Below are 72089 nucleotides of genomic sequence, written 5' to 3'. Positions count from 1 at the left end.
ATGGAACGGTTAACATGACAATGACTCGACTGCTTCAAGCATTGCAAGGTGAGTTCCAAAGGAAGGATAGGTGGAGTGGAGACACCGGAGTAGGACTCAGACTCAGGACATCTCAGGTCAATTCTTGGCTCTGCCACAGACTTGCTTGGTCAATCCACTTAATCTCTCTGGCTCAATTCACATTTGTGAAGTGAAGAAAATAATCTTCCCTCCGACCCTGTGTCTTTAGACCCTTTGTATTTAGATCGTAAATTCTTTGTGGCAAAGGCTGTTGGTCTCTGTGGCTATGTCGGCACTGCAAGCTAGGGATGTGATTCCCTTGCTCACGTACACCTGGTCACAGTAGCTCTCATGGAGCTAGCATGAGTACAAATGGCAGCACAAACACGGTAGCAGCAGCGTACTCATGGCTGAGTCGTGCTGAGGACATATTCACTGGTTTCAGGCGGGTTTGTACTCATCCCCACACAGCCAGGCCTCCACTACCATGCCTGTGGCTACACTGCTATTTATACCCACAAGTATGTATACACAAGCAGGGGACTCACACCCCTAGCTAGCAGTGTAGACATAACCTGTGTGCATTCAGCTCCTACTACCAGAAGCCCTGATCTCAGCTCGGACATTAAATAACATTCATGGCCCAAATGACCAATAAAAGCAACAATTTTACCAGCTACAAATTCAGGCAGGTTTCTTTAATGTGTAAAGGGTTAACTTCCCTCTAAAAAACCTGATCTGAAAAAAGAAACGTGATTAAGTGGAGGAGGGATATTTTAATCGCTACATTGCATGTTGGATCTGTCACTGGAAGACACGTTTACTGAAAGCATGAGATACTGGTGGTTTCTGTTCCCATGAGCTTGTGTGAATATTTATGCACCTGTTTTGACCTGTTTCTGCTCAGACCTGTCCTCCAGCCCAACTGATCAGATGGTGGAGTGGATGAGGGAACCCCATACATAATATGGGCTGCTCCGAATTTATTGAATAAAGAGCCATGGTGTGGACCTATGGTTGTGAGTCAGGCCAAATATCTGTCCATGTTAAAAAGTCACAGTTATGGAAACAACCCTGATAAAAGAGTCTGTCTCAATTAACCAGCCTCTCTGTCTCACTTAGCCTCTCAGAATCACTGAGTCAACAACAAATGAATTTGAACGGCGGTATGAAGGGGTGTGGGAGATCATCGCCTGAAACAAGAGATCCTAACAGCTAAAACTAAAACTAAAATTTGCTTCTGGAATGTGAGAACCATGTGGGACACTGAGTGAAGTAGTTAGAGAAATTACTTGGTTCAATATTAATATTCTCGGGCGAGTGAAATGAGCTGGACTGGTTGTGGACTCCATTCAGATGGGATCACAGTACTCTGTTCAGGAAGGCAAGATGTATTAAACCAGTCCTATGCTTGTGATATCATTCTGGTTATGGGTGAGTTGAATTGCCAAGTTGGTAACAATAACCTCGGATATGAGCATTGCTTGGGTAAACGTGGAATTGAGGGGTACGCAGACAACAGTGAAAGAATCATAGAATCATAGAATAGAATCATAGAATATCAGGGTTGGAAGGGACCTCAGGAGGTCACCTAGTCCAACCCCCTGCTCAAAGCAGGACCAATCCCCAATTAAAGATTTACTAAGCTGTATAGTATGTATAACCTGTGCACTGGAGGAGACACGTTTCCCTCAACACGGGAAACACAAACTAACATGGAAGTCAGATGATACTGAGAAACAACTGGGTCACATTGCCATCAGCAGATGATGGTGAAGATCACTGCTGGATACATGATCGCTTACAAGGGCTGATGTAGGAAGTGATTGTCATTGGAACAGTTAGAATAAAGCTCAAAAGGCAAACTAATAAGAAAAGAGAGCTGGAATTTGATGTGACAAAACCGTCTAACCCAGGAATCGGAAGGGACTTTAAAATCCAGCTCTCAAATGGATTCCAAGAGCAGTGGGTAATGAATGATGACACAGAGGAACAATGGGCTCACTTTAGCAATGTCTGCTGAGAAACTGCCACATCTTCACTAGAACCAACAGGATCAAGGAAACAAGAGCGGATATAGCCACACACATGGAAATTGATTGAAGAAAGAAAAGCCTTAAAAAGGAGGCAAACACAGGTGAGACAAGAAGAGCGATGCATTCTGCTACAGGAGTATGCAGAGGAAGAAAAAAAGATAAAGAAGTTGTGTTGGAAAAATAACAGCTCCTGGCTTGACAAAAAATGTGAGAGAAGCCAAAGAAGTGAGGAGTGACTCGAAGAAGCTGTTCCAGGGTGTGTAAGCATTTGTAATCACACTTCCAGAGTCAAGGTGACATCATAAAAGCTAAAGATGGAAGACTGTTAACAATGGAATCAGAACAAAAGGAGAGAGGGCCTGAACATTTTAATGACATACACAACCAACCAGAACCAACAGTTCCAGTCGATGGATGTGAAGAAGAAGGTGAAGAAGGACATATCTCACTGATCGGCATTTCAGAAGCAGAAATAGAGGAAGCAATTAAGCAGTTAAAAATGGCAAAGTGCCTGGTCAAGATAAGATCACTGCTGAAAGGCTTAATGCCAGGGAAGAGGTGGTATAGTATATGAAATATGCAAACTTTGTAATATAGTCTGGGAGAAAGAATGCTGCCCAGAGGAGTGGAAGAAAGATGTGATCTGTAAATTACCAAAGTAAGGAAACCAGCTCGTGTGTGATAACATCAAGGCGTAATGTCACTGCTCCATACCCAGACAAGTGTTCTGCAGTTTACTACTGAAACTGGTTCTAGATGAAAAACTACATACCGAGCAAGCAGCCTGTAGTTTGAAAAGACTGTGTATAGATCACCTCTTTACCCTGAGATGAATGACTGAGAAAGAGCTTGCTTACCAGAGAAGATTTGTCTTGAACTTTATAGATTTTAACAAAACTTTCGACTGCATTTACAGAGAGGATCTATGGAAGATCTTGTGACAACAAGGCCTTCTTAAAACCACAGTGTCACTAGCTAAGATGCTGTATGAACGTTCAAAATGCTGTGTAATGACAGAAAGTGGAGAGACTGACAGATCTGATATTGTCACTGAAGTGCAACAAGGGTGAATTTTATCACCTCTTCTTTTCTGAATTGTGATAGATTATATGATGCAAAAAGCAACACCAAAGGAAGATAAAGGACTTAGAAGAAAATATCAAGTTATCGACTGTGCAGATGACATTGTTCTGTTGGACACAGATGATCAAGCTATGAGAAAGACCATTAGCAATGTCAAACATGAGGGCGCAAACTAGAGTTAAGAATCAGCCAGAAGAAAATGAAGGTCATGACTGTTGAAAGAGGAGTCAGCAATGAAGGTGCCAGTGAGGAATATGGCATGGCTAAAGAGTTTGTGTATTATGGAAGCACAATTAGTGCCAATGACCAACTCAAAAAGAAGGTGGAAGCAAGAATTGGGAGGCAAGTGGAATCTTCTTGAGACTGGCAAATATCTGGAAAACTAGGACATGCATACAAGAACCAAGATAAAGTTAAACAATACCATTGTGATACTCACATTGTTATATGCTTCTGAGTCTCAGCAAATACTAGTAGCCCACTGAAGGAAACAATAGATTTCATAGGAGATGCTTGCAAAGAAAACTTTGTGTCCGCTGGTGGGATAAAGTACCAAGTGCTGATGTGTTACAAAGGACTGGTCAGCAGACTGCAGAGACAAAGATTTGATAAAGAAGGCTGGTGTGTTTGGACATGTTGTACAGATGTCAAAAAATTGTCTTTTTAGACAAGCCCTGGATGGGATACCAGCTGGTGGAAAACAGAAGAGAGGAAGACAACAGATGACATATAAGAAAACCACTGAGACGCATGCTGCTGTCCTGGAAACAGACTCTAATGGAGCAAGAAATGTGGCATATTAGACAGATGGAGGTGGACCTGGACTGCCACATGTGTCATAAGGAATGAGAGCATATACTTAATTAATTAATTAAAATAATAATAATACCCCAATGCAGGTTAAAGGGCATAAATACAATGGGGCATTCTCCTGCACTTAGTTTGGAGGCGAGCTACCATGTCTGTGGCATCCTATTAACTCTTATGAATCATGTCAACTCCTTTGTCCTCATATAGCTTCTGTCTTCCAAGCTTCTTGGGAGCTAAGGAGGCAGCATCCTTAAGACAACCTACCCAGCAACAGCAGAGCCTCTCTGTGGCAGTACCACATGCAGACCATCCCCTCCATTGGTGGGGGGAGGTGACCTATGGATCTGTATAGTCATGGATCCACCCCCAGAAGCCAGCCTCATTCCTCCCCAGACCCGGTCTGGGCAGTCGTGCTCCATAGTGCAGAGAGAATATGACTATCCAGCACAGCTGGACTAAATCCTGCCTTCTCTGTGCAATGGACCTGTACCGAGTTCACAAAATCCAACGTCGTCTGTGCACCTACCTCTTAAGATAGACAGGCAAGTGTTGCCATTGCCAATTCACAGATGGGGAGATTGAGGCCCAAAGAGAGGCAGTGACCTCCCAAGGTCATACAGTAGGTCAGTGGCAGTACCAGGAATAGAACCCAGGTGTCCTGTTGATTCCTAATCCCCTAGAGGGGATGTGGCTAAACTGAGAATATACGGCAATTTTGGTAATTAGAATTGATCCCTTTGAAATGAACGTGACCTATAAAATACATAAATAGTTGTTAGCTGTAAAAAGCATTTCCCATTTCTAGCATCAGAGCTAAGTAATATTTACCAGCTATTTAAAGCATAAAGGATAAACATTCACTCGCTGTTTTGGTCGTAAAAGTTATTCAAAAGGTCTATATTTAAGGCCATACATTTCTCCCCAGCTTCCCGCCTTTCCCATTGTTTGTTTAAGCCTTACAGATCCCACCCTGCCAAAAACAGTATTAATTTCCTGAGGAAAGTGGTTTGACAATAAACATTCTCCCTGATAAAAAAACAGACTAAAAGTGGCTGCTCCACTCCCTTTAAACCAGCAGTGAAACAGAATCATTGTGGGGAGAAAACATTGGAATTTGATTTTGGGTAAATGGAAGCATCAGACACAAAATTTCCCCGTGTATTTTTGAGGCTGAGTCAAGCTCAGTAACACTGAAATGGAACATCAAAGGAAGCCTTTTTTTAAATTTAACAGTTAAAAGAGTGCGAAGGTGTTTTGCTAAAACGGTCACGTTTTTCTGGTGGCTTGAGGGGAAGTAAGTTATGTTTACCAGAGGAACCATATTTATTTTGACTAACATAAAAATCAACAGTAAACTACTCAGTGTTTTGCTGGCTTTCCCAACCGGAGCCTTCTCCTTTACTCCACGACTTAGGTGGCCAATTAACATGACTTTAGCCACATCTCCGGATTCCTTCTAGAAAATATTTATGTTAGAGGACTCAGAACACAGGCAGCCATGTGTAAAATCTAGCTCTGAGGGGACAGTTCCCTAAACATTGGGGAAGTTTGGATCCAAAAACCTACAGCTTAAGCCAGCGCTTCTCAACTTTTTCAGCTTGATGGTGAAATTTGAAGTAAAAAAAAAATTCATGGTGCTTTTACATTTACTGCAAAAGAAAAATAACATAAATGATAACAGTGCTAAGCCTACATCATGTATTTGTGTGTGCATTTCAAAAAGGTGACCGAGAAGTCTTAATCTTGAAGAGTCAGGGTCTGTGGAGAATGGGAAAGCAAGATTTTCTTTGCTTAAAACTGGATAGAAATCAGAAATGTCCATTTTATGGAAAATTCCAGTTTTTTGAAAACAGATATTTGGTCTGAACCAGAATGAAAAGCTAAATTTTATTAATTTCCTGCTAAATAGAAATTAAAAAATAAATTGATTCAAGACCATCAAAACATTGGGTCTTTCAGCGATGTCAAAATGATTCACGTCAATGATGTCAAATCATCTCATCGCAGTAAGGTCTAAATGTTTCATTTCAATAAGGTAAAAATGTTTTGTTTTGACTTTATCATCTTCAAATCAGCAGGGCCTGGTGCTATTGACACGGTCTCCCATAGTATTCTTGTCAGCAAGTTAAAGAAGTATGGGCTGGATGAATGGACTATAAGGTGGATAGAAAGTTGGCTAGATTGTCGGGCTCAATGGGTAGTGATCAATGGCTCCATGTCTAGTTGGCAGTCAGTGTCAAGTGGAGTGCCCCAGGGGTCGGTCCTGGGACCGGTTTTGTTCAATATCTTCATAAATGATCTGGAGGATGGTGTGGATTGCACTCTCAGCAAATTTGCGGATGATACTAAACTAGGAGTGGTAAATACGCTGGAGAGCAGGGATAGGATACAGAGGGACCTAGACAAATTGGAGGATTGGGCCAAAAGAAATCTGATGAGGTTCAATAAGGATAAGTGCAAGGTCCTGCACTTAGGACGGAAGAACCCAATGCATCGCTACAGACTAGGGACCGAATGGCTAGGCAGCAGTTCTGCGGAAAAGGACAAAGGGGTGACAGTGGACGAGAAGCTGGATATGAGTCAACAGTGTGCCCTTGTTGCCAAGAAGGCCAATGGCATTTTGGGTTGTATAAGTAGGGGCATAGCCAGCAGATCGAGGGACGTGATCGTTCCCCTCTATTCGACATTGGTGAGGCCTCATCTGGAGTACTGTGTCCAGTTTTGGGCCCCACACTACAAGAAGGATGTGGAGAAATTGGAGAGAGTCCAGCGAAGGGCAACAAAAATGATTAGGGGTCTGGAACACATGACTTATGAGGAGAGGCTGAGGGAACTGGGATTGTTTAGTCTGCAGAAGAGAAGAGTGAGGGGGGATTTGATAGCTGCTTTCAACTACCTGAGAGGTGGTTCTAGAGAGGATGGTTCTAGACTATTCTCAGTGGTAGAAGAGGACAGGACAAGGAGTAATGGTCTCAAGTTACAGTGGGGGAGGTTTAAGTTGGATATTAGGAAAATCTTTTTCACTAGGAGGGTGGTGAAACACTGGAATACGTTACCTAGGGAGGTGGTGGAATCTCCTTCCTTAGAAGTTTTTAAGGTCAGGCTTTACAAAGCCCTGGCTGGGATGATTTAATTGGGGATTGGTCCTGCTTTGAGCAGGGGGTTGGACTAGATGACCTCCTGAGGTCCCTTCCAACCCTGATATTCTATGATTCTATGAGTCTATGAGTCTATTCACCTGAGGGTACAGAAGGAATTCGCTGAAGAAATTTCAGAGCCACTGGCAATAATATTGGCAAACTCATTGATGACAGGACAGGTCCTGGAAGACTGGAGAAGGGCTAACGTAGTGCCCATCCTTAAAATGGATAAAAAGGAGGAGCCAGGGAACCATAAACCGGTCAGGCGGACTTTGATATCTGGGAAGCTACTAGATCAATGTATAAAATATTCCATTTGCAAATACGTGAAGGATGAATGGGTGATCACTAGCAACCAGCATGGATTTACCAAGAACAAATCATGCCAAACCAGCTTGATTTCCTTCTTTGGTTTGGTGGATGGGGGAATGCTGTGGACTTAATATATCTGGACTTCAGCAATGCTTTTGACACAGTCTCACATAACATTCTGATAAGTAAACTGGAGAAATGCGGTTTCAGAGTAACAGCCGTGTTAGTCTGTATTCGCAAAAAGAAAAGGAGTACTTGTGGCACCTTAGAGACTAACCAATTTATTAGAGCATGAGCTTTCGTGAGCTACAGCTCACTTCATCGGATGCATACAGTGGAAACTGTAGTAGTTTGTGTGTGTGTTAGGGGGGTGGGGGGGTGAGAAAACCTGGATCTATGCTGGAAATGGCCCACCTTGATTATCATGCACATTGTAGGGAGAGTGGTCACTTTGGATAAGCTATTACCAGCAGGAGACTGAGTTTGTGTGTATGTGTGTGGTTTTTGGATGGGGGGGAGGGGGTGAGAGAACCTGGATTTGTGCAGGAAATGGCCCACCTTGATTATCATACACATTGTGAAGAGAGTGGTCACTTTGGATGGGCTATTACCAGCAAGGGGGGGGGGGGGGGGCGGAGGGTGAGAAAACCTGGACCTGTGGTGGAAACGGCCCAACTCAATGATCACTTTAGATAAGCTACCACCAGCAGGAGAGCGAGTCCGTATGGGGGTGGGGGGGGGGGTGAGAAAACCCGGACCCGTGCTGGAAATGGCCCACCTTGATTATCATGCACGTTGTAGGGAGAGTGGTCACTTTTGATAAGCCATTACCAGCAGGAGAGTGAGTTTGTGTGTGTGTTTTTTTGGACGGGGGTGAGGGAGTGAGAGAACCTGGATTTGTGCTGGAAATGACCCACCTTGATTATCATACACATTGTGAAGAGAGTGGTCACTTTGGATGGGCTATTACCAGCAGGAGAGTAAGTTTGAGAGTAACTGGGAATTGGTCCTGCTTCGAGCAGGGGGTTGGACTAGATGACCTTCTGGGGTCCCTTCCAACCCTGATATTCTATGATTCTATGATTCTATGATTTGTGTGGGGGGGGAGGGCGGAGGGTGAGAAAACCTGGATTTGTGCTGGAAATGGCCCAACTTGATGATCACTTTAGACAAGCCACCACCAGCAGGACAGTGGGGCGGGAGGGGGCACCGCCCCATGGTCTCTGTGTGTACACAATGTCTACTGCAGTTTCCACGGCACGCATCCGACGAAGCGAGCCGCAGCCCACGAAAGCTCACGCTCAAACAAATTGGCTAGTCTCCAAGGGGCCACAAGCACTCCCCTTCCCCCTGCAAAGACAGACCAACACGGCTGTTACTCTGAAACACTGAACAGCAAAACTAATGTTGAATTTGGAGAGTCAGACCCCACTGGAGGGCTGGCAGCGGGTTGGGATTGAAAGGAAAGACAGAGAGAGGAGATATCTGGGCTACTTTAGCAGATTGCTGTTTTGGGAAACCGATGCTACCCCGTTAACCTCACGCAGTTCTGCAGCTATCAGAGCCTCTGCTAGTTTCCAAGAGGGCGTCATGCTTCTTAAGTCAAAAACAGCTTTAAACTAAAACCAACAGCCCTCCAACACTGCACCAGTTCTGTCAATCAGCCCCTGTCAAAATCAGTCTGCTCATTCACTCGTCGGAGATGGGTTTTTTGTCTTGTTTTGTTTTTTTGAAAGTGAAATTTGATAAAAATCAGAAGTGTACCTAGCTAATACAATAGAGGAAGGAAAGCTCTGGCGTCCCATCAATCAAAATGCCACCTAATATCATTCAAGCTGGAGACGGGCCAAACAGAGTGAGCAGGGCACTTTGGGGACAATACAGCACCCACCTTGGGATAAGTTTCAGAGTAACAGCCGTGCTAGTCCGTATTCGCAAAAAGAAAAGGAGTACCCGTGGCACCCCAGAGACCAACCAATCCACCAGAGCATAAGCTCTCGTGAGCTACAGCCCACCCCATCAGACGCACACCGTGGAAACCGCAGCAGACCCCATACACACACAGAGAACATGAAACAACACCTCCTCCCACCCCACTGTCCCGCCGGCAATAGCCCATCCAAAGTGATCATCAGGTGGGCCATTTCCAGCACAAATCCAGGTCCTCCCACCCTCCACCCCCCCCCACACAAATTCACTCTCCTGCTGGCGATAGCCCATCCAAAGTGACAACTCTTTACACAATGTGCATGACAATCAAGTTGGGCCACCTCCCGCACAAATCCAGGTCCTCTCACATCCCCCCCACCCCCATACACACACAAACTCACTCTCCTGCTGGTAATAGCTCATCCAAACTGACCACTCTTCAAGTTTAAATCCAAGTTAAACCAGAACATCTGGGGGGGGGGGGGGGTAGGAAAAAACAAGAGGAAACAGGCTACCTTGCATAATGACTTAGCCACTCCCAGTCTCTATTTAAGCCTAAATTAATAATATCCAATTTGCAAATGAATTCCAATTCAGCAGTTTCTCGCTGGAGTCTGGATTTGAAGTTTTTTTGTTTTAAGATAGCGACCTTCATGTCTGTGATTGCTCAGCAGAACTTCCATCTGTGGATACACAATTGGTTAAACAACTGCAAATGGAGAGTAACTATTAATAGAATGATGTCAGATTGGAGGGAGGTCTCAAGGGGGGTTCCACAGGGATCTGTTCTGGTTCTGGTGTCATTTAACATCTTTATTAGTGACCTGGATGTAGGTCTAGAGAGCATACTGATCAAGTTTGCAAATGACACAAAGCTGTGCGGAAGTGGGGATTGCCAACACTTTGAAGAATAGAGCTAAAATTCAGATGGATCTTGATAAATTGGAAAACTGGGCTATAGACAACAAAATGAAATTCAGCAAAGACAAATGTAAGGTGCTATACTTAGGGAAGAAAATCCAAATGCACAAATACAGAATGGGGGGTGGGGGGGAAAACTGGCTTGGCAGCAGCACTGCTGAGAAGGATCTGGGAGCTTTGGATTACAACCTCAACATGAGTCAGCAATGCGATGCTGTTGCTGCAAAAAAGCAAAGGCATTGCATGAAAGTCAGAGGAAGTGATAGTACCACTCGGCGCTGGTTAGGCCTCAGCTGGAGGACTGTGTCCAGTTTTGGTCACCAATGTATAGAAAGGATATAGAGAAACTGGAAAGGATCCAGAGGTGAGGGACAAAGATGATCAAAGAGGTGGAATGCAAGTCAGATATGAGCAAAGGCTGAAGGAACTGGGTATGTTTAATTTGGAATAGAGGAGATTAAAAGGGGACAAGATAGCAGTCTTCAAATACTTGAAAGGCTTTCATAAAAAAGATGGAGAAAAGTTGTCCTCTCTTGCCACAGAGGGCAGGACAAGAGGCAGTTGGTTCAAACTACAGCCTGGCAGATTTAGATGACTGGAGAAACTGGATTCATTGGCACGTCTCAAGGGAACTTGATGACTGAAGGAAACAGGAGCAAATCAGAAACAGAACTGTGTAAATGAACTAATAATGATCATACTTACAAAGCTCTTGTGCAGCTTTTTCCATCCACAGATCTCCATGTGCTTTACAAAGGAAGGGGAAGTATTGTTATTCCCATGGCACAGATGGGGAAACTGAGGCAATGAATGACTGAATAAAATCCAGGTTTCTCGACCGCCCCCCCTCCTCCGCCCGCAGCTAATGCCCTATGCTTTGAGCCACGCTGCCCCTGTGAAGTTCATTCTAATTCAGTCTCCCATTCACTTGTGAGAAGAAATCATGACAATGATTATGCAGAGGGTGGGATTGCTAGCTATGGACATGCCTGGGTTCCACAGCCTTACTAGGAACTTTTCATGATTATTATTATTTTTATTACCACAGCACCTAGGAGTCTTAGCCATGGACCAGGACCACACTGCACTAGGCGCTGTTTAAGCACAGAACAAAAAGACAGTCCCTGCCCAAGAGAGCTGACCATCTAAGTATAGGGGAAGAAACAACAGATGGAAACAAGCAGTGAAGTAGAAGGCAACAATGAGAGTCCGCATGATAAGCTGTTGTCTCAGCACGCCACAGGCCTAACTGTTGACAAGATTTTTGCAGGCATCGCAGCATCGGAGAGTTTTAGGGAGGGACTGGAAGGTGGAGAATGAGGTGGCTTTGCAGATGTTTATGGGGAGCTCCCCGCCCAAGCGTGAGGGGCAGCAGGGGAGAAAGCACGAATATGCTTGTTGCAAAATTTAACAAGTGGACAATGGAGGCTGACGTCACAGGTAAATTGTGTGGTGTGACCAGGATTTCCCATGGGTCAGCTGCAACGTTAGTGTCTTTAGGCAAATACAGCTTGAGATCTCTTTGGAACAGAGATATTGGCCTCTCTGTAGAAAACTTTATGCAGGAGATGTAAAGGGGCCATGTCACCATGTGCCCAGCTCATTGCTTCTGCTTTTGTCCCTTCTCCAAGGAGCCCAGGGTAGAGGTTAGAAACATGTATCAAAGTTGCTGATCCCCTCTTGCCTGGTTGGTTGAGGAACTTGACACTGAACTTTGCTCCTGAACTGAACTCTTGAGTAAGATCTACAGGGACCCCTAAGACTGAGACACTGGGCAATGTATTTCTCTTTGCCATTTCCCACAACCTTCACACTCTGCTTTCTTTGGTAAAGAGGGGTTAACACATATGAACTTTGCCATTACCTCTAAACAGTTGACTTCAAAGAGGGCAGGGTTGGTCCTGATGTAGTACCTTGATTCAAAGCTCCTTGGACATAGAAGGAATGAGCCGGATCTAGTATTTGAAACAAGTGCTTCTTCAGTAAAGAGGAGTGTGTATGTGTATGTGTATGTGAGGGAGAGAGAGAACAATCTTCTATGCTTCTGGAAACATGAAACCTACAATAGCTGCCCTACAGAATGGGGCCAGCTTAATCCTTTAATGGTTTATCTATTTGTGTTGTGAGTGGCCTTGGAAGAGCCCTAAATGTATATTTTCCTCTGGAAAAATTGGATCCAGTGTTTTAGTTTTCTGAGGCCCGGGGAAAAAATTATGGTTCATATTTTAAAAATAAACATTTCTTTTAAAGATCTATAAATGCAGACGTATGGTATCCAAAATGCCTCTGCCCTTACCCTGTTTTCAAAGCTTTAATGTTGTGTGTGTGCCCCAACCTCCGTAGTGAAAAATATCACCTGAAATGTATTTATCTTTCTTTGCTAATTAGCAGAAAAATGACACAGAGAAACCTTATATTTTCTTCGGCAAGAACGGCCATAGAGACTTCATTTATGGAGGGATCTGAATGATCCCCATTCATGGCCAGCAATACCGTCTGCACCAATAGTTCTTTGTGTGCCAAGCAGAGCGAAAGGAAAAAAAAAACCCCATATTTTACATATATATATATATGGGGGTGGAAGCAAAAAACACATGTATTTTAATTCCATTTTGTTCCCTGATACGATCTGTAGTTATGTGGGGGTGGGGGTATATGTGTGCGTCTGCAAGTGTGTGTATATGTGTTTGTGTGTATGTGTGTGAATGTATAAATGCATTTGTGTGGATGTATATTTGTGTATGTGTGCCAATGTAGATATTATAATAATACCTAGCTCTTATATATAGCTTTGTGTGTGCACGCATATGTATATGTGTGTGTGTTTTCCCATGGTAATCTGCAGCCAAATGCTCCCAATCTTGCTCACCTTAAATAGCAATTCCTCTGTGAGTCAGCCTCATTTATCTCAGTGGAGCTACCTGTGAAATAAGATGCCACTCACCATGAGCAAGAGCAGTAGATTTGGGGCCCCAGGGTATGGCTACACTGAAAATAAAAAGCCCACAGCAGCAAGTCTCGGAGCATGGGCCAACTGACTTGGGCTCATGGGGATCGTGCTATGTGGCTAAAAATAGCAGTGCAGATGTTCAGGCTGGGGCTAAAACCTGCCGAGATGGGAGGATCTCAGAGCCCAGGCTTCCTCCTGCAAAATTTTGTTGGTGAGTTTATCCATTTCTCATCAAGATGTTGATGGCTTTGAAATGTTCTGGCCAGCTCTTCTAAGGCCAGCTTGTGCTTTCCTTACTCACGACTCACTTGAGTAGCGCCTTGTTCTGTGTGATGGCCCATTGATTTCATGTGGGGGGGGCACTTGTGGAGTAAAGTGCTACTCAGCATAATAATGGCGGAATTGGCATCCTCTGGATCTGAAGGTGGTTTGCTGAGGCTCGGGGATCATACAGTGTCAGTGAAATGAATGAATGCTTAAGGTGGTGAATGGATGGCTGGATAGATGAGATTGGCAGATCACTTGCAGCCTAAAGGCATTTATCAACTAACATGGAAGCATTGTTATGTTACTTTGTGATGAATGCATCTACTTACTATTAATGTATTAACATAGCCCGCTAAATCTGCATAGTGCTTTATGGATACTGAAGACATCTGATTCCTATTCACTCAGCGCATCATGGGTTTTATTTATCTGTTTAGATTGTCAGCTGCTTGTGGCAGTCACTGCATCTTCTTCTAGGTTTGGGCAGAACCTGCTAAAAACAATAAATCATACAGTATTCTAATCTATCGATTTATTTAGTTTTACTAATCTAATCTATCTATCTATCTATCTATCTATCTATCCTTTGCTGTTAATATCTCTGGTTTGCTCTCTATTTTCAGTATCCTAAAGAGTACAATTTTTATAATGGATGTAACAATTTACCCCTGAAGTTAACTCATTCTGTTTCACATTACTTTGACTGTGTCTCACTGAGCTATGACAGGTTTCAGAGTAACAGCCGTGTTAGTCTGTATTCGCAAAAAGAAAAGGAGGACTTGTGGCACCTTATAAATGGCTCTAATAAATTGGTTAGTCTCTAAGGTGCCACAAGTCCTCCTTTTCTTTTCACTGAGCTATGATTCCAGTCCTTTCATTCCCCTCTGCTCCCTCACTCCTACTTTAGCAGATTGATATTTTTGCCTGCAGATTAGTAAAAAGAAGTGGGGGGGAGGGGCCCACCACAAGGCAGATGTTTCCTAAACCCTGAGGTCTGCATTTCATGTGCCGAGCTGGATATCTAAGGGTTTGTGTGACCTGGTTCTTGCCCCGCTCTCCCACCCCCTCCAGTCTTAGGAAGGGTGCTAGCCCCATACACCGCAGACCATTGGCTTAGTGCAGCAAACACCAGGCTAGGCAGATTAAAGCCCGCGAATGACGGGTTAACCCCTTTCCCCAACCTGCTTTCACTGGCCCCACTGTCAAGGTCTCAGATTCTCCACATTCCGGGCAGTTGCGGGTCCCCTTTATTACTTCCCATCCCTAGCCGAGCAATGAACCCCTTGTGGAAAGCCCCAGGGGCTGGGCAAAGCCAGGAGACCCTTCGTGTCATTCAAAGTTTTCTTCTTCTTTTCCTCCCTCCCCACCTCCAACCTTGCCCTCCCCCCAGGTATTTCACAAGTGTCAGAGGCTGGCCTGCTGCCCCTCTGAGGAGTGGCATGTTAATACCTCTGCCCAAGACTCTTGCCTGCCACTCTGCCTCCAGCTTCTGAGCAATCATGGACAGGATTTTCTCTGGCTTCTTGCTCTCTGCGTTTCTTCTCTTCCAGGATCACGGCATTTACGGGGCTCCCCCTCAGCCCAGAGGTAAGTGAAGAGGTCAGTTTGTTTGTGGTACCTTCTCACCACCCGAAGCCATTCCACTCGGGCGGATGTGAACACAGGGGGGATAAAGGGAGAAAAACAACACCAAACAGATTGCAGGACTGTGCAAAGAATCTTTTGCAAATAGTTGACCAAGGCAGCAAAATCCTGATGTCTGTGCTGCATTCTCCTGCTTGCTTCGTTACTTTGCAATAATAGCCGCATGCATGGCACAGACACAGTTAACAGAAAGTTGCTTCAGTGTGTCTTCAGCATAGTATGAGGTCCAGTTCCTTTTAGCTGGAGGAGGCACTGCCATTAAAGGAGATGTCTTGTGCCCTTTTTATCTCCTGAATAGAACTCGCTTCTTCTCTCAAAGCGTTCCTCAAAGAGCTGGTTTTGTTTGGGAAATTCAAGGAGCAAATTGGCCTGGATTGATCAGACATTCCTAGGTCTGGTTCACCTTTCCGAGTAAAGTGGAATGGATTGGTTTTGAGGTTGGTCCTTATTAAGGTTTTAATGTAGTCCTTTTTCAAGCAAACTTCCAGTGAATTCCTTCAGTTTGTTGAAGTCAATGGTAGATTTTGCCTGAATTGGGATGACAGGATTTGCCTTAGAGGTTCAAGAGATACCCTGTGAGCATCCTTAAAGAAGGATGGTTAATTTTAATGTCTGTAAATCCCCATTTCCCAGCTACAAAATACTTGACAATGGTAGGCAGCCAGTGTGCTGAGTTCACTGCCTATCATGCTGAACAATACTGTCACATTGTTTCCTTGTATTCCCAGTCTGTCTGTCTACACCTTTTGTCTCTGGCCTTTGGGGCAGGGGCTGTCGGCGTCTTCGGTGTTTTTAAAGCACCTAGAACAGTGAGGTTCTGGTCATGTTGGGGGCTCTTAGACACTGTGGTATTACAAATAATATATAATAAATGAACAGGTGTTGAATTCAAAAGGAAAAGCTAATAGTGAAAAAGATTTGTACAAATGGTAAAGAAATCAGTCCATTAACTGATCCAGTAGGGACTGGATGAAGTTACAGACAACAATTAATGTTCAGCCAACCTGTGGAACTCATGGCTGCAGGAGGTGGCCACGACAAATATTGGGGCTGGATTTGTAAAAGGGTTGAGTGATTTTAGGACATTTAAAAACATTTATACCTGTGCAGATCACAAAATGATCAGGGTAATGTGACTACATGCTGCAGAGCATAAGGTAGCCACGCAGAGAAAGGAAATGTCTTTGCAGACTGTCCAACTGATCAGCTTTGTGAAGAGATGGTATCCCTACACCTGAATCATCCAGTACTAGATATTACCAGAGTCAGGAAATGACAGATGGATCATTCATCCAATCCACTATATTTCTAGTATGATTGAATGCTGCTTGCAATATAAATATGTTTTAATTCTGCGTTACCAACAGTTTTCTGTTTCTTCTAATTAAACCAGCACCATGGTGCTTCCGCAAACTCTGTTTCATTGCCATAAGGGCTTGACTATTATAAAAGTTATTACAGAATAAGGTAGAAATGGATTTAAAGTGGAGTATCTACTCTGGAATAAGTCCACATGTGGCCATTCTTATTCCAAAATAAAAGTGTTGTTTTTGGTTTAATTTAATCCACTTTCAAAATCAATTAAGCTATTTTGGAAAAAGGCACTTATGCCAGAATGAAAGTGTCTATATGTGGAGTTATTCAAGACTAATTGTTTTGGAATAGCTCTTCCTGAATAGCTCCATGTGTTGACAAGCCCTAAGACTAGGGAGCCTTCTGGGGCTGGACACAATTAGCTAGACTTGCTTTTGATTTTTCAATACTCTCCTTTTATTTCCCCATAAATACATTTTAATTTCATAAGAAGAGATACAAAAAAAAGTTATTTGGGACAAAAATACAAAAGCGCTTTGTGAAAAAGTTGATTCCAAAATATTTTATTGGCTCAGTCAGTCCTTATCCCACACTTCAATGCTTTGGTACAACACTTCTTTCTTAGCAGCAGTTAACAATTAAAAAAACAAACAAATGGTGGTTAGGGCACTGGAGTGGGAATCAGGAGACTTATTGTCCATTCCTTGATCCACTAAGGACAGACTGCATGACCTTGGGCAAAGCTCATGGCCTCAGTTTCCCTACCTATAAAATGGGTATAATGATACTTCATAAAGTTCTTTTTTGGTCTAAGAATTAAAGCACTATGTAAGCTTGATTATAAACAGACGTTTCTACTTCCTGCAATGAAATATGGCAGTGAAGTGAAACCAACCCCCCCGGCAGTAAATGGTTACTTTTCAGTGGAAACCAGTGTGTCCTACTGACTAATTCCTCCTTGCATCCCTCCTGCACATTGCGTTGTTTAGAGATACATTATTCTGAAGCCAGTGACACATTCAGCACTAGAGTCTTTCAGGAAACCCACCTGATGATCTCTCCTCATGGACGTATAGCAGGATATTTGTTTTCGTCTGTCTAATAGCGTGAAAGCTCAGTTACATTTCACACTGATGACCAACTCCAATATCTATGTCTTAATTTTTGCTGGTCAAAAAGCTTGTCTGACAGAACTTTTCCCCTGTATCGCAGAACCTGTATCCTCCTCCTGTGTGAAAATGAAATATTAACAGAGAATATGAGAACAGAACCTCACAGAGGCAGGCTAAATGGGGCAATTTGGGAAAATGTTCATAAAAATATCAACCCTTTTTATTTATTTATTTTTTTTTGGTCACAGTTTGAAATTTTGATGAAAAATGTCATCAAAATGGTCAATTTTGAGAAATTCCATCCAGCTGCAGGACAGAGCATCTTGACCACCAATAGTTTTCTCCATCATGTTTATTATTGATCTTACAAAGGGAACATAGAAGTTACATGGGGAATATGTCATCTTAGGTCAATCTATTTTACATTTTCACACTGATTCTCTTGTCTAGTGCAGCCTTATTCTTTACAGTATGATCACCAGTGCTTTGTGATGTGATGCCAAGAGGAAAAGTTCATAGATTCATAGATACTAAGGTCAGAAGGGACCATTATGATCATCTAGTCTGACCTCCTGCACAACGCAGACCACAGAATCTCATCTACCCACTCCTGCAAAAAACCTCTCACCTATGTCTGAGCTGTTGAAGTCCTCAAATCATGGTTTAAAGACTTCAAGGAGCAGAAAATCCTCCAGCAAGTGACCCGTGGCCCATGCTACAGAGGAAGGCGAAAAACCTCCAGGGCCTCTTCCAATCTGCCCTGGAGGAAAATTCCTTCCCGACCCCAAATATGGCGATCAGCTAAACCCAGAGCATATGGGCAAGATTCACCAGCCAGATACTACAGAAAATTCCTTCCTGGGTAACTCAGATCCCACCCCATCTAACATCCCATTACAGGCCATTGGGCGCCTATTTACCATGAATATATAAAGATCAATTAATTACCAAAATCATGTTATCCCATCATACCATCTCCTCCATAAACTTATCGAGTTTAATCTTAAAGCCAGATAGATCTTTTGCTCCCACTGCTTCCCTTGGAAGGCTATTCCAAAACTTCACTCCTCTGATGGTTAGAAACCTTCGTCTAATTTCAAGTCTAAACTTCCTGGTGGCCAGTTTATATCCATTTGTTCTTGTGTCCACATTGGTACTGAGCTTAAATAATTCCTCTCCCTCTCCGGTATTTATCCCTCTGATATATTTATAGAGAGCAATCATATCTCCCCTCAGCCTTCTTTTAGTTAGGCTAAACAAGCCAAGCTCCTTGAGTCTCCTTTCATAAGACAAGTTTTCCATTGTGATTTAATGCAGCGGCTCTCAACCTTTCCAGATTACTGTACCCTTTTCATGAGTCTGATTTGTCTTGCGTACCCCCAAGTTACACCTGACTAAAAACTACTTACTTACACAATCAGACATAAACATACAAATGTGTCGCAGCACACTGTTATTGAAAAAATGCTGACTTTCTCATTTTTACCATGTAATTACAAAATAAATCAACTGGACTATAAACATTGTACTTACATTTCAGTATACAGTATATAGAGCAGTAGAACCAAATCATTGGCTGTATGAAATTTTAGTTTGTACTGACTTTGATAGGGCTTTTTCTGTAGCCTGTTGTAAAACTAGGCAAATCTCTAGATGAGTTGATCTACCCCTTGGAAGACCTCTGTATACCCCCAGGGATACATGTACCCCTAGCTGAGAACCACTGCTTTAAGGGTTAAACCAGGGGGTTATATGAGTCAGGACTCCTGGGTTCTATTTCCACCTCTACTGACCCCCTGGAGCTTTGAGGTAGTTATTTAATGGCTAGGTGTGCCTCTGTTTATCTGTCTGTGAAGTGGCAATAACAATACCTATTGCACAGACTTGTTGTGGGAATTTATGTATTAATTTTTGCAAAGCGTTTGAAGGGCATCTGATCAAGGTGCTTCAGACAGTTGGTTTGCCCCTCTGCTGTTTTACTCCAGTGTGACTGCACTGAGTTTCATCAGCATAACAGCATAAACCTGGAGTGGTGAATCCAGCCCCACAAATGCCAAATATTATCTCATCACCTCTGTGCATTATAAGTACACATATTTGTACACGATGTTATGTTTTTAACCAATACAAATACTTTTCTAAAAAGTATAAACTTTATAAACTTTGATTAATTAGTTCCCACTTTGCCCCTATGAGATAAGTAAGTATTTATCATCTTCCCATTGGTTTTACAAATGACACCCAGTTCTCTGCCATAACCCAGTAGAACCCTATCTCCCCACAAGAACCAGGAAGTCTTGAGTCCCCAGCATCCTGCTCTGATCCCTGAACCTCACTAGTTTTTCTGTAGCCTTATTTCTTCATCTTTCTCTTCCCACTTTTCTCGTGCAGGTGCTCTGTGTAGGACGAGACCCTCTGACCTGGTGTTCATCATAGACAGCTCCCGAAGCGTGCGCCCCCATGAATTTGAGCAGGTCAAAGTATTCTTGTCCCAGGTCATCGAGTCCCTAGATGTGGGCCCCAATGCCACTCGGGTGGGGGTGATCAATTATGCCAGCACAGTCAAGAATGAGTTCTCCCTCAAGACCCACTGGACCAAAGCCAGCCTGCTGCAAGCAGTCCGCAAGATCAAGCCTCTCTCCACGGGCACCATGACGGGCTTGGCAATCCAGTTTGCCATCAATAGGGCGTTCAGCGACTCAGAAGGGGCCCGTGTGAGGTCTCCTGAGATTAATAAGGTAAGTGAATTATCTGCTGAGCTGCTGCATTGGGAGAAGTCAGTGTTGCTCTCCCTGATGGTATCACCCCTCCCACCCATTCCCCTTCCTTCTGTCTAATCAGAGACTGGAAACATTGAAGAAAATGGCCAAAGTCCCCCACAAGATATTAGGGATGGGGAAAAAGTGATTGTTATCTCTGTGGCAATGGCCGTCTTTACTAATATCCCATCCAAGGAAAATACACTAAAGGACCTTTAATTTTGCAGTGGCAAGGAGGTTGTTTTTCTAAGACAGATAGAGCAATCGGGGACTCAATTCTCATAGAAAGTCAGCGGGATCTTCGCCTCGGATCCTCAAAGGTATGCAGGTGCCTAATTCCCATTTATTTCAATGGGAGTTAGGTGCCTAATTCACTTTGACGATCTGGGCCTTGGTGCCTCACTTTTCTTTGTGCCTTTGCAAACCCCCACCTCGAACTCACAAGGTAGAAAATGTCAGAATTAAGGTTGCCCTGGAAACCTTAATTCCCCCATACCTCCAGCCCACTCCTTGTCTGTCTTGACTATTGAGATGGCGAGACCACCTCTTTCTATATGCACGTAGTGACTGTGGGGCAGCGAGATCATGGTCTAGGTTGGTATTTAACATAGGAATGGCCACATTGGGTCAGACCAAAGGTCCCTTTAGCCCAGTATCCTGTCTTCTGACAGTGGCCAATGCCAGATGCCCCAGAGGGAATGAACAGAACAGGGAATCATCAAGTGATCCATCCATCCCCAGTTGCCCAGAGGCTAGGGACACCATCCCTGCCCATCCTGGCTAATAGCCATTGATGGACCTAGCCTCCATGAACTTACCTAGTTCTTTTTTGAAGCTCTACCATATAACAACAACAGCATCTGCTTTCCCCTGACTTGTCATCTCTGAAATTGGCTACACCTGCCTCAGCTCAATGACAGCCGGGGGGGAAACTCTCCCTTCTGTGCATGCAGAAAGCTTGTTTCATTAACAGCTTGCATTTTAACTAAACATTAGTCATGACGCAGCCTGGGCCTGCATGCCTAAAGCTGGCTCCCCAGGCTCTCTGCTAGCAAGACAGGAGCAGAAAAATAAGCAAGGACTTAAAATGGGCAACCAGAGCTTCTGTGCCAACCAATCAGGAAACCAGCTGTTTGAAGAAGGCTTTTTTCCCCCAACTCTAAAATTTCTGGAATGTCAGTTTCTTTCCTTTCCCCTCTGCTGCCAGCAGAGGAATGGGGAAGCCAGTAATGTGGAATTGTGTGCAAAACAGAGAGGGTAAAGAAGCCAAAGGCACCAAAACAACCAACCAAAAAAGCCAACAACCAACAAAGCCTAAATGCAAGAAATGCACTCTGGTAAAAATGTGACCACACCTGAAAAAAAAACAAAACAAACCCCGACACTAGCATTTTAAAGGCTGTGGTAGCCAGAAATTAACTAGACACTACTGAAAAATGGTGCCAATGGATGGGGATCAGATCTCTTCATGGACCTACTTCTATGCCCCCTGTCACTCTAGCATCAGCGCACCTAACAAATACAATTGGATTTACCTCACGTGAGTCTTTTATCCCCAAGTTCACAGAGGGGAAACTGAGGCTCAGATATTGAAGGCGGGATTTTCAAAAGCACTCAGTATTTTTGTCTAAGTCTTACTGACTTAGTGGGAACACATTTGGGCCAAAACTGAGCACTTTTGAAAATCTAACTTTCCCAAGGTCACACAGTAAATCTGTGGCTGAGAACCTATATCTTCTGAAGCTCAGCCCGGTGCCATAATCACAAAAACATCCTTCCTGTAGAAGTGAGAGCAGGGACCTGGAAGCCAGGATTCCTGGCTTCTGTTTTCACTTTTGCCATTGACTGAGTGTGTGACTTTGGGTAAGGCACTTAGGGTTGAAGTGTGGGCAGATGTAAAATGGTGTAAAATGTAATAACCTTTTCTCCCACACAGGGCTGTTGCGAAACCTAATTTTAATGATGCTTCATGCCTAATGTAATGACACTCAACTCACCAATGGATATAAGGCAGTGCATAATAGCTTGGTATTATTATTACTATTATTAGTAGTAATAATTAATGTTTGTAAAGTGCTTTGAGATTCTTGGATGATCCTGGTTATGATTCTGGCCAAGTTAGTACAAATAGAATAAGAATGGACTCAACTTTAATCTTTTTTTTGAGATTCAAAGTTGTTCATTCTGTCCCACAGGTATATTTTGTCTTTCGCTGCTTTCAGGTGTTACTCATGGAAACAGAAATGGTAAATTTACCCAAGAGAGGCAGCATGGGGTGATGTATTTATCCCTGTTAGAAACAGGACAGCTATCTAACATATTGTGTTTATACCGTTCCGCTCACTGAAGCATGGTATCTAGGTGAAAAGAAAAGGAATACTTGTGGCACCTTAGCTGACCCAATGGTATTTGCAGCCCAAGTCCCAAATGGCTTCAAACTCATCCTGGGCTCATTCAGATCCAAACTGTCCTTCAGGCCTTTTGGAGTTTGTTCACCACTGGGTTAAAAGAGGAGATTTTAGAGTCTTCCTTCCTTGTCCCCAGGGCCAGATTAAAATGAAATAAGGCACAGATCCACCAGCATTCTGGAGATGCACAAAACCCATCGCTTTCATCTCCCACCTCATCATCTCTGCTTTCCTTCCATGTACGGAATTTTCTACCCTGTGAGCTTTTAGAAGCCCGTCACTTCTCGAGTCCTCATCCCTGTGGACACTTTTGACAAAAATGATTTTTTTTTCCCGATTGGCCAACATTTTTCACATTTTCATCCAAACAATCGAAACCCCAAAATTCTTCAGTTTAAAAATGTAAAATTTGATTTTCAGTGATCGAAAATGGCCCTGTTTTGTCTAAGAAAATCCATGTAAAATGCTCAATCCACACTCCATGCCTGCGGATGGGGCATGCGGGCCCTTATCACTGAATGCAGTGCTGTGCACACACATTGTCTGACTTGCCACTACATGTCTAGCATTGCCAGCTTCCAGGCCAACAGGGGTTATAAAGAAACTCCTGCATCGCAGAGAGCAGCTCCTTACAGCACCACCGCTCCTTCATCCCACACTTGAAGGCTCCTTCTGAATGCAGATCCTAGGGCATCAAAATTCCTGCTTTAATCTGCTAGGGAACTCTCCTCCCCTCCCCCAGAGCTTTATTCCCTGAAGCCAAACACCATGAATGCATTGGCAGTGGTCCTGTGGAACTGGGAATAGCTTCAGGAAACTTTTTCCCTCCTCTTTGAACCTGACTCCAGTTCACCCCCTAAAGAGCAGTTCCATGCTCGCATAAGAAACTTGATCCCCAGCAAGACCTTTCCAGGGAGAGACAGTAGAAGCAGCAGCGGGACCAGGGCACAATGAAGGAAGGATATTAATGTTTCTAGAAAAGCCCTCCTGTCAGTTAGCTAGTAGCCCAGCGCAGCTTGGAGGTGGCAAACTAGATTGAAAACTCAATCAAATAGTGACAAAGACAGGGCCTCCTTACAGCTGGGTCTCCCAAGCTCTCTAGCAAACACAGTTGTTACTTCACTGAGAGATGGCTGGGCATGTTCCAAAATCTTAGGTAACTTTCTGCTCAGTGTAATATGATTTTACTTTATTATGTGCTAAAGAACAGTGCACTCTATTGTCTGATACTGGCCTTTGGGAAGAGAATGCCAGGCAGATACTCACATTCCTGCAAGCCTGTCTACAATGGATAATTCACAGTGTAACAATAAAAAAAAAAAATGAAAATCCAGCAATCACATACTACAGTATTTTTGTCTAGTCTTAGGAAGAGCCATTGCAAAAACCCAAAGCAGAGCAGAAAACAATGGACTAGATTCCTTCCTGGTGTAACTCAATGGGAGATGCTTTGTGACCCTTTATAGCAGGGCTGGATTTGGTCCAACTTTTGTGATAAGGAAAAAAGTTAGCGACTACCTATTTGTTAAAAAGAAAAGGCAGACTTGTGGCACCTTAGAGACTAACAATGTATTTGAGCGTAAGCTTTCGTGAGCTACAAGTCCTCCTTTTCTTTTTGCGGATACAGACTAACACGGCTGCTACTCTGATATCTATTTATTGGCTCTATCACAAATGATTTCCCCCCTTTTTTTCTGAGATGCCATTCTGTAATAATGATGATGCAGGACTAAAATGGGGTCAAATATTTTTATCTAAATATGTTTTTAAAAAGAGAAATGGTTTTGCTGTCCAAAGAAACATTTTTATGGAAAATTTTCATTTTAGTCAAAATGTGCCTCTTTAAAATGTGCCTCTTTAGTCCTTAATGTACCCACTAAAAGAGTAAGCAAAATTTTAACTGAAAAATTTTACATTTTTGGAAAATAAATGAATTTGTGTTTTTTACAAAATAATAAATTTTCATTTGGTTGAAAGTTTTCAGTCTGGTCATCTTAAAGAGAGAATGTAAACCAAACATTTTTAAAATATTTTTTTGTCTTCTGGGAGAAAAAGAAAAATCAAATATTTGGATTTCAAAGCTCCCACACAAAATTTCAGTTTTTGGATTTGGTTATTCATTGAAAAAGAAATGAACAAAAACGTTTGGGAAATATCTTTAGAAAAACCAACAGCTAAAGAACATCACACAAAACATTAGCATTTCTTTCTCTGCTGTATGGAGGACCAAGTCTCACTCAGTGAATCCACATCACAAGTGCCCTGATTCAACGCTAAAAGCTCTACAAAACCCCACTGAACTGAACAATCCAGCTTGACTTGTCTTGCTTCTTACATCTCTGTTGATAACCAGGAAGCTGCAGCTGGAACCGAATGTGCAGGGTGAGGTAGAACAGAACCCAGCTCCCAGAGCTTCCCAGAGCTGTATCAACTCCTGATGGACTACCAGAAGTAACACTTGCTTTTGCAAATGAGATCAGCAGTTGTGACTGACAGGATGGAGAGCAGATTCATCTCTGGTTTCACTCTGCTGAAGTTAAAGGTGCTACGCCAGGATCAATTTGGTCCATGACATGCAAGAAGGTCCTGTTTTACAGTCGCTTTTCCAACCCTAATCAAAGTTCAGTTGAAGGATCTGAGTGTGTATCGTATAAGCGTGTACACACGCACACACACATAATGTGGACTGATATATAGGAGCCAGTGACTCATATTTTCTTCCGCAGGTCTTGTCTTTGAAACAGAAACTGGGACTTAGATTTGTGCTACTGCTGCGTCATTGCAGGTGGGCAGAAACCTCAGCTGCCCTGCAATTCACGTGTGTGTGTCCTCTGCAAGTAAACCATTCAAGGCAATGTCACTCCAACCCATCTGTTCCCCAGTACTGTCTTTCTCCAGACAATGTAGGACAGTACTAGCCAAAAGGAATTATTCCCACAGACAGATTTCAGTGGCGCTGACTAAGCTGAACCCACTTTCAGTTTTCAAGTGCTACTGAATTAATTTAATCTCTGCTATTTTCTGAGGCCAGGTTCTGAGTTAGAGGGTGACAGAGGGAGCTTGGCAATCTGCCACAAGGAATAGGATGACAAAGGAACACAGTGGGATTTCATAGAATCATAGAAATGTTGGGTTGGAAGGGACCTTGGGAGGTCATCAAGTCCAGCACCCTGCGCTGAGGCAGGACCAAGTAAACCTAGGCCAGCCCCGACAGGTGTTTGTCCAACCTGGTCTTAAAAACCTCCAGTGACGGGGATTCCACAATTGGTAGCCTATTCCACAGCTTAACTCCCCTTCTAGTTAGAAAGTTTTTCCTAACAGCTAACCTAAATCTCTCTGGCTGCAGATTAAGCCCATTACTTCTTGTCCTGCCTTCAGTGGCTCACAGTTCAATTGCTTGTAACAGCCTTTAACGTACTTGAAGACTTATCAGGTCCCTTCTCAGTTTTATTTCTAAAGACTAATCATGTCCAGTTTTTTAAATCTTTTCTCATAGGTCAGGTTGTCTAAAACATTGATGGTTTTTGTTGCTCTCTTCTGGACTCTCTCCAACTTATCACCATCTTGACTAAAGGACGGCACCCAGAATTAGACACAGTACTCCAGCTGAGGCCACACCAGTGCTGAGAAGAGAGGAACAATTACTCCTGTGTCTTCCATATGACATTCCTGTTAATACACCCCAGAGTGACATTCGCCTTTTTTGCAACTGCATCACATTGACTCACATTGAATTTGTGCTCCACTAACGCTCCCAGATCCTTTTCAGCGGTGCTACCACCTCGCCAGTCATTCCCCATTTTGTAATTGCATTTGATTTTTCCTTCCTAAGTCTGGCTGTTCTTACCAAGAATATCATGGAGAAAATGAATAAGGAAATATTTACTCCTTCACATAACACAAGAACCACGGGTCACCCAATAAGTGAAGTACTTTGCACTTGTCTTGGTTGAATTTCATCTTGTGGATTTCAGACCAATTATCTAATTTGTCAAGATCCTTTTGAAATCTAATCTGGACTTTGTATTTCTCTGGCACCTTCCATCTAGGGATCCCTGCGCCCTTTGCAAATATTTATAAATTCAGCCTCACAACCAAAGTCAACCCTAGCACAACTCCACCAACCTCCACAGAGTTACCCCAGTGATTATTATGGACCATTTTCCTCATTTAAAAGATGAAGGGAGCTGAAAAACAGAGTAAGTAAGGCCAACTCGTTCAAACTAGGCTGCCTAAAATTAGGCACCTAAAGTCATATTTAGGGACCTTGGAAAGTGACTGGATTTTCATTCCTCATGTTTCCAGAGCTAACTGAGAATCTCAGCCACTGGGAGCTGCGGGCAGCCGTGCCTGTGGACGGTCAATGTAAACAAACTGTCTCGCGGCCCGCCAGCAGATTACCCCGATGGGCCGCATGTGGCCCGCGGGATGCAGGTTGCCCACCACTGATCTAGACCATCCCTGGCATGTGTCTGTCTAACCAGTTCTTAAAAACCTCTAATGATGAAGATTCCACAACCCCTCTGGGTAATTTGTTTCAGTGCTTAACCACCCTGACAGTTAGGAAGTTTTTCCTAATTTCTATCCTACATCTCCCTTGCTGCAATTTAAGCACATTAGTTCTGGTCCTGTCCTCAGTGGATAACAAGGACAATTTATCACCTTCCTCTTTATAACAACCTTCTATGTACTTGAAGACATATCATGTCCACCCTCGCTCTTCTCCAGACTAAACAACCCCCCCCCCCTTATTTTCAATCTTCCCTCATAGGTCATGTTTTCTATACCTTATATCATTTTTTGCTCTCTTCTGGATTTCCTCCAATTTGTCCACATCTTTCCTGAAGTATGGTGCCCAGACACAGTACTCCATTTGAGGCCCCATCAATGCTGGGTAGAGTGGAAGAATTACTTCTTGTGTCTTGCTTACAACACTCCTGGTAATACATCCCAGAATGATGTTCGCTTTTTTTGCAACAGTGTTATATTGTGGACTCATATTTAGTTTCTGATCTACTATAACAGTACTCCTTCCTAGGCACTCATTTCCCATTTTGTATTTGTGCCACTGATTGTTCCTTCCTAACTGGAGTACTTTGCATTTGTCTTTATTGAATTTCATCCTATTTATTTCAGACCATTTCTCCAGTTTGTTAAGATAATTTTGAATTCTAATTGTGATGGATTGGATCACAGAAACTCCCTTTGGGACTGCCACCTGATGTGCGGAAACTACCTCTGAGCTTGTTTTCCCTGCCAGCTTGGGACTTCAGTGCCCTGCCTGGTTGTGCCAGACATGCTAGCCTGCTACAAACACAGACCCAGGTCTGAACTACATCCCCCCAAAGCTGCAAGCTTAACTGAAAACAGCTTAAGAAGTGTTCCTGCCTCCAACACTCAGATACCCAATTCTCAATGGGGTCCAAACGCCAAATAAACCTCATAAATTGTTCGCCCTCTATAACACTGATAGAGAGATATGCACAACTGTTTGTCTCTCCCCCCCCCCAGTATTAATACATACTCTGGATTAATTAATAAGTAAAAAGTGATTTTATTAAATACAAAAGGTAGGATTAAGTGGTTCCAAGTAATAACAGACAGAACAAAGTAAATTACCAGAAAAAAAAATAAAACACGCAAATCTAAGTCTAATACAGTAAGAAAGTGATTACAGATGAAATCTCACCCTCAGAGATATTCCAATAAGCTTCTTTTACAGACTAGCCTCCTTCTAGTCTGCGTCCAGCAGTCACTCCCACCCCACTAGTTACTGTCACAGAATCACAGAATAGAATCACAGGGTTGGAAGGGACCTCAGGAGGTCATCTAGTCCAAGCCCCTGCTCAAAGCAGGACCAATCCCCAATTTTTGTCCCAGATCCCTAAATGGCTCCCTCAAGGCTTGAACTCACAACCCTGGGTTTAGCAGGCCAATGCTCAAACCACTGAGATATCCCTCCCCACTTTGTTCCTGTTTCTTTCAGGCATCTCCTTGGGGTGGAGAGACTTGAGCCAGCAGAAGACAAAATGGAGGGGGTTTCCCAAGGACTTATATAGTTTCTCTCTTGTGGGTGGAAACCCCTCTCCCCCCGCCCCCCGTGTAGAATCCAGCTACAAAATGGAGTTTTGGAGTCACATAGGAAAGTCACATGTCCATGCATGACTCAGTTTTCTACAGGATGTTCCCAGGAAAGCTCAGATGTGGACTGGCGTCTATCAAGGTTCATTGTTAACCAAGTACTCCCAATTACTTGAATAACACCTTCACACAATGGTGACCAAATCTACCTTAGGTGTTTTCTACAGCAAACACTTTAAATACAAGCATAGAGCCAACGCTCAAACTTCAGATATAAAAATGATACACACATACAAATAGGATGAATACATGTAGAAGAACATAACCTTTGCAAAGATGTTACATGGCATATCTAGCATTAAACATATTCCAGTTATGTCATATTTACACTCATAAGCCTATTTCCATAAAGCATTATGGGGTGCAATGTCACACTAATTGTGTCCTCCAAAGCACTTGCAACCCCTCCCAGCTTAGTATTGTCCGGAAACTTTATAAGTGTACTCTCTATGCCATTAGCTAAAACATTTATGAAGCTACTGAATAAAACCAGACTCAGGACAGATCCCTGTGGGACCCCACCTGATATGCCCTTCCAGCTTGACTGTGAACCATTGATAATTGCTCTCTGAGTACACAGTTTTTCAACCAGCTGTGCACCCCTTTTATAGCAGGTTTGTCTAGCCTATGTTTCGCTAGATTGCTTATGAGAAAGTCATGTGAGACAGTATCAAAAGCCTTCCTAAAGTCAAGATATATCCCCACCCACAAGGATAGTTATCCTGTCAAAGAAGGATATGAGTTTGACATGATTTGTTCTTGACAAACCCCTGTTGATTGTTATTTATCACTATTCTATTCTAGGGGCTTACAAATTGATTTTTTGATTATTTGCTCCATTATCTTTCCAGGTACTGAAGTTAAGCTGATTGGTCTGTAATTCCCTGGGTTGTTCTTATTCCCCTTTTTATAGATTGACACTATATTTGCCCTTTTCCAGTCCTCTGGGATCTCTCCCATCCACCATGAGATCTCAAAAGATAATTGCTAATGGGTAAGAGATCTTTTCAACCAGTTCTGTAAGTATTCTAGGATGCATTTTGTCAGACCCTGAGACTTGGAGACATCCAGCTTGTCTAAGTAATACTTAATTTTTTCTTTCTCTATTTTAGCCTCAGATCCTACCCCATTTATACAGATGTTTACTATGTTAGTCTTTCGATAAGTGATAACATTTCTGGTGCAGAGCAGGGTGATGGGTTTTCCTTTCACCTTTCCCAGTTTTTCCTTATTTTTTTAAAATTGATTGCTGTTTAATAAATTGCATTTGCTTTGAGCTGTATGTAGTGATCAGTGGGTCAGAGAAGCATCCAGTGCAGAGAGAGCACCCAGGAGTGGGGACACCCTAGCTCCTGCCCTAAGTGACCACGACAAGGTTGGGGGTCGAGCCCCCCAGGAATCCTGGGCCCAGCCTTGTTGAGGTTATGAGGAGTCTGCCACACAGGAGAGTGGAAGGGGAGCCCTCGAGGTAAGGCAGGCCTCTGGGTAAAGGAATTGGAAGCGAAAACTCAAATCCTTTCACAAGCCCATTTCATTGGGTTAGTGTATAAAAGACGGAAGAGTCCCCCACAATAGCGGGACCATTCCCCCACTTAGATATATTTGAGTTTCAGGTCGTTAAAGGTCTCGTGGTTAATCCAGGATGGGGGTACGGGGAGTTGAATCTCTATGGACCATTTGGTCTTCGGCTTCTTTGTTGACAGTGCCAGCAAGAGTGCCAGTTAGTACCAAATTGTGGTGGTGGTTTTTGAGACTTGCGTTCATCAAATGCACCTTATGCAGGCCACAAAACAGCTGTCGAACTGTGTCAAAGCCCTTGTCTAGCTCTGCCTTCTCAATACACACTAGGATGCTATGCTTGAATCCCATGTACAGGATCCCAAGTGTTTTTAAGCTTTCTTGAGTATGAGCAGAGTTTAGGAACATTTTTGGGGGGCAGATCCTCTGGGGAGCACCCTATTCTGAGAGCTGAGACCCCCACCATCTAGCTACCTAGTGCTGGCTCCTCCAGACTCCCCAGTAGCCTCTGCTCACCCTTTCCCCGAGCTCCAACCTCACGGGCACTCTGATTACACTTGACCTCTCCGGGGACACATGATAATTGAAGCACATAACACACAGACTTTGCAAATGGGTTCCCAAACCAGTCACTCTACTGCAGACAGCACAAAAAATATACAGATCCAGACAAAACAATAAAACACCTGTATGCCCTTTCCTCACCACTCTGGAGCATTCTTCAGGATTTGGGTCAGTGTCCTTTCTGGATTCCAAATCCTCTCTCCTGGACCTCTCTTCTCATGGCTTCTCCACTGAAGCATGTTGTCTGCTCTCTCTCTCCGGTCCAGCCAGCTTCCTTTGACCTTGGCTGGTTCCTTGGTCAAAAAATATCCCCTTTCCCTCCAAAATCCTGTGCCTTTGTTTTACTGATGTTTAATTGCACTGGGTGCCTGTGAGAGGATAAACTGAAGTATCTGACTGGCCTTTTCTATACCATTATTATTATATATACTTCCACCTTATCCTCTCTTCCTCTACATCTTTTCAGATTAAATAAATAGCTACAGGCTTTTTATTTCCTTCTCATATGAAACACACCCATCACTCAATCCGACTTTGCCCCACAGACCTCTCTCCATTTTTCTCTATCTTCTTCAGCCCTTCTCTAATTTAGCTGTCTATTTTAAGATGAGGAGACCAAGGCTGGGTTGAGGTTAGGATGTACCATTGATTTATATAATGCCATTATAATATTTTCCATATCCTTCTCTGTTCCTTTGTTTAATATAGCCTGACATTGATATGCTGCTTTGACTATTGTGTACAGTGAACAGACAGCTTTCTTGTCAGGATCTTTATCCCACTAATCCATTCCAAGTAGTTTAACATAATTCCTTCCAATGTGCATTATTGCCCTGCTCTGGTCTGTGCTGCCATCCATATCACCCCAGTTCTTCTGAGCTCTTCACAATTCCCCTTCATTTTTACTAGCCTAAAAAATGTCACCCCATCAGCAAATCAGGCTAACACACAGTTCATCCCATTGAGCTACAGCAATTTACATCAACTCAGGACCCACCCCATAAAGTCAATTCTTAGTCCTCATTCCTGAGCAGACCACTAGGTAGAGAACTGGCCATTTTCCCCTTGCTTTATCTTCCTATCTCTCAGCCAGATCTTTATTCACTGCAGGTCTTTCCATTTCTTTTTCATTCTCCACGGTTACGGAGTTTCCTAGTGTGTCATGGGAGGGACTTTATAGACAGACATTTTGCAGTTTTTACTTCCTTTCTTAAATGCTTTGTTCTTGTTATCATCTTTCAAGACTGAAGTTTTTGATTTCCCATCTTGTGAGCCAAATTCCATCCTGGCTACACCCACTGTATTCAGTGGGGCTGACCGGTTAGAATTCTAAACAATGCAGGTGTAAGCGGGGGAACAGTCCCGCTCTTGTGGGGAACTGTCCTGGCTTCTGCACTACCCCGGTGAAGTGGGCTAGTGAAAGGATCTGAGTCCTCGCTCCCACTTCCTTTACCCAATGGCCTCCCTGCCCTTGAGGACTCCCCTTCCACTCTCCTGTCTGGCAGAGTCCTCGCAACCCCAACAAGGCTGGGCCCAGGATTCCTGGGGGGGGGGTCAACCCCCAACCCTACTGTTGTCACCTAGGACAGGGGCTAGGGTGTCCCCACTCCGGGGTACGCTCTCTGCACTGGGCACTTCTCTGACCCACTGACCATTACATACAAGTTAAAGCAAATGCAAGTTATTTAATCAACAATTAATTTTAAAAAGAATAAGGAAAAATGGGAAAGGTTGAAGGAAACACATCAACCCGCTCTGTGGCAGGGAACATCACAAACAGCGTCTCTGGAGTGTCCGGGCAGTTCACAATCTGTTCCTTGTAAGTCCCAGGCCCCTTCTCCGGCCCTGGCTGTGCTGCAGGGCTGCTGTGGGTTGGACACTTGCTCTGGTGGTGGCCACAGGCTCTCAGGCTCTAAGAGGTAGGACCCTTCTGCCCAGTGCCGCCCCCGCCCTGTCGGGGTTATGATCCAAGCCTGGCCTGCAGAGCCTCTTGGCTGAGGCGTCTCCCTGTGCTGGGCCCGCTGCCCAGGGTCCCCCGCGGTCTCCCCAGCTGCTCACCACACCCAGCTCCTGACGGCTCCAGCCCCAGCTCCACTCGGTCTCAGCCCTGCTGCTGCTGCTCTGCCTCCAGCTCCCTGGGCTGCTTCTCTGGCCCCTCTGGCTCTGGTTGCTGCAGCTCTGCTCCCAGGACAGGTCTGCTCTGCCGGCTGCTTCCGTGACTCTGCTCCCAGCACTGACCTGCTTCCTGGGCTGCTTTTCTGGCCCCTCTGGCTCTGGTTGCTGCAGCTCTGCTCCCAGGACAGGGTCTGCTCTCCCTGGGGCGCTTTTCTGGTCCCTCGGGATCTGGCCCAGCTCTGCTCCCTGGCTTAGCTCGGCCCCACTCTGTCCGACCCAGGCAAATCCAGCTCAAACGGAGAATGGGACCTCCCTGGCCTCCTGACTCCCTGGTTAGCCTGCCCGCCCTATCATTCAGGCTCACCTGGAGCATTGGCCTCTCCCCATTTGTCCTGGAGGTTGTCAGTCAGGGTCCTGATTTCTCATAGACCCTTCCCCTTTTAGTACTGGGAGCTAGCCAATCAAAACACCCCCACTGAATGTTAGTAAGGGGGCAGCAGTCCCCTTACACAGGTGCTGGGCTAATTCTGCTTCTGTTAAAGTCAATAGAAAAAACTGCTATTGACTACAGCAGGAGCAGAGCAAGGTCAAAACCTCATGCTTTTGAAAATCCACACCAGTGTTTCCAGATGTCTAGGACATGTGCTAGGAGGACCCCAAGAGCATTGGCCCAGCTGTGCTCCCAGAGGGAAGAGGCATAAAAGGACCACGGTAAATATATTTGCTTTACATCTCTCCTGTAGCCCAAAGCAAAGGTCTGGCTACTCCACCACCAAAGGCTGCAGGGACTGTGGCCTATTGCTGTCTTCCTTTAGGAACAGCAAGAATTGGATCATCATATTGCAAAGAACATTACAAAAGTGAGGAGGGTATTCACATATTCATTCGCCTGACAAGGTGTGGGGACTGCATTCATTGCTACAGTGAGAACCCTTGAAAACATCCAGTTATGCCTTCAGTATTTAGATATGCCTGCCTCAGAATCCACAGGATTGCCTCCACGTCCCTATACTGATGTGAGGAATACCTTGGAATTGCTGCAAATACGGATTTATCCTAGTTCGCTAAGGGCTAGATCATGTCACTAGAGCACAGGCCTTGGTAAGGGCCAGTGGCCTGCTGCCCACCCCTGGAGCAGTGCAGGGAGGAGTCTGGAGTTGGGACAATCAGAGACTTGTAGAGAAAGTGAACCATAATGGTGGAAATTTTTGAACCTCAAAAAATGTAAGGTTCAGTTCAGAGTCAGTTGGGGGCCAGGGTGGCGATTCAGCTCAGCTATTTTATCAAACCAGTTTATCCATCCCTCATACTTCTCTGATTATGACCCTCTGCACTTGTCATAGGCTCCCCCTACTACAGACCCTCTTCTCAGCCCACTCAGCAAGGCTGCTATGTCACTATTAGCATAGCATCACCTAGTGGCCCTGGTGTGTCTTTGGCTCTTTACCCAAGAAAAACACTACAAAGAAACCACACAGGCTCTGTGTTTCATGTACCGCATGCTGGGCAACAACATGAGCGACTCCCTGCTTGTAAAACAAAACTGGCTCTTTATTAAGAGAACTAATGACAGAGATGCTGCAACTCCAGCCAGTGTCCCAGCCATGTGCACACAGAATGACTTCCTGGTGCTTCCTCCAAATGCTTCCTCCCTCCAACCTGTGCTCCTCCCTCCAAGTTCATGCAGGTTGCTAGACTCAGGTGGATCCCAAATATACACAAACATGAGGGCCTAGTTACATATGAATTGCTGCTCTTGTTGGTTTCTGACCATTTTTCTACCACATCGAATACAGTGAGCACAGGTAGAGAACTCAGAAAATATATTCAAAGGGTTATTATCCTATTTCTATAAACTAGAGGCCCCAACTGAGGCCAGGGCTCCATTACACCAGGCACTGGAGATACACAGAGTGAGAGGATACACCTGCACTTGGAGCGGGAGGTGTGATTCTCAACTTGTGTAGACATACGCATGCTGGCTCCTATGGAGTTAGTCCACTAAAAATAGCAGTGCAGCTGGGGCATGGGCTAGCTGTACTGAGTACAAATCCACTGGACCTCCACCGCTCACTGCTGCTTGTACTATCCCACCGATACTGTTTTTTAGCATGCTGGCTCCATAAGAGCTAGCATGGGTATGTCTACATGAGCTGGGGCTCACCCCCCTAGCTCCAGATGTAGATATAGCCACAGACAGTTCCACCATGCCAGAGAAATGCTGGGGTGGGGGAAAGGAGAAAGAGACACACTGATTGGCCCAAAGTCACAGAGCAGGTCACTGGCAAAACTGGGACAAGAACACAGGTGTCCTGATGTCCAGCCTGAGTTCGAGCCACAACGCCCTGCTGCATCCCCAGCATGCAACGCTAAACACAGGCTCAAGCAGCAAAGCTCAGGAACTGATGTGAATTTTGGGTCCTCAGCTGCTCAGAGCTTGAGTCCTAATTTCCATTGGATCCAGGCTTCTGGTTGGATATCAGACATCCCCAGGGATCAGATTTGTGGTTTTGGTTCAGGCCCATATCCGATCTGTGCAGGTTGTCAATGGGCTTAAAGAATCACAGAATCATAGAATATCAGGGTTGGAAGGAACCTCAGGAGGTCATCTAGTCCAACCCCCTGCTCAAAGCAGGACCAATCCCCAACTAAATCATCCCAGCCAGGGCTTTGTCAAGCCTGACCTTAAAAACTTCTAAGGAAGGAGATTCCACCACCTCCCTAGGTAGATAAACTCTACTCTGAATAAGGCAGAGCAGGGACTTGAAGGTCTTCTACATCCTTGCTTAATGCTATAACCACCAGGTTGTTGAGCGTGAGACATTCTGTCTCTGATGAAAAAAGCACTATCTATGTCATTGCAAAGAGGAGTGAGGAAATAATGTGCTTTTAGCGAAATTTCATTTCAACCAAAATGTTCCAATCAGCTGTAGTTTTAACTCCAATTTTTACAGCTCCCAAAAGGTTAAGGTCATTCCACTAAGTGCATGAATTTATGGGCACTTATCAGAATAGAAGGCTCACATCTTTTGAGGTTTGCTCATCTTTGATATAAACCAAGGGCCAGATCCTGGCATCAGATGAGATTGCCCCCCACAGCAATGGAGGGCAGCCTTAAAGCTACCCTAACTAAGCAACTGGTGAGTTCTCTATCCAAGTTCTCTCTGATTAGCCCTGACTAAATAATAGATTGTTTGGTTCAATGGCCGAACTGAAGATATGGATAAACATTGGTTTGTTTTGAACTGAAACTCCGGGATTTTTGTTTTTTCTTGCCAAAAAGAAAAACTGAAAACATTTAATATGGGTCAAAAGGAAACATTTTTCAAAATGACATGTCACCTCAAACATTTTTGACATTTTTCATTCTGAAAATGTCATTTGAATTCAACAAAACTGTCATTTAAAAATGATAGTTTCAAAATGGCTCTTTTCGTTTTTTAAAAATGAACCATTTCTGACATTTTTGTTTTCATTTTATTTTAGATTAATAGATTCATAGATACTAAGGTCAGAAGGGACCATTATGATCATCTAGTCTGACCTCCTGCACAACGCAGGCCACAGAATCTCACCCACCCACTCCTGCGACAAACCTCTCACCTATGTCTGAGCTATTGAAGTCCTCAAATTGTGGTTTAAAGACTTCCAGGAGCAGAGAATCCTCCAGCAAGTGACCCGTGCCCCATGCTACAGAGGAAGGCGAAAAACCTTCAGGGCCTCTTCCAATCTGTCCTGGAGGAAAATTCCTTCCCGACCCCAAATATGGCGATTAGCTAAACCCTGAGCATATGGGCAAGATTCACCAGCCAGATACCCAGGAAAGAATTTTCTATAGTAACTCAGATCCCACCCCATCTAACATCCCATCAGGCCTATTTACCATGAATATTTAAAGATCAATTAATTACCAAAATCATGTTATCCCATCATACCATTTTGTCTGAAACGATTTGCTAGATTTTACCCAAATTCATGAATAGTTTTGATACCCCCAAAAATGCATTTCTTGGTGAATTTACTGTTTGCCAAAAACATTCCCCCTGCTCTTCTTGTGATTTCTATTGTGTAAATGTGAAGGTGAATAATACACAAGCGATGGAGTATGGTAGTAAATGCTGATTCTCAGCTTAAACTTAATGACCTGTGTGTTGATGGGTCACTGAAAATTCTACTGCTGCGGTTCAATTAGCTATTTCTTGAATTTTTCTTCTCACATTTCTTTATCTTCTCTATTACCGAGGGCATTTGCCTGTGAAACAGATTTGGTTTGGTTTAGCAGTTCACTCAGCTTCATTGAAGCCAATGATAATTTTGCCATTGACTTAAATGTGCCTGTATCTTACCCCTGCTGTTTATAGCGGGGACCTAGGAGTCAAAAATGTTGACTCTGTCACTAACCTTAAGCAAGCCATTTCTTCTCTCTATGCCTCAGTTTTCTCATCTGTAAAATGGAGATAAAGCTTAATCATCTAATGTTTGCCAAGTGCTTTGATATCCTCAGATGGAGTTAAAGGCACTGTTATCGGCCCAATTCCCTCCTCCAGCCTTACTTAGTCAGAACTCCCATTGACTTCAGCAGGAGTTTCGGGTGAGCAATAACTGTTGAGTTTGATCCAGTGTTAATGCTGTGTGTTAAGAAGGCTGTCTTTACTCTGTTTTCCTTAAATCTGGTATCATCCAGCCAACCCCTATTTAAGATGTTTAAGATAATGTCAATTTAACCCCTGCAGCCCAGAAATGAACAAACCATGGTGGCAGACAAAATGGCCATGCTGATTTTCTGGTGTGTTGTGGGGAAAGGAAATAATGGTTCCACTTTTTGTACGGGGCTTTAACTCCACGGATATGAAGAAGTTAGTTATTGAGCCAGATTCCTCCCTAAGCAAACACTATGCTCACATCCATGTTGTAGAAAAACTACCGTGCTGGATTGCAGGGGGACAGTCCATCATCTCTTCTCTTTGCTTCCCTTCCTCTTCTCCTTAGGTGGCAATCATTGTGACAGACGGACGCCCCCAGGATGGTGTAAAGGATGTATCAGCAAGGGCAAGAGCCCTTGGCATTGAGCTGTTTGCCATCGGCGTGGGCCGAGTGGACATGAACACTCTTCGGCAAATGGCCAGCGAGCCGCTGGATGAGCACGTGGACTATGTAGAGAGCTACAGCGTCATTGAGAAACTGGCCACGAAATTTCAAGAGGCCTTCTGTGGTAAGTCCTAAAGGAGCAACAAAAGGATCTGAGGTGGGGGGCATACCTTCCTTGTTGAACAGACAGGAACAAAGGAATATAGCAATTACCAGACTGAATCCGAACAGCCCTTAAAGGCACAGTCCCCAGCTATCACAAGTGTTACTTGTAGGTGTGAATAGGAGTTTGCAGGAGATTCATACTCTCATAATATGTATTACAGTAGCTCGAAGAGGCACCATCCAAACACAAGAAGACAGTCCCTGGCCCAAAGAGCTTACAATCTAACTACACAAACAAAGTCTAGGAACAGACATAGGAACCAACTTACCCAAAGTCAAATGCCATCTGACTTGTTATGGAGACCATGGCTGCCTCAGTTTCCCTGACTATAAAATGGAGCTAATGTGCCGCTGAGCCAGCAGAAGCTAGTACATAGAACAGGGGCTGGATGGCAAAAGACCTGAGTTCTGTTCCCAGGACTTCACCTCACTGCTTTATTTTCCCCAGTGATGAAATGATGATGATACTTATCTCCCTTTGTGAAGGTCTTAGAGATCCACAAGGAGGAGGATTCACCTTGGTGCACCAGGACAGCTCAAGGCCTAGGCAACTTAAGGCCTATTTTGAGCACTCAAGTGGGACTTAAATGGTGCATAGTTCCTGTCTGTATCCTCTGTCCAGGGTTGAATTTGCTCTTTTCTACACTGCAGATGTGCTAACACACTCATTATGGTAGGGTTGCTTATAAATGCTAGGGGTTAATATTTCTTTGTTTAGAACAATCAGAAGGCTTGAGCATTCTTGTATTTGTACTCCTCCTCCTCCCCTTCTGTCTCTCCCCCCACCCCATATATATGGACCAGATGGAAAGTCTCCCATTGACTTTAATGGACTTTGAATCAGGCCCTGTGGTTGTGGTAGAGCCAGGTAAATACTGACATACACTATTTCCTACAAATACTTGCCTGATTTGTAAATGAATTGGTTCCCCCAGATTTGTTACACCTTTGTGTTTGCTTTCGACCAACACTGATGCACTCGGGCCTGATTTTCAGAGCTGAGTACTGGATGTGCCTACTGACTTCAATTCCAGTTTTGTTTGCTCAGGCCCAGGTCAAGTTCTACCGGCACTTGTGTTCGCAGACAGAAAATTTAAAGCTGAATGTGCAAGTATTACTGTAAAATGAACTTTAAGTTTGCTTGTGCACTAATCTAAGCAGAGAACAGCAATGATCTCATGTGATTTATTGGACTAAGCACAACTAACCCATACTGCTGGAAGAGTGAATGTTGGCTATTCACAGTTATTCATGGTCAATTCAAAGAATAACAAAAATTACAAAATTTTCATTAAACAATGTTGAATAGTGAAGTAAATTGTGGTCTACTGCTGTGGGTGTTGGAGAAAGAGTTGTCCAGTAGATAGGGTATTGCACTCGAACTGTGGAGACATTGGCTCTATTCCTGGCTCTGCCACCGAGTTGCATGACATAAGAACATAAGAATGGCCATACTGGATCAGATCAAAGGTCCATCTAGCTCAGTATCCTGTCTTCTGACAGTGGCCAATGCCAGGCGCCCCAGAGAGACCCTGAGCAAGTCACTGTCTCTGTGTGCCTCAGTTTCCCCATCTGAAAAATCAAGATAATAACTCTTATTTCCCTTGGTGCTTTAAGATCTGCAGCATAAAAGAACATTAAAACAGCCATACTGGGTAAGAACAATGATGCATCTAGCTCAGTATCCTGTCTTCCAACAGTGGCCAGTGCCAGATGCTTCAGAAGGAATGAACAGAACAGGCAATCATCCTGCTATGAGCAATGTGTTATTAAATGAGGACTTATTATTGGCTCAACTTGAGTTTATAGAAGGGGAGAACATTAAAGCACATGCTGTGCAGGCAGATAGAGGAACACAAGTCTCGTGCCATGTTTGCGGATGATACTAAACTGGGAGGAGTGGTAGATACGCTGGAGGGGAGGGATAGGATACAGAAGGACCTAGACCAATTGGAAGATTGGGCCAAAAGGAATCTGATGAGGTTCAATAAGGATAAGTGCAGGGTCCTGCACTTAGGACGGAAGAACCCAATGCACAGCTACAGACTAGGGACCGAATGGCTAGGCAGCAGTTTTGCGGAAAAGGACCTAGGGGTGACAGTGGACGAGAAGCTGGATATGAGTCAGCAGTGTGCCCTTGTTGCCAAGAAGGCCAATGGCATTTTGGGATGTATAAGTAGGGGCATAGCGAGCAGATCGAGGGACGTGATCGTTCCCCTCTATTCGACATTGGTGAGGCCTCATCTGGAGTACTGTGTCCAGTTTTGGGCCCCACACTTCAAGAAGGATGTGGATAAATTGGAGAGAGTCCAGCGAAGGGCAACAAAAATGATTAGGGGACTGGAACACATGACTTATGAGGAGAGGCTGAGGGAGCTGGGATTGTTTAGCCTGCAGAAGAGAAGAATGAGGGGGGATTTGATAGCTGCTTTCAACTACCTGAAAGGGGGTTCCAAAGAGGATGGCTCTAGACTGTTCTCAATGGTAGCAGATGACAGAACGAGGAGTAATGGTCTCAAGTTGCAGTGGGGGAGGTTTAGATTGGATATTAGGAAAAACTTTTTCACTAAGAGGGTGGTGAAACACTGGAATGCGTTACCTAGGGAGGTGGTAGAATCTCCTTCCTTAGAGGTTTTTAAGGTCAGGCTTGACAAAGCCCTGGCTGGGATGATTTAACTGGGAATTGGTCCTGCTTTGAGCAGGGGGTTGGACTAGATGACCTTCAGGGGTCCCTTCCAACCCTGATATTCTATGATTCTATGATTCTATGATTCTATGGTCAAAGCGGCCTTGACACTTTCCCCTTCTGGGTCAATGTGTTTTTATTCTGTATCTTTCCTTACAGATCTGTCAGACCTCTGTGCCTCTGGAGACCATGACTGTCAGCAGATATGTGTCAGCACACCCGGGTCATACACCTGTGCTTGCAAAGAGGGCTTCACATTGAACAACGATGGGAAAACCTGCAGTGGTAAATACCATTGTGCACTCCGATATGAATGCAGCAGTGCGGTGATATGTCAGGGGGTTGTTAAGATAAAAGCAGGTTAAAAGAATAGTACCTTCATCTCAATCCCACAGGTTGTTCACCACTGAGAATTTAACAAAGTAGCTCTCCCCTAGGAAGGATCCTTACAGACTCAGGGCCTAACCGAAAGCTCACTGACGTCAATAGGGATCTTTCCATTGACTCAAACCTGCTTTGGATCAGGCTCTTGGACTGATTTACACTCTTAGCAGAAATAGTTCCTGGAAGGCACCCCGCATCGTCCAAGCAGGGGCAGATTAATCATGGGCCCCATAGATCTGTGGGACTGAACCCCAGCACGCAGAGCCCCGAGGCCCAAATGAAGCCATAGACCCATGTGGGACCCTCTCCCTGCTCGAAGAGTGGGGCGCTGGGAGGGGCAGGAGGTGGATGCTTTGGTAAGGGCTCGGTTGCCTCTTGCCTCTGAAGTTAGTCAGCAGCCACGCTGTGCACTGAGTGTGAGGCGTGATCGAAGGCAACAAAGGGGATTTACCATCACTCGCTGTGTCAGGGTCCAGTGACTTCATGGCTCTGAGATTTCTGGCAGAGCAAAACCTTCTGGTGTGTGCTCCATTCAATGCTCCCTTTTAATCCTCATACGGTCACTGCCAGTTTGAAGAAGAGACACACTGAGTAATGTGAAATAAGGAGTTTGTTAGTGGCAGAGCCGAAACCCACCCTTGGAAACATTCACGCCATTCTCATTGGCTAACCTTTTCTGGACACACCCATGAGGAGACATAATGTGACTCCAGGAATTATCACTCCTCTGGACTCCTGTGTTCTAATCACTGCCTCACCACGGATGCATTTTGGGAGTTGGGATTTGGGAGGGTCCCATGACACCAATTCACAGAATAGACCAATGCCTGTTGTTAAAATTCCCCAGTGCACACAGATTAAATGCTCCTACCTCATCTATTCCCCCATGGCCAATACTTCCCCCCTCATGAAAAGCCTGGGAGGACAAATAGACTGCAATGGGTTTTGAGGTTCAGCCAATCACATTCTCTAGCCTACCGCAGATGCTCAAACAATTATTATGTTCACTGTGCATGGAGATCCCAAGACGAAAGGCACTGTGTACCTGCCAGTGAAAAGCTTTATTATTATTGTTATTGTTATTATTATTAATTATTAGAGTTGGTTTGAATATTTTTGTCAAACTTTTTTTAAGGAAAAATTAATTTTGTCCAAAATGAACAAAAATTCTTTTTGATCAATTTTTGTTGTTAAAAATAGGAGGACTTGTGGCACCTTAGAGACTAACAAATTTATTAGAGCATAAGCTTTTGTGAGCTAAAGCCCACTTCATCAGATGCATAGAATGGAACATATAGTAAGATATATATATATACACATACCGATAAGTTGGAAGTTACCATACAAACTGTGAGAGGCTAATTAGTTAAGATGAGTTATTATCAGCAGGAGAAAAAAAACTTTTGTAGTGATGATAATTAGAGGTTATGCTCTAATGAATTTGTTAGTCTCTAAGGTGTCACAAGTTCTCCTGTTCTTTTTGAAGATACAGACTAACACGGCTGCTACTCTGAAACCTGTTGTTAAAAACGGAAACCAAAAAACCCAAAATTTTTCTGTACAAGTTTTTGGATTCCAGTAAAATAATTTGGATTTTGAGTTTTGAAAACTGAAATTTTTTTCAACTAAAACCCAAACTTTTAACTGAAAACAGTTTTCAAAAACTGAACAAACAATAGTTTTTGGTTTTTAAATTAAAAATTTTCATGGGAAATTTTGAAATAATATTAAACAGTTGTGTCTAAAATAATTGTCCTTTTTCAAACAGCTATTATTAATTATTATTATATGATTACCAAAGAATGCTTCTACACAGCCAGACACCACATGGTCACCAAAAGCTTTGATGGTGTCATAAAATCACTGGCACTGGCATAAACTGAATATCTAGCCAGACCAACTTAAGGACCTAGGTCGAGATTTATCTGAGCGGTGCTATATCTGCAAGGAAGCTACGTGCTTTTGAGATTTACTATGATTATGAGTATGGCTTTATTATTAATAAAGCCATACTGGTTTTTGTTTTCTCTCTCTCTGGTTAATTGGGAGCTGAACTTCTCACCTGTTCCCTTTGCCCTGTTCTGTTGTTTCTCCCTAGCCTGCAGTGGTGGATCTGCCACTGACCTTGTGTTCCTGATTGATGGCTCCAAGAGCGTGCGCCCGGAGAACTTTGAGCTTGTGAAGAAGTTCATCAACCAGATTGTGGATTCATTGGATGTCTCCGATCAAAATGCTCGCGTGGGCCTGGTCCAGTACTCCAGCTCTGTCAGGCAGGAGTTCCCGCTGGGACGGTACAACAACAAGAAGGACATCAAGGCAGCAGTGAAAAGGATGTCCTACATGGAGAAAGGAACCATGACAGGCCTAGCGCTGAGGCACCTCACTGAAAAGTCCTTTGATCCCTCCAGTGGAGCAAGACCTGGCGTACCCAAGGTGGGCATTGTCTTCACGGATGGACGGTCACAAGATTACATCAGCGATGCTGCCAAGAAAGCCAAGGATTCAGGTAGGCCTCCAGAATTCAGTGGCATTGGTTTTCCTTTGGGTCAAGTATTGGTCTATGTATGATGCTGATTGGCAGTCCCAGAAACCGATGTTCTCCATTCGCCATAGAACATGGGCATCAGTAGGGCAAAACTTCGGCCTACATTGTCTCAACCCCTGTCCACGTGCTTCAGTGCTGACTTAGAAGGCCCCTGATGTGGGAAAGGGGGATTTTCAGAGGGGCTTTGACTTTCAATGGGAGCTGGGTAGCTAACTCCCATAGTCCCTTTAGAAGGCCCATCCTCTGTCTCTATTCTGTGTCAGTCATCGGCCTCTTTCTGAGTCTACCAGCAAAGGAACCAGTTAGCACCTGTATGACAGAAGTTATGTTCTTTTGAGCCTTTTTAAATGGTGAATTCTTCCCTCTCTGGCTATCAGTACTCAGTCCTAGTGCAAAGTTTAAACTAAGATCTACAGGCTACACCCTTCCTCAGTGTAAGACCAGAGTAACTGTGATAACTTCAGGGGACGTACTGGCGGCTTATGTTGGTGTGACTGAGAGCAGGGTGTGGCTCGGTGCATTTGTTCTGGAAGGAATTTGCTTCAGAAATTACTGATCCCCATTTCACTCGGAGAATGGAAGTTCTGTGGCTCAACCTTTACTCCAGGGACACCACATCATAAAATCATAGAATATCAGGGTTGGAAGAGTCCTCAGGAGGTCATCTAGTCCAACCCCCTGCTCAAAGCAGGACCAATCCCCAACTAAATCATCCCAGCCAGGGCTTTGTCAAGCCTGATCTTAAAAACTTCAAAGGAAAGAGATTCCACCACATTCCTACGTAACGCATTCCAGTGCTTCACCACCCTCCTAGTGAAAAGGTTTTTCCTAATATCCAACCTAAACCTCCCCCACTGCAACTTGAGACTATTACTCCTTGTTCTGTCACCTGCTACCACTGAGAACAGTCTAGATCCATCCTCTTTGGAACCCCCTTTCAGGTAGTTGAAAGCAGCTGTCAAATCCCCGCTCATTCTTCTCTTCCGCAGACTAAACAATCCCAGTTACCTCAGCCTCTCCTCATAAGTCATGTGTTCTAGTCCCCTAATAATTGTTGTTGCCCTCCGCTGGACACTTTCCAATTTTTTCACATCCTTCTTGTAGTGCGGGGCCCAAAACTGGACACAGTACTGCAGATGAGACCTCACCAATGTCAAACAGAGGGGAATGATCACATCCCTCGATCTGCTGGCAATGCCCCTACTTATACATCCCAAAATGCGATTGGCCTTCTTGGCAACAAGGGCACACTGTTGACTCATATCTAGCTTCTCGTCCACTGTAACCTCTAGGTCCTTCTCTGCAGAACTGCTGCCTAGCCACTCGGTCCCCAGCCTGTAGCGGTGCATGGGATTCTTCCATCCTAAGTGCAGGACTCTGCACTTGTCCTTGTTGAACCTCATCAGATTTCTTTTGGCCCAATCCTCCAATTTGTCTAGGGCCCTCTGTATCCTATCCCTACCCTCCAGCATATCTACCTCTCCTCCCAGTTTAGTGTCATCTGCAAACTTGCTGAGGGTGCAATCCGCGCCATCCTCCAGATCATTAATGAAGATATTGAACAAAACCTCCCCAGGACCGACCCTTGGGGCACTCCGCTTGATACCGGCTGCGAACTAGACATGGAGCCATTGATCACTACTCGTTTGGCCCAACAATCTAGCCAGCTTTCTATCCACTTTATAGTCCATTCATCCAGCCCATACTTCTTTAACTAGACATGAGAGCAATCCTCTGCAGTGCTGGGCTTTGACTTCTGTGTTTGTTAGGTTGGTTGGGTTTCTTGTTGTCTCACATGACAATCGCACTTCCTCACATGTTCAGTTCCCACCCAGTGATGGATCTGGGGGGACAATAGGCTGACTGTGCAGTTCTGCTTAGTGCTCTAAACCACCTTTCATTCCTGGGGATGCACAAAGGCCAAACTGGCTCATGGCAGAAATTGGAGCAGCCACAGGACAGCTCTAACTTATGACAGCTAGCATGCTCCCATAGGGTCATTCCACCCACCTAGGATGGGGAGAGCATCACGATCCAGGTCTGCACTATCTTGCCCTCAGCATTGTTCTTCACTGTACCCCAACACTCCCTGTATGCCAGAGTGGTGAAAGCAGGTGGTGTTAAAATGCATCCACCGCCTTTATATCTGCTGAAGATTCCCTCTGGCTGGGGAGAATTCTCAGCAGCCTATTTCATGCTGAGTTAGGGCCCCTTCATGCCATGCACAACACAATTCTGGGGGCGACTGAGCATCTGACCTTATATTTATCATAAAAGTCACTGTCAGCATCAGCTGCCTTCATGGTGGGGAAAAATAAGTTCATGGAGGATAGGACCATCAGTGGCTATTAGCCAAGATGATCAGGGAATACAACCCCATGCTCCAGGTGTCCCTAACCCTCCAACTGCCAAAAGCTGGGACTGGGTGACAGTGGATCGGTCACTCAAAGTTGCTCTGTTCTGTCCATTCCCTCTAAAGCATCTGGCACTGGCCTCTGTCAAATATAGTATAGCCAATGGCCATTGAAAGGAAGTATAGTATAGCCAATGGCCATTGAAAGGAAACCCACAGAGAATGTATTTGATGACAGCAGCACTGAGAACTAGACAATTTTTTAAAAAGTATCAGGGGGATAAATAAATCAGCCTCACAGATTAAGTAGCAGCAAGGTCCAACTGTCTAATTACGAACCAATGGGTAAAATTCACACCTGCACAAGGAACAAGCACCACTTTAATTCCACTTAAGCCCTCAAAATAGGCCTTAAATGGCACTTAAGGGATGCATGGGCCTTATGTTGGCTCTTCACACAAGGGTGAATTCTGTCGAAGTATGCACCATGCAGCATTCATTGGGGACCATACACTAATAACCCATTAGGCACATGTAAGCGGTATGGGGACTGAGCAGGAGACACATTTCTGCTGCCAGCTTCCAGTGGGTTAAAAAAATTAGAAAAGAAAAAGATACTTTAAAGACCTTGAAACATAAATATCTTGTGAGCCGCCCTCTTTTGCTGAAAAACTCAGCAAACTCTTTTGCCCAACTTCCTTGTATCCTGTTTTTTACTGAGTTAAATGGACATGGCCCTTGGGGATATGCTCATGAGTTGCTAAATGCTTCACCTCTTTTAATCTTTGGTCTTGACCATTGGACCTGACTGAGGGCTGGTGCCTAATAATGAAGATCAAACATGAGAGCAAGGATAATTGACATTTGAGAAGCAGGTTGACAGGACATGTGGGATACTGTATACAGAGTATGCATATATTGTATACAGAGTCCACAGTATGCATCCGATGAAGTGAGCTGTAGCTCACGAAAGCTCATGCTCAAATAAATTGGTTAGTCTCTAAGGTGCCACAAGTCCTCCTTTTCTTTTTGCGAATACAGACTAACACGGCTGTTACTCTGAAACCTGTATACAGAGTGTGTTTGGCTGATATATAAAAATCTTGATGTAACTCACCAACACAATTTATCTTACATAATAGTAATGGGGCCTTGAATTCTGTTTTATTATCTTTGGTTGTTGTTTTTGTTTTGTTTTTTCTATTACCAATTGTTCAGTGATCATGTTTCTTACAGGGGAAAAAATAACAGCAGCTTGTTATTACACTCTGAAAATGTTCCAGGAGCTGGAATTTAGAAGCCACATTGAAAATTCAAGTATTGTGCTTGTTTTGATCCAAAGGAACTAAGGCAACGCCATTGGGAAAAAGTTAGCGATGCTTGAATCTAAATAGGGTCAGAGATCACACAAGCATCCTGTAGTTCAGAGATAAATCTTGGCTCTATTGAAGTCAATGGCAAAACTCCCATTAATGTCAATGGGACCAGGATTTTGCCCAAGATGTGGCTTCAGACAGTTTACATGAGACCCTGCAGACCACCCAAGTACCTGCACAATTGCTCTCTCCTCACAACAGGGTTACAAACAAAACAAAAATAACACACTTGTTAGTGCCTCAAACTTAATTCTAACAGGTTATGTCTTTGCCTAAAACCGTTTCTTACTTACATCAAGCTGCTAGCATCTCCAACATTCCAGCAAAAGGGAGACAACTTTCATAAAAGGGGGCTGGCCCCTTTGTCCCTTCAGTGATAGATAACTAGGGGGTTCACTTCCCTTCTTTTTATAATCCAGTAAACCTTTGAAATGCATTCTTCTGAAGATAAAGTTCTTCTCCCCCGCTGTTTGTCTCTTCCTCTTGATTTCCCAAATCCCCTGTTGATTCATATGTAAATGTAACTTCCATTGTCTCTGGCATCACCTTGCTCAATTTACACTGGAGACCCAGGCACAGGGGCAAAACAACCTTCCTTTGTCTCGAACAAACAATCAAGTCTGCTCCCCAAACATATTTTAGAAACCTATTTCCAGAATGCACACATTCCTCTTTACACACTAACTGTACACACATTGTGCAATAATATTAATGACCAGAGGATCACCAGCTTTCATAAAAGACCTTACTCAATGCTCTTTTATAGTGCAATAAATATTGAATACAGTCAGTTGATTCAATTTTTTATTCTTTGGGATTCAGACCCTCCTGTCCTCCCCCTTGGATGTCTGGACCCTGATTCTCACAGTTGCCTGGGACAAACATTTCAGTCATTTTGGGGTGATAACAGTTTTAAAGGGTTCTTGATTTCTTTCCTTATCTTTTCACCCAACCCCTATATATAATCTCACTTTAGAACTTTTGCCACTGGATATTAAATACATCTGCCTTGGGAGATGAAAGGCAAGTGTATTTACCCAACTAGCTCTGCCCTATGAGCAGCCTAGAGGTGGGTCCAAAATAAAATTCAGATCTAGCTTCAGCCTTTCCCAGAGTTCAGCGAGGGACCTGATCCACAGTTTTGGCATGGCCCCACTGTATTGAGAAGCTTGGATACAAATCCAGAGCTGCGTTTTCCCAAATGTACAGGGATTTTGGTTTGAGTTTGTTCCTGTAATACATAAACATATCAATTCTTCCTTGGTGTTCTGAGATTACTCAATATGTGCTCTTGTAGGTCAGGTGGCCTATTCTCAGGATGCACACTCTGCATTAAATGGCCATAACCACACCCATTCCACAAGACCCTACAGCCAAGGGATTTGAAAGCACAGTGACTCCATGTGCAAATGATGTGAGTGTTCTCGAGTGTCTATCTTTGAGCATTTGGTCCATGGCCCTGTACAGTGGGGGCATCCTAGTTTGTACGCAACACATCACGTGATAAATGCAAAAAAAGACTTGCAAGCTGGCTGGGTTCTTTTGCTGTTCCAATGAGATGGTAGCAGTAGGACTGACACTCCACATTACTTGCAGGCTTTGAGATGTTTGCTGTGGGAGTGAGCAATGCTGTTGAAGATGAATTAAGGGAAATTGCCTCAGAGCCAGTGGCAGCACACTACTTCTATACTGCTGATTTCAGTACCATCAACAAGATTGCGAAGGAACTGCCGACGAAAATCTGTGTCGGTGAGTGGGGGCGAGGGCAGGAGAATGTTTACATGTGGAAAACACTGACTCCTGAAGCAAGGGGCAAAAATACACCTAGAGATTTCCACTCACAGGTGTTGGGTTGTCGTTTTTTTTGTTTCTGTGTAGGTGTGTGGTTTTATTGGGTTCTCTCTCTCTCTCTCTTTTTTTTTTTTTTTTTTTTGGTCGAAATTCTTTGATTGAAAAAGTGTCTGCCCAAATTATAACATTTTGCACTTCTGCCGTAGTGTTTTTCAGCCAAAGGTCTCAGCATGCTTCTAAACCAGTACTTCATTAAAACATCAAGCCTTCCTGAACTGCATCACTCAGCAATTCCTCTAGGGGACTCCATCACTGGCCAATTAAACTGGCCCTCTCACCCCTTTTGCAACCAGAGGGGCACAAAAAGCCTGGACGACAGCCAAGTATCTGACTCAGATCTGTTAATTGGCTGAGAGAAGTAAGGTGCCACATGCAACTTGACGACCTTTCTGTTTGTCTGTAACACAGTCACTTTTGAACACTGCATCTGATCAATTCCAAAATTTCAGGAAATGGTGTAGTCATGAATAAGCAGAACCCTGCTGAAAATCAGAAAAGCCATATCTGGGTAATCAGAATTTTAAAAAGTATTAGGTAAATCATTGATGAAATACAAAAATTTGGATAACACACAGAGCTTGGCCTACATAAGCAATGAAGTGTGCAACCCTCTAGTTAGTTTAAAGTTAAACACAGCAATAACCATTCAGAGAATCTGGCTGAATGATGTATTGATTTCCTCCAGACTTCTGGCTGGAGAAAAAGCTTTCGCTTTATTTTACTTGCCACCATGGTTTAGGATTTGATATATTCCTTTCTTGCTCTGTCTGATGGCTGATTCATCATCACCTTTGTTCTCTTATCCACAGAGGAGGACCCATGTGAATGTAAAGCCATTGTAAAGTTCCAGACAAAAGTAGAAGACCTCATAAAGTCATTGACACGAAAACATATCCTTTAGAAGCAGCTCATTTTCACAATGTTCCATTTTCTAGAGAGAGCAGATTAGCCAGACCTTCCAGCCAGGGAGACAGATTAGTGCAATGGTCAATAAACTGGAGTAGGAGTCAGGAGACTTGGCTTCAGTGTTGAGATTCATGGCATGCACACAGAGAAGTTAGATAAAAACATTAAATACTCTTGCCGAAAGGCTACAACATAAAACTGCTTTATTACTTAGAATTCAGCACAAGAGCACGCAAGAACGGCAAAACAGAGAGAGACAAAGCAGGCTGCTCCCTATAAACAGTGTTGCAAAATTCAACCCACCTTGCTCTAGGTCTCTGCAGACTGACTCTGATCTCATGCTTTCCTGCAGACCCCCCTAGACCACAAACTGCGCCAAGAAACTCTTTACAAATTAAAGGGCCAGCCTACAATTCCAACACTGTTTTCAGAAACACCACATTCTATATCTAGATTCTGTGCAGACATTAACAAAGAAAGCAGTCCCTGCCATAGAGAGCTCACCTTCTCCAAGACAGGCAGGACACAACAGGAGGACAAGACAGACAACTAGATTGGCACTTGCCAAACCAATGCCAGCCAATAATGATGTACAAGCACCACAGCAGAGATAGGCTTCAAGGAGGGATTTGAAAGAGGTGATGGGGGCAGATTTAGGGAGATTGATGGGGAAGTTTTCCCATTCATGAGTAACACGTTTTCTCACATCAGCCCGAGAACAGGAGCAGGAGGCAGTGGAGTGGGAGTTAGCCTGGAAGGCTAGACAGTCAAAGGGAGTTTTGAGGAGGGACTTGAAGCAGGACTGAGGACTCCTGCCATGTCAGAGAAGGGAGGCTCTCTAAGAGCGGGTAAGCAAAGAAGCACACAAGAATAATGGAAAGAGACAGAAGAAAGCAAGAGGCAGGGAGTGGGCAGAATAGAGTGGCCCTGCTGCAAGGTACGTGCTAAATACAAATCTACCAGCACTTCATCACAAGGAGACACTGCTTTAAGTATGCAATTGATGCCTGTTCCTACAGAGTCAATGGCAAAATTCCAGTTCACTTCAGTGAGAACAGGAGCGTTGTACTGCATCATAGGGAGACCTTCAATTTAGCAGACAAGGGCAGAACGAGAGCCAGTGGCTGGATGTAGAAGTTGGAGAAATTCCAGCTGGAAATAAGTTACAACTTTTTAACAGTAAGTGTAATTGATAAATTACTGGGAGAACTCACTGAGGGATAAGGTAGATTCGCCACCACTTGGTGTCTGTCCACTGAGCTTGGATGTCTTTCTAAGTCAGATGCTATAGGTCAGCCCCAAGTTACCAGACCCCACAGTGTCACTTACGGAGTAAATTCCCTCCTCTGTAGGTATCATTGGGTAAAATTCTAAGCTTGATGTTATGCAGGAGGTCAGACTATATCAATGTTTCTCAATCACTGGCTCATAACCCCAAGAGGGGACACAAAAAGCAATCACAGGGTTGCAAGGCATTGAAAATGTTATGAGAATCTAAAATAAAGAAAATCTCAGTCTGAGCTTCCCGCACAAACTTATCCTTCAAGGTCATCATCTCAAAACACACACAGAGATCATTGTTACGTTTTTTATTCTTGCTTTTTATAGTAAACGTAAGGCAGTTGTAAAAATGTTTGACTTCAAATACAGGGTCAGCAACCTGAAAAGGTGGCGAAACCATGGACTAGATTATCATAATTGGCCAGATCCTCAGCAGACATACATTGGGGTATCGCCATTGACTTTGAGTTAATCTAGTTGAGGATCTGGCATGGGAATCACTGAAATGCACTGCCATTTTTTCCTTAACTCTTGCTCACTGGAAGCTGTGACAAAAAGGATTGCAGCCCTGGAAAACAAGATCATCTAAACACCCAGAGCACTATTATATTTCTCCTTCCTAATGTAACAGAATTGTTCCAGAAGACCTTCATGCATACACAGGAGCAACTCAGCCACAGCACTACATCCAGCTTTCTAAATAAAAAAAAAAAAAAGAAGGAAAAAAAAGTCTAGTCTAGCTGAATTCTTTTAAAAAGGAAACATTATAATGTTAGAGCAGACATCATATTAAAGGGCAAAGCACTGTGAATCACTGGGTGCCAAAATGTGTGAATGTCCCTTGCATCCTATAGTATACATATATAAAAACCCAGAAATATATTTTTTAATCTAAAGCTTAATATATAAGGGAGGAGGGATAGCTGGGGGGAGGGATAGCTCAGTGGTTTGAGCATTGGCCTGCTAAACCCAGGGTTGTGAGTTCAATCCTTGAGGGGGCCATTTAGGGATCTGGGGCAAAAATTGAGGATTGGTCCTGCTTTGAGCAGGGGGTTGGACAAGATGATCTCCTGAGGTCCCTTCCAACTCTGATATTCTATGATTCTATATATATATATATATATATATTGTTACTAAGTACTTGATTATGAGTTCTGTGAATCCTTGCTGTGTTCTTTGGCATCTTTTGTTTCTGTGCATACTGAAATGTTATTTAAGAATCAAATTGGATTAAAAGCAACTTGAATCCTGAGCATGAAACCCTACCCCACAGATGACCAATGTATTATTATAAGCACAAAGCATTTATCAGTAAGTAGGTGAAACTAAGCAGTGATTGCTGAGTGTGGCATTGGAGATGTGCTAGGATGGGACACTCCTGCAGCCAGGTTCGACCCACAGCTACTGTACAGTAGACAAAAGTAAGCTCAGTTCTCCTAGTCAATTAATACCCCTGCAATGTTTTGGCTAGCCAGCACCTGTCCCATGTTTGGCCTTCCATGGTGAAGTTCTGAACTGCACAATGAACCCACCCATACATGGTTTTATGTCACCGTAGGTAGTGCTACCAGCACCAATCCCATGGGATATGCCGCTACCCGGCTGCTGGGTTCTGTGGTTCCTTCTATCAACGTTCTCAAAAATGAAGTTATGGTGCCCTCTCTGCCTGCAGGGCACCAGCTCCCTCTCCAGTCCCATGTCTGGAGGCAGCTCTGCTTTTCATATTTTGATCATCTCATTTCAATGTGCCAGACATTTAGACCCATTTCCCTTCCCGGCTGGTGGTGAGCCAGGCTATACAAACAACCATCATGGTCCAGAGGTGTCTGACGTTGCATGCCACACCGAGTTGTAGTCGCCGTGGCAGATGATGTTAAGCAGGGAGTATCCGGTCTCAGCGACGCATGCCACGTTACACATCCCTCCAAATGTGAGCATGAGTGGTTGGGTTTGGGAATTATTTTTTTTCCTATCAGAATATTTATACTTGAGAGTATGTAAAAAACTTTTCAGAATAACACAAGCCTGTTCAGAAATGTCACCATAGACAATGTTTTTGGATGGAGGAAAAAATTAAAAGTTGGCTCAAATATTTGAAAGGCTGGTTGTTTTGTGTTACTGGTTGTAATTATTTGGTTATTTATACTATTATGTATTTGTTCAGTGTCCAAAATGTGCAGTTAAATCATATAGACAGATTCACCTCTCAGATTTCTTCGACTTCTTGGACTTTGGTGTCAATCCAGCACCAGTGGGCATCAGTGGAAAGACTCCCAGGAAAGGCTCCAGTGTGAGAAAGTCTATAGATTAAGTCAAGTTCCTGTCCTGAGGAGCTTGCAACCTAAAGGGCTAATTCTGCTCTCAGATATACGGGTGTAAATCTGACGTAACTCCACTGATTTCATACTTTAGCATTATACTCATGTAACCCTGCCATAATAATCCTGTAAACCCCCTAATCACATGAGTAATCCCTATCCATTGCTTTCAATGGGGCTACTTGCTTGGGTAGTATTCTATATAGTACTACAGACTGTCTTAAAGAAGAGTCATTTATTGTAGAAAACAGCTACAATTGCAGGCAATCAAACAGGCTTTCACAGTATTTGAGTCCCAGCTTTGTCTCTTTTGTTTACCATGGACCCTACCCAGCTTGGGTCTCCATACAGCAAAGAGTGGCATCTAGTAGTTAAAAATGATCCTGCAACTAAATATATCAGCAGAGGTAGAGACTACTTAGGGAAGTAGGGGCATTCATTATGTTAGATGTCCAATCATCCCCAACCTTCTTGGTGAAAACCAAAACAAAGAAGTCATTAAGCACCTCTGCCATTTCCACATTTTCTGTTATTGTTTTTCCCCCTTCATTGAGTAACGAGCCTACCCTGTCCTTGGTATTCCTCTTGCTTTTAATGTATTTATAGAAAGTTTTCTTGTTACCCTTTATGTCTCTAGCTAGTTTGATCTCTTTTTGTGCCTTGGCCTTTCTAATTTTGTCCCTACATACTTGTGTTATTTGTTTATATTTATCCTTTGTAATTTGACCTAGTTTCCACTTTTTGTAGGACTCTTTTTTGATTTTTAGATCATTGAAGATACCCTGGTTAAGCCAGGGTGGTCTCTTGCCAGACTTCCTGTTTTTCCTACGCAGTGGGATAGTTTGCTCTTGTGCCCTTAATAATGTCTCTTGAAAAACTGCCAACTGTCTTCAATTGTTCCCCCCTTAGTCTTTCTTCCCAAGGGATCTTACCTATCAACTTCCTGAGTTGGCAAAAGTCTGCCTTCTTGAAATCTATTGTCTTTATTTTGCTGTTCTCCCTCCTACCGTTGCTTAGAATCATGAACTCTACCATTTCATGATCGCTTTCACCCAAACTGCCTTCCACTTTGAAATTCTCAACCTGTTCCTCCTTATTTGTCAAAATCAAATCTAGAACAGCCTCTCCACTAGTAGCTTTCTCCATCTTCTGAAATAAAAACTTGTCTCCAATATATTCCAAGAACTTCTTGGATAATATGTTCCCTGCTGTGTTATTTTCCCAACAGATGTCTGAATAGCTGAAGTCCCACATCACCACCAAGCCCTGGGCTTTGGATGATTTTGTTAGTTGTTTAAAAAAAGCCTCATCCACCTCTTCTTCCTGGTTAGCTGGTCTGTAGTAGACCCCGACCATGACATCACCCTTGGTTTTTACCCCTTTTATCCTTACCCAGAGACTTTCAACCAGTCTGTCTACTATTTCCATCTCAACCTCAGTCCAAGTGTATACATTTTTAATATATAAGGCAACACCTCCTCCCTTTTTTCCCCTGCCTGTCCTTCCTGAGCAAGTTGTAGCCTTCTATACCAATATTCCAGTAATAAGTGATGCCAACTATGTCATAGTTGTATTTATTTACTAGCATTTCGAGTTCTTCCTGCTTATTTCCCATACAGACATCTAAGATACTGATTCCCCCTCCCCCATCCAGTTCTGTCTTGTGTCTCTCTTGTCCCTGCTATAACAGCTCCTGCTCTCCCCAAATTCTGACCCTTCTCCCAGGTCTCCATGTTTTTGACTAACCTGTGGGCTTTGTTCACCTTTCCCCTTCCAACTTAGTTTAAAGCCCTCCTCACTAGGTTAGCCAGTCTGTATCCAAATATTCTCTTCCCCTTCCTCTATAGGTGGACCCCCATCTCTTTCCATTGTCAAGGAAGCCGAAGCCCTCCTGGAGACACCATCTTTGCAGCCAGGCATTCACCTCCAGGATGTACCTGTCTCTGCCTGGACCCCTACCCTTGACCAGAGGATCAAACAGAACACCACCTGTGCTCCCAACTCCTGCTCCCTCACTCCCAGAGCCCTGTAGTCACTTCTGGTCTGTTAAGGGTCATACCTCACAGTATCATTAGTGCCCACATGGATGAGTAGCACGGGGTAGTAAGAGGGCCAGATGATCCTTGACAATCCCTCCATAACGTCTCAGATACGGGCCCCTGGCAGGCAGCATACCTCCAAGGATGCCATGTCAGGGCAACAGATGGGTGCCTCCGTCCCACTCAGAAGAGAGTCACCAACTACCACTACCCTACATTTCCTTCTGAAAGTGGTGGCTGCGATCCTCCCAGCCTTGGAGGTACATGGCTTCTCCTCCTCCTCTGGGGGTGATTCCTCATCGCTCGTTGCCAGGGCAGCATATCAGTTTTCCATCACCATGGTGGGTGGGTTAGAAGTAGGGGTGGAGCACTGCCTGCTGCCAGAAGTAAGCAGCTGCCAGTGTCCTCCCTGTGACAGAGCCATATCCTCCTCCCCCAGTGTGTGACAGCAATCCTCTGCAGCTGGATAGATTCCTCAGCCTTGGATGTCTCCATATGAATACTCTCGAGGAATTCCTCGTGGGCACGGATGCTCCTCAGCCCAGTCACCTCCTCCTATAGCTCTCCCACCTGCTTCCTGAGAGATTCCACCAGCAGGCACCTTTCACATTGGATGGTCCCGCAGCCTGGCTTTCTGTGAGTTGGAAGTGCAGGCCACAGTCTCAGCAAATCTGTACCAGGATCTGGGTAGAGACATCCATGGTCAGGTTCTCTGTCTGGATACAGGAGCAGGTGGAGGAGACAGGAGCTGCATTGGCACTAGCGATGAGGCCCTTCCTAACCATAGCAATTATATTACGTCTCCTTCCCACAAACTTCCTCTCAAACTCCCCTGTTTGGGGTCCCTGTTCGCTATCTCCCCTTGGTTGCTTAGCCTCTGGCTTTTAAGGCCTTCTCTCCTAGGTCAACCCTACCCCCTCATTAATCAGACAGGGTGAGGGTGATCAGAAGGCTGATTGAGGCTGATCAAAGATGATCAAGGATGATCCAGGGAACAAAGGCTCAAACAGTCCCCAGACACACAATCCCAACTGACCCTGTAACTGAAATAACCTGAAAGAAAAAGAAAAACACAAAAAGCCAAACAAACTCATTCACCCCAAGATTGGTACTCGCACCTTGTTCATTCAGCAGTGGGATCTCCTTCTCGCCCTCTCAAACTCCCCTGTTTGCTAGCTCCCCTTGGTCACTTGGCCTCTGGATTGCAAGGGAAATTTTGCAGGTAAAAACACTTGCAATGCATATTTATGTGGTTCTAGTTTGGAGGCCTGAGTTGAAATTTACCCCAAAAGATGTCAAAGATGCAGGAAATATTTGATAGTGCTCATCAAGATGGCCATTGTCTTCACTGGGTGTTGGATTGGACCCTAAGAGTTCACTTATTCCCCATGGCACAACATGCATAGTGATGAATCAGAGTTTTACTGGCAGTCACAAAGCTATCTGGAGAGATGCTAGTTAGTTTCCTGGCTAGATAAAAATGCCAAGCGAGAACGGGGCTTTTACAGATTGAGAGCAAGCAGATTGCATAAACACTGGGAGGGGACAAAGAAAAAAAAGAAATGGAAAGAAAATCTAGAAATCACACAACTATGAATGTTCTGAGCCCAGAGAATGCAAGGGGAGTCTGACAGGGTGGTGTGACAAGAAGTGGGGATATGTTCTCAGCTATAAGAACGAGGAGGACTTGTGGCACCTTAGAGACTAACAAATTTAGTTGAGCATAAGCTTTCATGAGCTAAAACCCACTTCATTGGATGCATGCAGTGGAAAATACAGTAGGAAGATATATATATATATACACAGAGAACATGAAACCATGGGTGTTGCCATACCAACTATAATGGGAGTAATCAGTTAAGGTGAGCTATTATCAGCGGGAGAAAAAAAAAACCTTTTGTAGTGATAATCAGGATGGCCCATTTCTAACAGTTGACAAGAAGGTGTGAGTAACAATAGGGGGAAAAATAAGCATGGGGAAATAATTTTTAGTTTGTGTAATGACCCATCCACTCCCAGTCTTTATTCAAGCCTAATTTAATGGTGTCCAGTTTGCAAATTAATTCCAGTTCTGCAGTTTCTCATTGGAGTCTGTTTCTGAAGTTTTTTCGTTGTAGTATTGGCACTTTTAGGTCTGTAGTCGAGTGACCAGGGAGATGGAAGTGTTCTCCGACTGGTTTTTGAACATTATAATTCTTGACGTCTGATTTGTGTCCATTTATTCTTTTACGCAGAGACTGTCCAGTTTGGCCAGTGTACATGGCAGAGGGGCATTGCAATGGACACAAATCAGACGTCAAGAATTGTAACATTCAAAAACCAGTCGGAGAACACTTCCATCTCCCTGGTCACTCGACTACAGACCAAAAAGTGCCAATACTGCAGAACTGGACACAGGATTCCAGCAGCAGTCGCACCAGTGCCAAATACAGAGGAAAAATAAGCTCTCGACTCCTACTGGAGATTCCCCTGTTTATGCATCCCAGGATCACATTCATTCTTTTAGCCACAGCATCACACTAGGAACACACATCCAGCTGATTCGTCCACCATGACCCCCACATCTTTTTCACAGTCGCTGCTTCCCAAGACAGAGTCCCCCAGCCTGTAAGTCTGGCCTGAGGTCTGAGGTCCTAGATGAATATATTTACATTTCTCTGTATCCAAAGGACTGAAGCTGTGACAGACCGGGGGGAGGGGGGGGGGAGGCTCACCCCTCCCCCTTTCAGACACCTAGCAATCCAGAGGGACTATGATACAGTGTCTGTACCAACTGCATGTCCAGCCACATTGACCGGGCCAGAATCTGCCCCATGATCCATGATCAGTGAGATGCAACTCCTCAGCTAGTATGCACAGTCAGTGCAATTCTCTGTTTTATAGTTTTGTGAACATAGGGCCAGATCTCACTTCCACCGAATTCCTGAATATGTGGGCAAGTCTATCCAGGGTGCAAACACCTCCCTTGTTCATCTCGTTCTCCCCAAGAGGGATTATTGCTGGTTTTATAATCTTTGCTCAAATTTTAATGGAATAAAATGACCCCCGATAAAGCGTTTCCCCTAATGGTCCTAAATTTTAACAAAGTTTGGTCCTGAGTTCCAAATTTCCTTCCACACCTTACATGGTATCTCTCTCCCCACACCTATCTCTGGTTTAATCATAAAATTACCTTTTCCCTTATGCCTGCTGGTATCAGGACCTATTAAATATATATTTGAAGTTAATCTTTTATTTCCCAAAATAGCCCTGGCTATCATTCCATACTATGTGGTAACTCGAGTAATTACTTTCTTCCTGTTAGCTGATGTAACTAATTTATAGATACGCTGATGAAAACAGAAGTGTCAAGTGATTAAATTGAAGTTTGACCTCTGGAAAGTTCAGAAAGTCATTTCCCTTGTGCGGCTGGTTTATTAATTTTATGCCTGCCTAAACGCTCTAGCAACTGAATCTGTGAATTTCCAAAGGGCGCCGGCACTCTTTCAACATGTGTAAGTCCCTAGCGCACATTCACTTTTTTGCAAAAAGAAAAGGAGGACTTGTGGCACCTTAGAGACTAACCGATTTATTAGAGCATAAGCTTTCGTGAGCTACAGCTCACTTCCTCAGATGCATATCGTGGAAACTGCAGCAGGCTTTATATATACACAGAGAATATGAAACAATACCTATTCCCACCCCACTGTCCTGCTGGTAATAGCTTATCTAAGCTTTAGATAAGCTATTACCAGCAGGACAGTGGGGTGGGAATAGGTATTGTTTCATATTCTCTGTGTATATATAAAGCCTGCTGCAGTTTCCACGATATGCATCTGAGGAAGTGAGCTGTAGCTCACGAAAGCTTATGCTCTAATAAATCGGTTAGTCTCTAAGGTGCCACAAGTCCTCCTTTTCTTTTTGCGAATACAGACTAACACGGCTGCTACTCTGAAACCATTCACTTTTTTGTATTTCCAGACTGCAGTGCTTGACATGTGCAAATTCCCCACCTATCCTTCTGTGGCACATATTGTGCAGGTGTGTACCACGCTTGAATAATGTGTCATATTATGGTAGCATGCAAAGACCCCAGTGGGGACCACAGCCTCATTGTGCTAGGTGCTGTACAAATGCAAAGTAAAAGACAATTTCTGCCCAAAATAAATAAAGGGTATGAGGGGAAGTGACTTTCCCAAAGTCACACAGCAAAACAGTAGCAGAACTAGGAATAGACCCTCTCCTCTTTTGCTTTCTAGTGCAAATACCTAAGCACCAGGTCACTCTCACCAGCTAACATAAGGCTGCTGGAGCTACCTGCATAGGTGCTGGAACTAGGGGTGTTTCCACACCCCTGCCTTGAAGGGGTTTCCATGATACACAGGGTTCAGTTTGGCTCTCAGCACCCCACTATACAATTTCTTCCAGCAGCTCTGCCTACCTGTCTTCTTCGGAAACCTGCCTGGTTTCCTGCCAGCTTACCCGCCCAGCTACTTGGCAGCCTGTCTGGCATGCCGATAGAGAGCCTGGAGCCTGGAAGCCCTGGGAATCCCATCTCAAGAGCTTCCAGATCCAGCTTCACATCTTCTTTGCATCCTAGGGTTTCTAGGGTCCCTGGCTCAGGGGCAGCCCAGCAGGCAGACTGTCCCGCAGCTGGGGCTCCATTCCCTTTTACAAAGAATTTCAGAATTTTTGGTTTCATTCCATTTCAGAATGCCTAAAGCCTTTGTGGAAATGTGATTACCTTTCTCTGTCCAGCTGTATTATCTCTGCCTCTGGTCTAATATACAGAATAAACTGTAATAGAGCCACAGAAAACTGTAACATCGGAACTGCTAAAAACATACACAAGTTCCCAGCATTAGCACTGATTTAAAAAAAAATCCAAATGATAAAGCCATTCTAAATGTATTGCCAGAGCTCTGACCCTTAGAAAATTCATCATTAAAATAATTGCATATGGCAACAGAGGGAAATGCAGAATAACTTTCATTATCATTTTCAGGCTGTTGAATTATCTTTCCAGATAACCAATCGGATATAAAATGACAAATGGTCATTTGCACAACATAAATTTATTAGCACCTTAAAAGGTGAATTACTGCTGAGGATGGGGACAGGTGAAAGACGCAGCTTCTTATAAAGGGACAGTAAAGTAATGGCAGTTCTGGAACAAGGCTTGGATCATGCCACGCATTTGAGAAAAATAATAATATTGCTGCCAATAGCTCGCCGTTCGTTAGCAGCAATTAGAAAGTGCTCGTGTCGCAAAGTGCTAGTGACAGGTGTTACCGAGCCAGAAGCCTTTGCTTTTAATTTTAAGTGGGTTTGATTTGATTGCTGACGGCCTTGTGTTGTCAATATAAAAGTCTTGCCTGGGAAAAGCACCTTTAGGTGAGGCACCTTCTTGGTGTTGGTAACACGAGTGAGATCTTTCACTTCACCTTCTGGGGACAGGGGACGTTTTTGCCTGTCTATCAGCCCGTGTTGCAGGTGGAAATGCGAAGGGATCAGTTAAGACCAAAATGATTTTTTTTTCTAGACATGTAGTTCCAGTGTTGCCAACTCCCATGAGTTTATCACCAGTCTCTAGATATCTGATGTTTTATTTCAAGGCCCAGCTGCAAGCATGAAGGACCTTGGCCATTTGATTTACTGTAGAGCAGATCAGGCAGGTTGGCGTAGGAACTTTGGGCAGCTTTTCAGAAGTGACAAGTTATGTTAGATGCCTGTTTTTCAGGGCCCAACTTGAGACACTACCGGGGATGGTTGCCCAGCATGGGCCTCATGTTGCACCGACAGGATGTCAGAAGTCAGGCACCCAACAGCTGAGACACCCCCAAATCCAGTGCTGCCTTTAAAACCCTTGGCCTTTGCTTTACATCCCTTTAATGAAGGGATGCATCCGTCTGAACAGGTGGCAGGTTAAAATCATGCTAGAACAGTACGAACAACTTTATGGGGTCACTCTTCTGAACATCACGCAGGGTAAATTCCCCAGTCTAGCCACTCACGCAAGACGAATTAAACTTTCCCAATTATCAGAGGCTGGTTAAGCTAATGGATGGCTTAAAAAAGGGCAGGGGAATATCTGCTGCTTGTGAAAGATTAACATCCCTGGCCATCAAACTCCCCTATTTATCCACAGTGTGGGCAACCTTCCCCCTCACACAGCCACCCACCAGTGGGCCGTTCTGTGCTGTGCTTCTGGTATGTGCTGGCCCTAAAGCCAGCACTTTAAGGATTCACTAGTGTAGAGAGCATCCCATGCCATTCCTCTCCCTGCTGCCAGGGTAGAGGACATGGCTGGGCCTTCCCTGTGTTCCACTGCTCCCCACCCACTGCAGCATCCCAGTGTCTCCAGCCTCAAATGGCAAACAATCATGAATCCAGTCCCCACATCCCCCAAATTGGTTTAGATATCATGGTTTTTTCTAAAGCAATAAATGTGTGGGTTCTTTTTCATTGCCCTCTGGCTTTTGAGTCTTTAAAACGCACCCTCTTTATGGTTTCAAGCTTTTCTCTGTAACTATATCATGCGAGGAGTCTCACCAGGAGTCGGGAGTCAGACCAGGTCCAATAACAGCAGGTCAGAGTCTGAGACAGGCCAGAGGACAAGCCAAGGGTCAGGTGGCAGGAGGCAGGCAGAGTCAGGTTACCAGATCAGCAGCAGGCAGTAAGAGCAGGTATCACAGGAGAAGCAGTCAAAAGCAGGGAGAATCCAGTTGCATGGACATCATCCTGTTCCTGCAAGTGGGTTAAATAGAGGCTGGGGACCAAGAGGTCTCCTGGGGCTCCACCAATCAAATCCCAGGACTGGAGTCCTCTGTTAGAGTCCAGCTGCTATTCTACCAGCTGTTAGCAGGCTACTAGGTGGCAGGTTGGGCCTCTCTTGCACTTCAGAGCCCTGTGGACCAGCATTTGAGACGCACGGTCTGAGAAATCATGAGGACTATAAACTTACTTCTTTTTTAAATGAACACTGAGATTCTTCTATGCCAGATCATCATTCAAGAAGCTGGGACTTTAAGGAAGATTCAAAAACCTGTGAGACTTGCTATAAAATCAAAGGAGTTGACAACACTAAAAACCCTTTGGGTTGTTTGCAGCTGGCACAACTGATAGCAGCTAGTAATAAATGTGATCAACGCACAACTTGGCAGGGTTTGCATCAATGCCGCAGCAGTGGGAGTCTCTACAGATGTGTAGAGCCCTGCCCAGATACAAAATTTGTATCCGCCTCCAGTCCACAATCCACAAAAATGGTCGGTGGATATGAAGCAGACATCCGCAGATTTGCAGGGCTCTGCAAATGTGCTCTATACCACTTACAAAACCTGTGGCCATGGGCTGATGGCATTGCACCACCGGCTAAAAGGCGGAGCAGTTCAACAGAGTGTCAAGTGACACTGTCTAGTAGACTAAGCCTGGTTCTCATAGTATGGAACTTCTAATACCATCTCTGACACTGATTCTGTATATAGACTTGGGCATCTTAGCATTCTACCTTAGTTCCTTCTTCTTTATAATGGCGGTGGGGTCAGGTGGGGTTGTTTGTTGGGGTAGGGTTTTCTGATCATTAAGTAGATTAGGTTAGGGATGTTAGGATATAGATATTCAGGCCTGTCTGTAAAGGCCTATACTCTAAGAATTTAGGTGCATTCTTATCACTTAGCTACTTATAGAGGTATAAAAGAAAGAATCAAAATCACTGTCTGCCGGTGTAAGAGCCTTCTCTTACTGTGACAGTCTGAGGCCCTGTTCTTAGGCTAAGGCCTTTGGCTAAGCAGCAGAGGCAGCCATAAGCTGGGAAGCGAACGGTCACATCCTCACATTCCAACCTAGTCACATTGAAATAAGGTGCTATTGGGCTGTTAGGATACAATCCTGTCCTGATAATGCCCATCGCCTCCGGAGAAAGGGAAGTGCCTAGAAGATGTAAAAGGAAACTTAGTTTGATAGCATCCTGTCTGGCAAGAACTCACTTATCAATAGCTGGGATGTGAAATCCTCACTTCTGTATTGTTTTGTCATTATAGTTCCCACTTTGCTATTGTTTGTCTGTATAATCTCTGTCTGGTTCTGTGATTGTTTCTGTCTGCTGTATAATTAATTTTGCTGGGTGTAAACTAATTAAGGTGGTGGGATATAATTGGTTAAATAATCATGTTACAATATGTTAGGATTGGTTAGCAGTAAATTTCAGTAAAACACCACCCTATACCGGAAACCTACTGACCGCTATTCCTACCTGCATGCCTCCAGCTTTCACCCTGACCACACCACACGATCCATCGTCTACAGCCAAGCTCTGCGATACAACCGCATTTGCTCCAACCCCTCAGACAGAGACAAACACCTACAAAATCTCTGTCAAGCTTTCTTACAACTACAATACCCACCTGCAGAAGTAAAGAAACAGATTGATAGAGCCAGAAGAGTTCCCAGAAGTTACCTACTACAGGACAGGCCTAGCAAAGAAAATAACAGAACGCCACTAGCCGTCACCTTCAGCCCCCAACTAAAACCCCTCCAACGCATTATTAAGGATCTACAACCTATCCTAAAGGATGACCCAACACTCTCACAAATCTTGGGAGACAGGCCAGTCCTTGCCTACAGACAGCCCCGCAACCTGAAGCAAATACTCACCAACAACCACATACCACACAACAGAACCACTAACCCAGGAACTTATCCTTGCAACAAAGCCCGTTGCCAATTGTGCCCACATATCTATTCAGGGGACACCATCACAGGGCCTAATCACATCAGCCACACTATCAGAGGCTCGTTCACCTGCACATCCACCAATGTGATATATGCCATCATGTGCCAGCAATGCCCCTCTGCCATGTACATTGGTCAAACTGGACAGTCTCTACGTAAAAGAATAAATGGACACAAATCAGATGTCAAGAATTATAACATTCATAAACCAGTCGGAGAACACTTCAATCTCTCTGGTCACGCAATCACAGACATGAAGGTCGCTATCTTAAAACAAAAAAACTTCAAATCCAGACTCCAGCGAGAAACTGCTGAATTGGAATTCATTTGCAAATTGGATACTATTAATTTAGGCTTAAATAGAGACTGGGAGTGGCTAAGTCATTATGCAAGGTAGCCTGTTTCCTCTTGTTTTTTCCTACCCCCTCCCCCAGATGTTCTGGTTTAACTTGGATTTAAACTTGAAGAGTGGTCAGTTTGGATGAGCTATTACCAGCAGGAGAGTGAGTTTGTGTGTGTATGGGGGTGGGGGGGATGTGAGAAAACCTGGATTTTTGCAGGAAATAGCCCAACTTGATTGTCATGCACATTGTGTAAAGACTTGTCACTTTGGATGGGCTATCACCAGCAGGAGAGTGAATTTGTGTGGGGGGGTGGAGGGTGAGAAAACCTGGATTTGTGCTGGAAATGGCCCACCTGATGATCACTTTAGATAAGCTATTACCAGCAGGACAGTGGGGTGGGAGGAGGTATTGTTTCATATTCTCTGTGTATATATAAAGCCTGCTGCAGTTTCCACGATATGCATCTGAGGAAGTGAGCTGTAGCTCACGAAAGCTCATGCTCTAATAAATTGGTTAGTCTCTAAGGTGCCACAAGTACTCCTTTTCTTTTTTCAGTAAAATGATTGGTTAAGGTATAGCTAAGCAGAACTCAAGTTTTACTATATAGTCTGCAGTCAATCAGGAAGTGGGTGTGTGTGGCTGGGTGGGGGGGAAATGGGAACAGGGAATGGGGGTGGGGAAATTGGAATCATGTTTAGCTAAGGGCAGGAATGGGAACAGGGACACAGGTAAGGCTCTGTGGTGTCAGAGCTGGTAAGGGGGACACTAAGGAAGGAAACTGGAATCATGCTTGCTGGAAGTTCACCCCAATAAACATGGGATTGTTTGCATTTTTGGACTTTGGGTATTGTTGTTCTCTTAAACAATAGGAATAGGGTCCAGGGAAGTAAGTGGGTGAAGGAATAAGCCCCCTAACAAGGGGTTTACTACAGGAGTGGGTGGGTGAGATTCTGTAGCTTGTGTTGTGCAGGAGGTCAGACTAGAAGATCATAACAGTCCCTTCTGACCTTAAAGTCTATGGGAATCTATGAGATAATGTTGCACAGGGTTATATATTGAACCAACGTACACCCAAACCCCACCAACGGCTGGGGAGTCCAGTGGCCTTCAGAGTCTTATTTTATCTGGATAATTGTCCATTGCAAAACTCTTTAAAAAAACTGGGCAATCAGCACAAGCAGCTGGATTGTAATTCTCCAGTAGGAAGAACCTGAGTAACCCCTCCCCCATACTACTATTCATACATGCAAGCACCTCCCACATATCATGAGTCAGCTCCTCAGCTGCTGTAAATCAGCATTGCTACATTGATTTTCATTTGTGCCAGCTGAGGACCTGGCCCATAACAAAACCATTATGTTTGGGATGTATCCTGAAAAATCATGTCATAGACCTGCCCACTAACACCTCTGCATGACCCTGGACAGAGATAATCTGTGATGAGTGGATATGGGGGATGAGAACTTGCTGGCATCATTGTGGAGGAGCTGGTGATCTTTAGCATGTGGGATGGGGACGGTGGAGAAAATTAGTTCCATAGGCCAGTCTGGAAATTCCAAGGCCATTTTGGAAGCCTTGCAATGCCTGATGTTTTCTGAGACCAAACTGCCAAAGCAGTGCTATTTGATAATCCGCATCACTCGCTCCATAAATTGGCTTCACAGCTGGAGCATCTGGGGGAGGTTTTCCATAGGGCACAGCACCTTTATTTCCAAGGTAAACATGTCATTAAATGAGGGGAAATGCAAAACAAGGCTTGCCTACGAGGTTCCAATTTTTCCACCATTGGAGATCCATTAACGAAGTCTAATTACAACGACAAAACCCATACTGGCGACTAATTCACTCTGGAGACACGAGAGCCCTTTTGTTGTTTTGGACCAGAGGAAAAGGGAAGGGAGGGAAAACACTGATAATTAGTTTAGTTGTTTATCTACAAAATCAAAACCAAAGTACTAGGCCATGATTACACTGCAATCGATGCAGTGGTGTCCATTTAGCGGGTCTGGTGGAGACACACCAAGTCCATGGGAAAGCACTCTTCCATCAATGTCTGTACATAACAGAAGTAGCGTAACTTAGGTCAATTTACAGCATTGTAGACCAGCTGTTAGTTACGGAAGCAATTCTGTTCCTGCTAATCTGTTCAAGCTGTTCTGCTGGACTTCTGCGGTAAGTGCTAACACTGCACTCAGCCTGCAGCAGATTTATACTTGCCAATTGTTTAGAGACTGCCTCTGCAGCTCTTACTTCCAGCAGGAATTGACTTTATGAGTCAGGCCCAGTGAAACCAATGGGATCACTCTCGGAGTGAGATCCTGCTCAATATGAGTAACGGTGAACATAAAAGCACACAAGCTTTTTAAAGTGTGGGCTGGGGAAAAGCAAAGCTGATGGGCAAGCCTCGTAAGCATCAACAGTATTTGGACTTTATCTAAACAATCTGAAGCTCACAGCTTTGCAGGACGGGACTGGAACTCTCTGGAGAAGCTTCTTTGGTTTTTTTGGTGAGATTTCGGGTAAATGGTTTCCTGGTCTGTTGCACAATGAGCAGCCTGATGATTTCAGTCTGGAATGAGTTTCATCTTAGCTGACAGGAAAACCAGCAGCAAGAAAGAACAAAAATAAAGTCTCCATAAGAGATGACTGTGTATAATAGGTACAAGTTCTATGATACTACGGTGATACGCATGAGATAGACAGACAGACAGACGTGAAAGGTACAGTTTCCTGTGCTCTTTGGTGCTGCCTTCAGCATGTTGCTAATAAAATAACAAAGTTTTTTTTATTTCCCAACAAACAAACCAACAAACACTTTTTCCTGTGAGAAGGGCATTGGGGACATCTAGGCAGAGCTGGTAGTGACAATGCGCATTCCTCAGCCACCCCCACCTGAGCAGTTGATGGGATCAAAGGCATGGTTTGGTTGTATCTATGCAGCCTGCCTGTTAGATGCCCATCTGACAATGAGCTGCTTCAAAGTGGGAGACCTGGCAGACGGCATCCTCGGAAATACTAGGCCGTGGGCTGAACGAACAGGATCCCTGCCCCAGATCTGTGGGCCCTAGGAGCTGGGCTGCTGAGGAGCCAGGTGGGTGAGTGGCAGGAAATCAGAAAGGTAGGTTTCCCTTGCGCGGGGCGGGATGGGGGGGATCTGTGTGTGGGGCAGGGGCACTAGCACCCCAGCAATGGAAATATTGTGGGGCTCCATCCCTACATAAATGCACACATGCTGGGCGCAGAAGGGGTGTGGAGGTGAGAGCAGGACCTCAAGGGGGCTAGTGGGGCCACCGCAGGACCCAGGACTGGGCCTGGGAGCAGGGAGCGGGACGTGAACCTGGACAGGTTGGGAGCACATAGGAACCCCAAGGACCTTCCTTCCCAGCCTGGAGCCAGATGCCCCCCCTCCCTAGCTGAGTCTCAGTACCTCCCCTTGCACCCCCTCCTATGCCTCCATCCCCCAACCCCCCCTTCACAGGGAGCTTCCAGCCCCTCTGTTCTTCAGATCCCTGCCCGGTTTCCAGAGGAGCTTCATCAAAATCAGACCATCTCTGTGGAACATTTTGACTTCAATGAATCAGCAAATTCCAACAAAAAACCTGTTCCATCCCCATTTATTTTGACCAGCCCTGGTATTGGCCTCCTTTGTAAAGAACCATTATTGAGGGAAAGCTATCAAAGAGCTCGGCCTTATTAGCACATCCCCCCTGGCTGGCCAGCTCCTCATCATTTGGGTACCTAGCAGCTCCTAGGGGCTGAATCTCAGTCCGGCCCTTGCCTGGCAGAGGACTCCTCCCCACTCCCATCCCTGGTGGTCCTGGACAAGGGCCAGCCATCATGGGGCTTTCCATGTTGAGCGCACTCTGGAGCTCTGCAACCTGGGCCCTGCTGGTCTCTGTGGCATGGCCTTTGTGATCCATGGAGCGAACCGGCAGGGGGCTAAGGCTGAGCTGGCTCATCTCAGCTGGAAGCAACTCTTCTGCTGTGCTGCCCTCTGAAGAATAATACACTGGAGGAGAGAGATACAGCAAATGTGAGAGAGAGAGAGAGAGAGAGAGAGAGAGAGAGAGAGAGCGCACGTCAAAGCACGGTTCCCAGGCAGTGTCAGCAGCCCTTTAAAAAACGACTCTTCTAATTCTTGTTTTGACAGTACCTTCTTCTTTGCAGCTGCATCCGATTACCTGGGTCTGGCGCAGTGTGCAGCCATGGACGCTAGATGTCCCCATTTGCATGCGAATGAGAGGTGAGGCTACCTCTGCTGGAGATGGCAGCAACCCCGGATTCCCCCAGCTTGCTCCAGCATTTGCCTTGACACTGACAGTAATTAACAAGAACACTGTTTAGCCTTCTATCATTTGCATGGGATCAGTAATCTTTGATTTGTTTAACCTTTGCATCAAAAAAACAACAGCAAAACCTCCTCAGTGTGTGCAATGCTTTTTCTTGTAGCCACCAAACAAGAAATCCACAGCGGCCATGGATAATATGAAGCTACAGGAGGGTCAGGCCAAGGCCATGAGTATAAATGTTTACTTCTTGTTTCCAATTTGACGTGCCCTATTCAGTCTCTCAGAACATCTCTGGGCCTTTGAAAACCAGCCCCTTCTCTTTTAACTCTTTGAGAGCTAAGCATTTATGTTGGCAGCTCTCTGGGAGCATACGAAGCTTGCTCTTTACATCTCTGCACTTGTGTGTGACTACAAAATAATAACAATAATACTGGAATTGAACTTTTCATGCTCAGAGCATTATTTAATCCTTGGATTAATTAGGAATTTCTTATTTACCTTTGGAGGAATCCCCTGACGTAGGGAAACTGATAGGGAAATGGTCAGATAGGGAAACTGAGGCAAGGAAGTTAAGTGATTTCCCTAAGGCCACAGAAGGAGGCGATGTCAGAGCCAGGAACAGGTGAGCAGTCAGTAGCATGGCCACTGCAGTTCTGATCATTATGCTACTCTTTTATCTGGCTGTCATCCTTGTGAAATTTTGCCTAAAGGGTCTTGCAAGAGGATTAATGGTATTACAGTGTTCTCTGTACTCCCCTTGACATGGTGATGACATCAATTACTTGCTTAAACATCCTTGTCACGGGCCATCAGCAGGAAGTAGACACGGGGTTTTCAGTACCAAAGAACAGGCCTTCACCACTCGAACTAAAGGAGCAATGCTATTAACAAACAGTAGTTGGAGACTCTTATCTGCTTGGTGGGCCAGCCACTAGATGAGCACACAATCAACACGTGCAACCGGTGTTCCACCTGGATTTGTGCTGGAAATGGCCCAACTTGATTATCATACACATTGTAAGGAGAGTGATCACTTTAGATAAGCTATTACCAGCAGGAGAATGGGGTGGGGGGAGGTATTTTTTCATGCTTTGTGTGTATAAAAAGATCTTCTACACTTTCCACAGTATGCATCCGATGAAGTGAGCTGTAGCTCACGAAAGCTTATGCTCAAATAAGTTGGTTAGTCTCTAAGGTGCCACAAGTACTCCTTTTCTTTTTGTCATAAGAACATAAGACCAGCCATACTGGTCCATCTAGCCCAGTCTCCTGTCCTCCGTGACCAATACCAGGTGCCCCAGAGGGAATGAACAGAACAGGGAATCATCCAATGATCCATCCCCTGTGGCCCATTTTCAGCTTCTGGCAAACAGAGGCTAGGGACACCAACCCTGCCCATCCTGGCTCATAGCCATTGATGGACCTAGCCTCCAGAAACTTATCTAGTTCTTTTTTAACCCTGTTATAGTCTTGGCCTTCACAACATCCTCTGGCTAAGAGTTCCACAGGTTGACTGTGCGCTGTGTGAAGAAATATTTCCTTTTGTTTGTTTTAAACCTGTTGCCTATTCATTTCATTTGGTGGCCCCTAGTTCTTGTGTTATGAGAAGGAGTAAATAGCACTTCCTGATTCACTTTCTCCACGCCAGTCATGATTTTATAGACCTCGATCATATCCCCCCTTAGTCGTCTCTTTTCCAAGCTGAAAAGTCCCAGTCTTATTAATCTCTCCTCATACGGCAGCCGTTTTGTACCCCAGTCTTTTTTGTTGCCCTTTTCTGAACCTTTTCCAATTCCAATTTATCTTTTTTGAGATGGGGCAACCACATCTGCACGCAGTATTCAAGCTGTGGGCGTACCATGGATTTACATAGAGGCAATATGATATTTTCTGCCTTATTATCTATCCCTTTCCTAATGATTCCCAACATTCTGTTCGCTTTTTCGACTGCCGCTGCACATTGAGTGGATGTTTTCAGAGAACTCTCCACAATGACTCCAAGGTTTCTTTCTTGAGTGGTAACAGCTACTTTCAACCCCATCATTGTATATGTATAGTTGGGGTTATCTCAACCTTTCAGTATTTCCTAGTCATCTAAGATGTTTTTCCCCCTAGAGGCGGTCATCTGAGCCCACATCCAGAGGTGACACATCAGGGGGACATGCCCTCCTCATTTACTGCTTGGCTTGTACTGAGCATGCTCAGTAACACTGCTGAAGTCAGCTGCCCACTATCAGAGGCCTGGGTCTTCTCTACTCAGACCCTGAGATAATAACCTTTTTGGACTTTGACCTTAGAGTCTATTTGTTTAAGTAATTATACCACTTTTGAGCCTCTAAATCTCAAAATGCTTTACAAAGGAGAGCAAGTAACATCGTCTCCATTCTCAGAGATAGTAACTTGTCCACAAAGCAAATTAGTGGCAAAGGTGGAAACAGTCCCAACATCTCCTGATTCCTAGCTGGGTGCCCTATCCTCTGGACAAAACTGCTTTAAAGATGCTGACTTTATGTCCAGAGTTTTTCAGCCTCAGTTCAGTTGTTCCCTCTTAAACATCCTCAATTTACCACGATAACGTCAACCCTTAGTGACTTTTTTTCACCTTGTCTCCCATGAGGGATGGAGAGGAATTGACTGTGCTGTGCAACTGCGAGACAGGAGAATGTTGATTCCCACTAATGTATCCAGGTACCGCAAGCCATTATTATTTGCTATCACAGGAAAATGTCCTG

The 72089-nt window shown here is 44.3% G+C and overlaps 1 protein-coding gene across 1 annotated transcript; it reads left to right on the top strand.

Moving 5' to 3' along the window:
- The first annotated feature begins 14947 nt into the window (after positions 1-14947).
- Positions 14948-52247, top strand: MATN1 (matrilin 1). The gene is made up of 8 exons (XM_073317791.1): positions 14948-15035; positions 19910-20256; positions 38013-38235; positions 41122-41247; positions 43445-43852; positions 49217-49369; positions 50281-50361; positions 52198-52247. Exons 1-8 carry the CDS (start codon positions 14948-14950, stop codon positions 52245-52247), a joined length of 1476 nt encoding a protein of 491 aa, XP_073173892.1.
- The last annotated feature ends 19842 nt before the right edge of the window (positions 52248-72089 follow it).

This window comes from Lepidochelys kempii, chromosome 19 (assembly GCF_965140265.1).
Source record: "Lepidochelys kempii isolate rLepKem1 chromosome 19, rLepKem1.hap2, whole genome shotgun sequence".
In the NCBI taxonomy this organism is placed as follows: domain Eukaryota; kingdom Metazoa; phylum Chordata; order Testudines; family Cheloniidae; genus Lepidochelys; species Lepidochelys kempii.
Note: the sequence above shows the minus strand (reverse complement) of the source record. Positions and strands in the feature narration are given on the sequence as shown.

What these genes read in the sequence shown, in the direction of transcription:
- MATN1 (XM_073317791.1), top strand. Translation starts at nt 14,948, where the DNA reads ATGGACAGGATTTTCTCTGGCTTCTTGCTCTCTGCGTTTCTTCTCTTC. An exon ending in GGCTCCCCCTCAGCCCAGAG is followed by an intron (nt 15,036 to 19,909) that starts GTAAGTGAAGAG and finishes TTTCTCGTGCAG; the next exon opens with GTGCTCTGTGTAGGACGAGA. An exon ending in CAAGAAAGCCAAGGATTCAG is followed by an intron (nt 43,853 to 49,216) that starts GTAGGCCTCCAG and finishes CATTACTTGCAG; the next exon opens with GCTTTGAGATGTTTGCTGTG.